A 65,771-nucleotide genomic window follows, 5' to 3' on the forward strand; every position below is an offset into this window, starting at 1 on the left:
AGAGACCTGAATCGGAAAACCCATCCTGATCGCCAGCCCATCCCACGCGTCCAGGACATTATGGACAGTTTGGGTGGAAACTCCTGGTTTTCGCTTTTAGGTCAGGGGAAAGCGTACCACCAGGGGTTCATGTCAGAAGGAAGTCGTCCACTCACTGCTTTTGTGACCCCCTGGGGATTATATGAGTGGATTCGCATCCCCTTTGGACTTATGAATGCCCCTGCAACATTTCAGCGCTGTATGGAAGAGTGCCTGGATGGGCTTCGCGACAACATCTGCATCCCCTATCTGGATGACACATTAGTTTACAGCAAAATGTTCAAAGATCACTTGGAGGACGTGAGAAAAGTGCTCCAGAGATTGAGAGGCTTTGGTATAAAGCTGAAGCCAAGTAAGTGTGACATGTTTAAGTCTGAGGTGCGCTATTTGGGCAGAATAGTGTCTGCAGAGGGCAGTGAAGTGGATCCTGCAGACTTTGAAGCAGTCAAAGCACTCAAAGGTATAAAACCACAAAATGTTGGTCAGCTCAGAAAAATGTTAGGCCTTCTCTCCTACTACAGACAATACATAAAAGACTTCTCCAGAAAAGCAGGTTGTTTGTATGAACTGTTAAAAGCTGACAAAACCACAGAGAACTCAGACACCACAAAAGGGACAAGGGCAAGACCAAAGAGAGCCAGTCAAGTTGTGCCCTCCTCAAAACAAATCGTGTGGACTGACCAGCATCAACGTGCGCTTGAGGAACTAATAGACTGTTTGCTCCACCCACCAGTGCTGGGGTTCCCAGATTTCACACAGCCGTTCATCGTACACACAGACGCCTCACACAAAGGGCTAGGCGCAGTGTTGTACCAGAGACAAGATGGTAAGCTGGGAGTTATTGCTTATGGCTCCCGTACTCTAACAGCGGCTGAAAAAAACTACCACTTCCATGCAGGAAAACTAGAATTTTTAGCATTGAAGTGGGCTATCACCGACAAATTCAGAGACTATTTGTACTATGCCCCAACATTTACTGTCTATAGCGATAACAACCCACTAACGTACATTCTGTCAACAGCCAAACTGAATGCAGCCACATCAAGATGGGTTGCTGAGCTCGCTGATTTTCACTTCACCATTAAGTACAAACCAGGGAAGGAAAACAGTGATGCAGATGCTTTATCAAGAATGGCACTTGATGTCGAAACCTTGATGAGAGACTGCTCGGAGGAAGTGCCACCGGACACTATTGCAGCTGCTATCCAGGCCATTGAGGTACAGAAAGACACACCTGCCGCATGGACACTCTCAGCTGCAGCAATGTCAGTCACAGCAGAAGGTGAGCCAGCAGAAGCAACATTCACACCCATACCAAAAGAACAGCTTAATGAAGCGCAAAAGTCTGATCCTGTTATAAGCCCTGTATTACAGTGTAAACAGACAGATTCAAAACCACTGCCCAAAGAGCTAAGAACATTTGACCCTAAGACAAAATGCTTGTTCAGAGAGTGGGGCAAGTTAAGACTAGATAACAATGGCATCTTGTACAGACTCACTTCTGCCCGGAAACAGCTAGTCCTGCCAGATCAGTTCAAAAAGACTGTACTTGAAGAGCTGCACAATAATATGGGCCATCAAGGTGTTGATCGCACAGTGTCTTTGATACGTGAACGCTTCTTTTGGCCACACATGCAGGCAGATATCGAGCATTATGTGACCAACGTTTGTTCCTGTGTAAAGCAGAAAAAGCCCAGCCATGAAACAAGAGCTCCTTTAACAAACATTGTAACTACGCAGCCCTTTGAGCTGGTGTGTATAGACTTTCTCCATCTTGAAAAATGCAAAGGCGGTTATGAATATATTCTAGTGATAACTGACCACTTCACACGTTTTGCCCAAGCCTATGCCACCACCTCAAAGTCAGGCAAAACTGCTGCAAACCTGATATTCAATGACTATGCCCTAAAGTTTGGCTTCCCCTGTCGCATTCACCATGACCAAGGAGGTGAATTTGAAAATCAGCTATTCAGTCAGCTCAAGAAACTGTGTGGCATGGCCGGTTCTAGGACAACACCCTATCACCCAATGGGGAACGGTCAAGTTGAACGTATGAACAGGACATTGTTGCAAATGCTTAGAACGCTAACTGAAACACAAAAGTCAAACTGGAAGGAATCTATCAACAAACTAATGTATGCATATAATTGCACACGTTGCGAAGTCACTGGCTACTCCCCATTTTACCTACTGTTTGGACGGTCACCCAGGCTACCAGTAGATATGCTCTTTGGACTGTACTCAGAAACAGATTTTAGTGACCACAGAGACTATGTTGAAAAATGGAGAAAGGGCATGGAACAAGCATACTCTATAGCAAATGAGAATTCAAAGAAAGCTGCTGAAAAGGGCAAAAGACACTACGACACAAAAGTAAGGAGTTCTGTGTTACAACCTGGTGAGAGAGTTCTGGTCAAAAACCTGACACCTAGAGGAGGCCCAGGGAAACTGAGAGACTATTGGGAGGACACTGTTCACACAGTAGTCAGACAAATGGGGCCTGACCTCCCTATCTATGAGGTAAGACCGGAGAGAGGCAGAGGTCGCTCTAGAGTGCTTCACAGAAACTTGCTTATGTCATGTGACCACTTACCTTTTGAAAAAATGCCTGAAAAAGATAATCGTACAAGACATGAACAGAAAAAGACTGATAAACCTGTCGCTGTTGTGCCAGACTCTGATGATGAGGGCAGTGTTGATGAATACCGCTGTCATTACGCACCACCTCAACCTGTGTCCCAGCCATCAGAACAAGAACTTCTCACAGCAACGTCTCAGCCCGCAGCTTTAGTCCCTGCTCTTGCACCAACACCGGAGCCTCTTGCTGGAGACCATCTGGAGGCGCCTGACCCAGCTGTCATGGAGACAACTTGTGAGGAGGCAGAGCCCACTGCAGGTGACATACCTGCCCCTCCTCCACCTGTTGTACTCGAGAGACTTGAGGAGGAGACACCTCAGCGGCCACAGCGAGAGAGACACCCGCCAAGATGGATGACGTATGACCAACTGGGCACCCCATCTTGCTACAGTGTTCAGCCAGCACCGCAACTGCTTCCTGTGTACCCGGGCCTGGTTCCATGGATTCCAGCTGTGCAGTCATACTGCACCCAGCCCATTGGTTTGTATGGACTCCAGCAAATGTAAGTTGACACTTTTTCACTGATGACTTGAGAACTGTACTTAGAATAGAATAGAATAGAATTCAACTTTATTGTCATTGCACATGCACAGGTACAGGGCAACGAAATGCAGTTTGCATCCATCCAGAAGTGCTTTAGTGATATAGATATATTACAATATATATTAGCAATAGTATAGATATGTAAGTATATTACAGAAATGGGTCTATTATGGTATGTTATAATGTACACGGTATGAAGTATGTTGTGAATATTCTATAACTAAGTATGTACAGGCTGTAGTGAGTACAAGCTATGTACAGGCTATGAACAGGATATAAATATGAAAAACTATACAGAATATGAAATAAATAACTTTACAGAAATCTGAGATATACAGCTATACAGAAATGGGAACTATGCAAGTTGTAAACAGTTGTAGGATTAAAGATTATTGAATGTACAGAATGATTATTTACACAGAGCTATACAGTAGTGCAGTTAAGATAAGTGAGATATAATTCCTACAGAGGCTATATAAAGTGCTAGTGGTTGTGAGTGGTGGTTCACTCCATGTTATTATTGTGTGTTTGAGGGTACAGTTGTCCATTGTGGGGGTGTGTATGTTCAGTCCATGAGTTTAACGTGGGTCAGATGTCAGGAGGCAGAGTTCAGGAGTCTGACAGCTGTGGGGAAGAAGCTGTTCCGGTACCTGGTGGTCTTAGTCCGGAGGCTCCTGTGGCGCCTCCCAGAGGGCAGGAGGGTGAAGAGTCCATGTGATGGGTGACTGGGGTCTTTGATGATTTTCCCAGCCCTTTTCAGACACCGCTTCCTGTAGATGTCTTTTATGGCAGGAAGTGGTGCTCCGGCGATGCGCTGGGCAGTTTTCACGACCCTCTGCAACACCTTCCGGTCCGAGGCAGAGCAGTTCCCGTACCAGACTGTTATACAGTTGGTCAGGATGCTCTCGATGGTGCAGCGATAGAAGTTCACCAGGATGTCTGAGGACAGGTGGTTCTTCCTCAGAGTCCTCAAGAAGAAGAGGCGCTGGTGAGCCTTCTTGACCAGCTTGGAGCAGTTGGTCGTCCAGGTGAGATCCTCGGAGATGTGGACTCCCAGGAACTTGAAGCTGCTCACACGCTCCACAGCCGTCCCCTTAATGTGGATGGGTGGATGTGGGTCAGCATTCCTCCTGTAGTCCACGATGAGCTCCTTGGTCTTCTCGGTGTTAAGCAGCAGGTTGTTTGTGTCGCACCACTCAGCCAGACGATCCACCTCCTCCCTGTAGGCGGCCTCATCGTTGTCACTGATGAGGCCAATCACCGTGGTGTCATCTGCAAACTTAATGATGGTGTTGGAACCATCAGCAGGTCTGCAGTCGTGGGTGAAGAGGGAGTAGAGGAAAGGGCTCATCACACAGCCTTGTGGTACACCGGTGTTCATTGTGATGGTAGATGAGCAGTGGTTATCCAGCCGGACATGTTGGGGGCGGCTGGTCAGGAAGTCCAGTAACCATTTGCAGATGAGGGAACTGATGCCCAGGTCTGTCAGTTTCCTGATGAGTTGTGAGGGGTGGATTGTATTGAACGCTGAACTGAAGTCTATAAACAGCATTCTGGCGTAGGTGTTGTTGTTGTCCAGGTGTGAGAGGACAGAGTGCAGTGCGATGGAGACTGCATCCTCTGTGCTCCTGTTCTGGCGGTATGCGAATTGGTGGGGGTCCAGGGTGGGGGGGAGACAGGATTTGAAGTGTGCTAGGACCAGCTGCTCTAAGCACTTAGTGATGATGGGGGTGAGTGCTACTGGGCGGTAGTCATTGAGGCAAGATGGGTTGGAGTTTTTGGGTATCGGGACGATGGAGGTGGATTTGAAGCAGGCCGGTACCACAGCGTGGGCCAAGGACAGATTGAATATGTCTGTGAGCACTCCTGCAAGCTCCTCAGAACACGCTCTGAGAACACGCCCAGGGATGCCATCAGGACCTGCAGCCTTGTGGACATTGATCCTGCTCAGCACCGCTCCTACATCGGTGGGGGAGAGAGTCAGAGGTTGGTGGTCTGGCGTTACGTCTGCTTCGGTTGTGGTTGTGGGGTTCCCTCGCTCAAAACGAGCATAAAATTTGTTGAGCTCGTTGAGGAAGGAGACATCAGAGGATGCGGGGGAGGGTTTGGTGGTCCTGTAGTCTGTAATGGTCTGGAGTCCTTGCCACATGCGTCGGGGGTTGGAGTTGGAGAAGTGTCCTTCTACCTTCTTTTTGTAATGGTGTTTGGCTTTTTTGATGCCCTTCTTTAGATTAGCCCTGGCTGTGCTGTAGGCGTGTGCATCTCCTGACCTAAAGGCGGTGTTGCGGGCCTTCAGGAGGAGACGAACATCCCGGTTCATCCAAGGCTTCTGGTTGGGGTACATGGTGATCCGTTTCTGGGTGGTGACACTGTCTGTGGTTTCGGAGATGTAATCCAGTACAGATGAGGCGTACTGGTCCAGGTCTGTGTGGGTGAACATATTCCAGTCTGTGTTTTTAAATCTGTCCTGGAGCACTGCCTCTGTCCCCTCTGGCCACACTTTAATTGTCCTCACAGCAGGTTTCACACGTTGGATGAGTGGTGAATACCTAGGTGTGAGGAACAGGGAGAGATGGTCCGACTGTCCAATGTGGGGGAGGGGTGTGGCTTTGTAGGCTCCAGCCAGGTTGGAATACACATGGTCTAAAGTCTTGTCTCCTCTGGTGTGGCAGGAGACATGTTGGTGGAATCTGGGGAGGACTGTCTTTAAGTTGGTGTGGTTGAAGTCGCCAGCAACAATAAAAGCAGCCTCGGGGTGTTTATTCTGGTGTTTGTTAATGGCTGCAGAAAGTTCTTTCATGGCCAACCTAGCATTAGCGTCGGGGGGGATATACACGGCAGTGAGTATGATCGAAGTGAGTTCTCTGGGGAGATAATAAGGTCTGCATTTGACCATTAAAAACTCCGCATTAGGTGAGCAGTGACTCTCAGTAGTAGTGGAGTTCATGCACCAAGCATTGTTAATATAAATGCACAAACCTCCACCTCTGGTCTTGCCGGAGTCATCTGCTAGCCTGTCGGCTCGGTGTGTGTGGCGTCCTGCTAACTCGATAGCATTGTCCGGGCAGCTGTTGTTCAACCATGTTTCGGTGAAAAACATGACATTTGAGTCCATAATCCGTCTGTTGTTAGTGATGGAGAGCCGTATCTCATCCATTTTGTTTGCCAGAGAACGGACATTGGCGAGGAAAATACTGGGTAAAGGCAGCCGGTGTGGTGTTAGCTTTAGCTTAGCCCGTAGCCCTCCGCGCCTACCTCGCCTTTGTTTACGATCTCGGCGCCGTCTGCGTGCACTTCCGCCCGGCCGGGGAGAGTGGGCAGCCTCCGGTGTTCTGGAGATCTCTGGGATGAGTCGGAGATCGGCGATAAAACTGTTGGAGTTGTGAGTCCAGATGTCCAGAAGCTCTTGTCTGCTGTAGGTCAGCAACGCACAGCAATTCTGGACGAATAATCCGGTTAAAAGTAGATAAAAAACCGCTAAATAGCAGATTCTGGAGAGACACTGAGCCTCGCGTTGTTCACGCGCCGCCATCTTGAAGTAAGACTTACAGACTTACAGACTGTCATCAAGAAAAAGACATGAACTTTTCCCCATCTGTGCATTATAACCATAGACAATAGACTTTGTGAAGACTCACATATGGACTGGTTATAGACTTTGTCTTCAGTCACCAGTGATGGACTGTGGTGAAACAGGTGTTAAACCCACAGAATTGAGGACATTGGTTCACTCTACTGTTGATGTCCTGACTACAAGAGAATATAGACTGAAAAGCATCTTGTTGGTATAATGTCGGGACGACATTTTTTGAGTGGGGGAGAATGTGACAGGTTGAAGGACTACTGCATATAAAACTGTTCAGTTAATACTAATTCATATCTGTTGATATAAGGATGAAAATAATGTAAATATGGTAAGAAAACGGTTGAGTTTATTATTTTTCATGTTATATTAATGGCTTTCATGTTACTTAAGAGAACTGCAATCTATACATCAGTGATCGGCTAGTAAGCCTTTTCTGGGATCGATTAGTAGTGTCTCTATTCTCCACTAGGGGGCTTTCGCGCGTTCTCCTCACTGCAATAAACTACTGCATGAGAGACGCAAGTCATAATCACTCTCGTGATTCTTTTCCCCCCGTTTTCAGGTAAAAGTGTTTAAAAGTTGATATATTTCCAATGTGTACACTGTTAAGATATTTAAGAGGTAATCCTTCATTGTTTTGTAAGCTTTAGAAGCATTATATTACAGTTTTGTGCACATATACGTGGTGGTTTTGAGCTGTGTTTTGTACTGTGTAATGGCCATTAAGATAACTGCAGGAGCTAAAAATGCCGCGATTGTCAGCCATTTTGTCAGGAAACCTGCTCAAGTATATGTATAGTAAGCACTTTAGTATTTCGGTTTATTATTTAGTGTTTTTCTTCCACCATGTGACATTTAGCAGTACAGAATGTGAAACGTTCCTGCTCATTTTCACTGCAATAAACTACTGCATGAGAGACGCAAGACATAATCACTCTCGTGATTCTTTTCCCCCTGTTTTCAGGGGTGTAACATTTGCGACATGTAACAATCATAACAAGAGAAAACTGTACAAAGCATAGAACCGTAAAACTGAAAATCAATGTTTGACCTAAAAGACATTTCAGTAAAGTAGCTGAGTAAAAGTACAGTTACTTCACTGTTCAAGTATTGATCTGACGCGCAAGGTAAGGAGGCTGCCACACCTGCAGCAGGTTTTAGACCGTTTCTCACAAGCTGCCAGTTTCTCAACAAACCAATTCTATGGGAAAAAATGAAGCACATGCGGGGCAAGAAAATAAAGAGTGATTAACATTATTGTTTTATATTTTATTCAGACGGTTACCTCCCAGTTATGACTGTAAGTTCTTGCATCAAGGAACTCTGACATTTAATTATACACATAAAATCAAACAGACACTACACCACACTGTTTGCACTGTGTTAATGAGTAAAATCAAGGTTTTATATGAAAATGTTGAACATATGTCGTAAAGAAAACTTTCATATAATATAAGTTAATTAAATTTGCAATAACATTTACAATGATCACTCATTTTTTTGTCATAGCGTTATATTGATTTTGAGAATAAAAATACTAATTTTTATGGCAATTTAATAGTTGTGTTTTGGACTTCTCTCTTTTGTTTTAGTCTTAACTTTGTAGCATCTTTTGTCTCTCTCTCTTTGGTAACCAAGCCCTAAGCTACATTATGATAAATAACTATGATTTCCGTGTCTTCAGAGGAACCTGTTAGCCTATCTTTATCAACTACATTATGCTATAGCAACAGTGAAACTTTGTTTGCAAATGAGGCACCCAGGGACAGCATTTCTAAAAGTTTGCACTATGAATACATACGTATCAGTTAATTCTTCTTTAAAGCTCTGGTTTCCTATATTAACTTTCTGCTTAAGCTGTTAACACTTCTGCACATTTCCATAGAAATGCCTGAGTCACTGCTAACGCAGCAAATAATTAAAGAGTTGGTAAACAGATTCTGTGAAAGGATGTAAATACAAATAGCTGATTCCCCCATTCGCCTGACAGCATTCTTGGACAAACAATTACTCTGAAAGCACAGATTCCAAAACTGCAAGTTTCATCAGGCTCTAACCAAAATATACCGAACAGCAGCAAACAGCAGAAGGAATTCAGGAGAAATCTCTTTAGCTTAAAAAGATTTAATTTACTTTAGCAGTTGAAATTACAAGTTTACAGTGCGGGGCCCCAGTGTGATACAACAGCCTGCCTCACACCAATTATAACCCTGAAATTGGCTGTACATGGGCTTATATACTGTGACAATAACTGAACATTATTATTTATTATGGCTCTCTTCTCCCAGCACCCCAATGTGATGCTCCATTCGAATCTTCTCAGTCCAGTCCACCCTCCTATCTGCTCACATTCCTGGAATCAAAAAGACAGATATAAAAACACGCTGTGTGGCCTTCTATTCTATTCTATTATCTAATGTTATCCTTCAGCTGTCCCAGTTCAGGACATCTTGTTCGGACTTCCTGACCCGGACACTTTTCTACCCATTTTCATGTGTATGTAAGCATGCTGCAAAACCGTCTGCACTCTACGTCATTAACAATTTTTCAAATCAGGAAAGCAGTGATAAATGAAACTCTTAACCATAGCTGGACTGGCCATCGGGCATACCGGGCATTTGCCCGGTGGGCCGATGGTAAATTTTTCTTTTAAATGGGCCGATGTTTTGTTGTTGTTGTTGTCTTTTTTTCGTAACTGTGTAAACAGTGAAAGGTGGCGGATTGGACAGATGCTGGCAGACGTGTAAAAATAACTCAATTGTTTGGTAGTGGCTATGGTGGAGCTTTCACAGATTCAGTAAAATTAGGAAGTGGTGGAGGCCAGCAGGTGGATGGGGGAAAGGGGAGGCGGAGGTGGAGAGACCCAAGGCGGCCGCAGGTCCGACTGTCAGGTGAAATGAGCTTCAGGTAAGAAGTTATGACCTGCAGTCTATATATAAACCAAGTTTAGTTGTAGTTTATTTTTGTTGTGCTAACTTTTTACAGTCAGTTACAATAACTCGTACTATGTACTCTAGCATGATGGATTTTCTATACAGTTGGGTGGGTGTTATGATGTTACTGGTGAACTTTATTTTATTCATATGGTTAGTTAGTAGAGTTGACTACCGTCCAGTAAAAAACTGAATCCTCTGGTATTCAGAGTTAATATTATGCGTTTCGTATTGAGCTGAAAATAAACGGGATTTGTCCCGTACTTCAGCTACTTCAATCATGAAACTGATCAATGATCAGCTGATCGGCGTTTCGGCCACGAGTCCCGTCTCTCTTGCTTGTTTATCTCCCGCTTTGCGCCAGAAAGAGGAAACTAGCGGAGGTCGCGTTAAACAGCAGAAGCGCCTTTAAACTTGATAAGCTGTTGTTAGAATTTATTTAATATTACTTTCTAGTATCAGCTGATATTTGTTGGAGCCACAGCTGTAAACCTGCTGGTCATGATATCGGTTTGTATATCAGGTGAGAGGGAAACATGAAGATGAAAACAGGAAATGTCCTTACTGAATCATCACCGCTGAACAGGTGATGGAGAAACAGGTTTACCTTTTAGGTGACATGAATGGGTTGAAGGAAAGCTATGAACTGTTTCTGAGAGACAACTTACACCAGGATCCTTTTCTGTGTAGCTGACAGCTGGTAACTGTGCAGGGGCGGGTCTAGCAAAGTTTTGCCATGGGGCCAGGTAGAGCATTAACAGGGAAAGGGGGGCACAAAGAAATACTTTTCTTTCTTATTCTCATTTAAAATTTCTAGCTTTTAACAAATAATTATCTGAATCTTACAACCAAAGTTTTCATCTGATGTCAAATTTATAGAAATCCATTATTGTACATAGTAAGTTTTTTTCAGGGTCCCAACATAATTTCTTCAGAAGAAAGTACTGTACATGATGCCAGTATTTTCCCACATTTTCTAGATACTGTATTAGTACTTTGTGTAAAATGCCATCAAAAAGTCAGTTAAGTTTTATTCTTTCTCACCTCTTTCTGTCTCCTTTCACTTTTAAAAGGTTGCCATGTTAGAAAAAATATTTTGCCCTGCCATGCTGTTTATTGATGTGATGTGGTAAATAAATAGTTTATGAAAATATCACTAAATCTGTCATTTATTATTTTTAATATTCAGTAATGGTCATGTCTTACCAATAGTCTTCTCTGTCTTAATTTCAGGTTTCCACCATATGTTGTAGATAGTTCAGGAAGTTAACTCAACCAAGCAGTGTTTGGGTTTTGGCTAAGTACTGTTTAGAATACCAGAATAGGGAGGATGGTGTAGGTTTAAGTTTGTTAGATTGATACATATATACCAACAAGACAGTGTACATCACTGTCACAACAACGTTTGTTTTCATTTAAAGGCTTTATGGTTTTTCCTATAATACCTGGTGGGCCGGTCTCTAGTCAAAATGGCCGGGCTGATTTTTTGTTCCAGTCCAGCCCTGCTCTTAACCCTCAAAACACGGAGCGCCAACTCGTTTATGAGCACATTTATGGGCTCAAATTGTGGTCATAAATATTTTGTACTTGTAAATCAGTTTTGTACTTGTAAATAAGGAGTTGTATGTGTAAAAAGAATTTGTGTGTGCGTAAAAAACATTTGTATGTGTAAAAATAATTTGTGTGTGTGTAAAAAAGATTTGTGTGTGGACTTAGCCAAAAAATACGTGTGAAACTCTGCACTCAAGTTTCAAGTTACATGTACGAATTTGGACCCTATTTTTCTTCCTTTCATCTGATTGGCCAATGTCATGTCAATCACAAATTTAACTATCCAATCAGAGAATAGATGGGTTTGGTTGTTGGAGGGGGCGCTTTTTTGAACTGCAGGTCCTTAAAGGGTAATACAGTTTGAAGCTGGAGGATCTCTATATAAATATCCGATAGAAGCTAGGTCCCCTAATTTTCAGTAGCTGTTGAAAGGATAAGGTTGTGGTGTATCAGTGGTTAGAAATAACATTATTACTTTAGGATTAGTTTAACACAAAGTCAGGGCTGACCCGGGACCATGGCTGTGAGTCACAGTGCGCAGCATAAAGGTCGTTTCACATCGGATGCAGCATGTGCTGCTAATGCTAACTAAAAGCCAAGGATCCAGAATTTGTTGCGCTGGCTGCTGAGCTCTGTGGGTTTTTACAGCAGTTCTACCTGCACTAGATGCACCTGCAAAACTCGGACCACCACAGACTGTTTTCCTGTAGAGAAATAATCAGTTCATTTGTTTATGTCTTTTTCTAGCAGGAACCCCAGAAAGCACCAGAGGATTAACAAGTTAAGGCTCTTCAAGAGTGGTGTTTTTTATGGTGTAATATATGCGGGTCGTTCTGCTGCCAGTACTCCACAAACTAAAGCACTGCGTCCATCATTAGCCTCATTAATACGAAGCCTAAAATATTGCCTCTGGTGGCTTGCTGCAGTACAGGTAATGTGAGTCTGTTATTTTTATAAGAGCAACTGGCCCTCACAGTGTCTCCAGATAAAATTCTGGTCTTTGGACAAATGCAGTCGATTACCCCTGATCTATTTATTAGTAGTACAGGGAGTGCAGAATTATTAGGCAAGTTGTATTTTTGAGGAATAATTTCATTATTGAACAACAACCATGTTCTCAATGAACCCAAAAAACTCATTAATATCAAAGCTGAATGTTTTTGGAAGTAGTTGTTAGTTTGTTTTTAGTTTTAGCTATTTTAGGGGGATATCTGTGTGTGCAGGTGACTATTACTGTGCACAATTATTAGGCAACTTAACAAAAAACAAATATATACCCATTTCAATTATTTATTTTTACCAGTGAAACCAATATAACCTCTTGTTAAGGTTCAAAATATTGGGGATGGAGACAAGAGAAAAACCACAATAACAACACTGGTCCGGCCGGGTTGAGTCAAACGATGATTTAATGATCACACACGTGGGAGATGGACACTGATGCAGACAGCCTCAAAATCTCAAAATGGTGGAGCATTGCTCAAACTTTTATAACCTCTGGTGCCTCCACCTTATCATAAAAAGCCTAAACATTCACATGCTCTCTCTCACACAGCGCCTAAGCTACGACCTTGGCTCCCTGTTTATCTGCTCCTGCTGAAATGGGGCAGAAAACTCCAGCACACTCTGTTCTCTTCTACTCAGACAAATTAGACAATAACCTTCTGCGAACAGTATTTCTTATAACTCAGCAATATAATGCATCATAAAACAATATCATTCATTCACAACAAGTCAGCAATTTAATGTAATGCAAATCAGTTTAACTAATGCAATAGTTATCAGCTTCTTCTAATTCAGGAGAATAATGCAAACTAAAACTACATAATAATTCACAATCTTTAATTAGGGGTATAACATGGCATAAAATAATATCATAATTTTACAATTCCCCCTGATGAGGTCATTAGAATAATGACCTCACAAACACCCTGTAGCCCAGTGTGGCCGGGTTCATCTCTTCTCACTCCTGAGGTCCTTTGTCCCCCTGACGGGCAAACCATATGTAAGATGACCTCTGTGTTTACGCAAGTCAGGTGCAAGAAAAATTAGGATTCCAACAGTAGCAGGTCCAGATGACAATGTCCTTGTCTACCACTGCTTTATTTGGTGTTCCCTTATACCATTCAGACGTAGACTAGAACCTCTGTCCGAAGAGCTCTTAACCTTTATTTTATTGCTGCAGCTACCAGTGTCGTCCAGATGGGTGATCCTCTGCTCTTAATTCTTCCGCCTTAGGGGTTAGACAACCTTTCAGTCGTAACACAGATCAGGGGATTATTCTGCTCCGATTTCAAACAACGATCTGTGTATTCTCCAGAAAAAGGAACAGGAAGGTGTCCCCTTTTTGCCCAAAAGCCTCTCGAACTTCGTTGGTCTGGTGTTCCCGGATTTCCGCCAACCCCTTCATGGTTATTGCTGTGTTTATGGGATCCATCCTTTTGTGGTGACTAGCTGGAGCCCAAACGCCATGACCCTTGGACCCAGTTGATGTCTCGGCAGTCACTGTGTCTGACTCTGCTACGGAGGATCCTCGCATCTCTGTGACCTCGTCTGGTGTCTGTTCCTTTCTCTGTAAGAGACAGAAAACCAAAACACCTCTCTTCCTAACCCTAATAATCTAATGTTCTTATCTACTGACCTTCTAGTGATTCAGAATTGGTCTAAAACATTCAGAATGTCCCAGGGACTTATTCTAATCATATCTTATGTGTGTGTAAGCAGTGTTTGCATTTAGCCCTCCGCACTCAAGGCATTTCTTACACTTTATCAGTCCGGACAGTCACGCCGAACGAAGCTTCTGACCTTCAAAAGGCCGAGTGCCAACTCGTTATAAGCACATTTGCAAGGTGCGTCTGAAAATTATTGAAACCCCTCTTTTTAACAAAAGACAAAAAATTAACAAATCTTCTAAACGCTATTCAGTTCATTTCAATGAGTAATGATTAAACATGAAAGTGATAGTTTATGCTTTTTCACTGATTCTCTAAAAGGTCCGTCTTCTCGGACCGCTATTAGCTTAAGCTTTACCATTCCTAAATTATTAAAGACACAAATGAAGTTATAAAATGTTCAAATAATCCTGGTTTGATGTTAAAGCTCAACCTTCCCCCCCCTTTTTTGACACATTCCAATGTGTCAAATCAATGGAGCTAGAACATTCAAAAAAAAAGTTAGGCAGCTACAAAGTTTCCCAGACTCTTAAGGTGATCCGCGTATAACGTTCTGACTCAGGTATTTAATATTTTAATAAATCTCGTTTAATTAACTGCCACTATTTAAACTAACCTTAAAGACATAATTTAAGAAAAGATCACAAAGAATAACATGATATCAGTGTTTTGTAAGCGCGTGCGGCCTTCTATGCTCGAAGCCTTTCCCCTCAATAGATCAGTCAGACATTCGCGCTGACTGTAGCTTTTAACCCTTATTAACTTGAGCACAACTCTACAATGAGCAACAAGTTGCAATATGTATAAAAATGATCATGGTTACACCTGCAATGAAAAATTATATCATTATCCTAACACCTGTAAATAGAAGATTCATCAGAGGTTATAACAATCACAGGAACACAGATGTTAGTATAAGGTCAAAAACTTCAATAAATGATCATCGATGCAATGCTTGTTGCATGATTCTCATACAATAATAATGCTGACATTGAAAATAACAGTATAACACCCCCTTTTGTCCCCTTACTGACCACAGCAGGGGGATCTTAGTTTTGAATCAGCCATGAATCCAGCTCACCTGATTCATCAGTGAGCTCCACCATCACTGGCGTCTGACAGGGTGGTGCTGCATACTCTTCCTTTAATGTCACTATTTTCAACCTGTTAACTAGAGTGTTTAAACCTGAAGTCGACTACGTCCACAACAAGTCAATACAGCTGTAAATGTGGCCAATTATCAATCTATTACCAATCAATAACAACAGATAACTTCTATTTTATGCATGCTTTTAATCAACCACTCACCCAGAGGATCTCCAATCCCAGCAAGTTCCTTCTCCTCCTTTAATGAGTCTGTCCTCCTTCCATGCCCTGGTAACTGGTCCATCCAGAGCCATATGATCTCAAATATACATACGACAAGCCAAACCACACCTTGGTCACACCAACCCCCCTTCCACCCCCATGATGTCCAATGCCATCCTAGTATGGACTGTCAAAAGTGGCTTTAACGCTGACTGTTCTGACAATCCATTTTATAACGTTCCTGGTCAGATTTGCCAATCTCTGCACCAGAGTTTTAAACGTTTCGCCATTTTCATTAGGTTTTATCTTTTATTTAGTTTCGACTCCAGATTTTCAATTTTTTGCCAGTTGTAATTAGTCTTTACCAATTCTTTGCTAGTTTAGTCTAGTTTTTATTTTCTGAAAATCCTTAGTTTCAATTTAGTTTTATTTGTGTTTTGCAAAAGTTAAGTGTAACAAAATCTCAGTTCCATCATATCAGTCATGCTCTTCTAATTATCCTTGGGTGTTGAGACTAATAACTATTAACTCTTGCCGCACCGAGTGTTCCTAATTTTGGTTAAAGTTAATTGATAACCTTTTGAAGGCGATTGTTTCACACCTTTATTTAGATGTCCCAGTCCTGTTATCTCGGGATACATCACGCTGCCTTATCTGGGGTTAGCTGTTTTCTTGGGATGCGAGTTAAGTGGGTGAGCTCTAAAAAGAGGGGGAGTGTGCTCCCCCTGATGAGGTCTTCTAGGTAAGCTAGGTTAACCTTCTTGTGTGAGCTTTTCAAGTGCACTTTTAAGGTTTGTGGGATTTTTTTTGTTTTTTATAAATGTCCCTCAAGACCCCCTGATGACCCAGTAATTCATTTTTGCGCACTGTAGTACACATTTAGTTTTTTGCTTGTAGCTCTCATACTCTACTTGCCACTCCTCTAAGTCCTGATGTTTCTTAGAGAGGACAACAGAACCTTTAAAATTATATCCCATGTGTGGGGGTGTGGCCTTGCCAATTGTTTTTCCCACCTTTTCAAAATGGCTAGCGTGCCCACAAGCACATTTTATGGAAGAAAGAAAGGTAAGCTTGATATTTACAATTAAAATGTTTTGTTAAACTCAGATTTTTATTTTATTCAAAAAATAAACATCTGGTAAATAATTTCAGGGGTCTTTAAGAATTAGGCTCATTTACTTTCACAGGGAACATGACTAATTTATTAATGTGTGCTCTACACATTGGGACTTTATATTTATATTTATTTCACTTTTTCCTAATACCCAACTTTTGACAAAGGCGGAGAGAATTCTTAACACAATTATTAAGGGAGATTCAAACATAGATTTTTCAAAATATAAGAGGGTCAGGACCCACTAAAAGCCACAGAGATTATCGAGATGCAGTGGCAGATGTAATAGAGAAAGACACAGGGCCACCTGAAATCTGTCGTCCTATCTGGTGCAAAACCAACATGTAGTAGAATCTGGAATTTTGATTTTGAGTTAAAAATAAAATATGGGTAAAATGCAGAAATGTTTTCCAGTAAAGTAAAAAATAAGAGTCGCAATTATAGTTGAATCCATAACACCTAATTGTTTCTACGAGATCACGTCGTTGCTGAGAGTTATCAGTGATCTCAATGTGTGAAAAGAACTCACAGTATCTGGGGTTTAAGCTCCTCTTGGCTGAGAAACCTGGGACAAACATGTGAACAAGACCTGAATAATATCAGTAATGAAGACTTCTCTCCAAAGATCAATAAAAGGAAGCCCCAATCTGATGAGAGTCTAGCAAAATATGGTTCACTCCACTTGCCTGAAATGGTTAGCAGTCCAAGGCATTTCAGTTGTAGAATGATTGGGTACAACAATGAAACAGATGTGAGATGAGGGAAGTGCCAAATGTTCCTTTGTGTCTCCAAATAAAATCAGTACTTACTCAGATATCCTAAATAAATTGACTTTTGTGAAATAGAAAGGTCAGTGCCATCACTTATTCCTAAACCAATAGTTTACAGTTAGTGAAGTGTCAGTGACTTCTGGGTTGGTCCCTGATCTTCATCTTATAAGATTGTTATTTTAATAACACTTAATTCATTTAAAAGAAAAAAGAAAAAAAAAAGAAAAAAGAAAAAACGAAAATAATTTCTCCCTGTTTTTTCTTATTCTCTGGGTCTCAGGAGGACATTACGTCCCTCTCCACTACAAGACTCTTGTTATGTCTACAAAACAGTCATATTAAAATCATCCTCAATTCTATTCTGGCGCTGTCTCCCGACTTTTCCTGACCTGATTCTGCGCGTGGACGGAGCAGCAACACAGACGACTCGACTAACGTACTACCTTAATTTCACTATAGCAGGGCACGCACACATCAATGCAACCAAACACATTTTGCTATAAATCTAGTTAATTTTAGTTAGTTTTGTGAACATTCAGTACAGTTTTAGTTAGTATCTCTTTTTTTTTTGATTTTATTGCCGTTAACGCAAATTCTTTCCACTTCTACTTTTCGTTATTTCATTTGTTGTCTTTAATAATAATAATAATCTCCTCTGCACCCTTGAATAAACACCATTAACATGATCAACCTTTTGCTGCTTGTTATTTCACCATCTTATTGAATCAAATACTTCATGCTTATGTGGTTTACGACATTATATGTATCTAAATCTCCACTTTGTGTCTAAATGTTTGAAGAATTTTTGAGGGTCAAATTTTGAGAATTTGACCATAGTGAAAGTTATGGCGTTATCACCCCCTTTGGGGATTACCTGTTTCCAGTTTTGATGATATTCCTCCCCGTTCTTTATTTTTTCAAGTACCCCTCTTCGGTGGCGAGAAACTGTTGGTGTGATCAAGCGGGTGCTGTAAAAACAAAAGCTCAGGACAGAACAGTCACCAGTCATGTACTTCATTCAAAATTAACAAATATCAAGCTTCATATTGATCCTCTGAGTGTAATGGTACATTTTAATTTGCACTTCTAAAAACAATATTTTCTTTATTTTACTCTTGTTCTTGTGCAGCACCACCCCTCAGCACATGCCCCTGTTATTTTATCTTACTTTTAAATTGTTGACTACTTCAAGAGAGCGCCCAAAAGACGGGGACCAGTGTTTATCATTACCTATCTCCATTTTGAGTGTGGCTGTCTATCATTCCCCTCTTATTCATAGACCTCGGTGGAGGGTTTTTTGTTTGTTTTTTCTTTATTTCTCTAAAATTAATTCACTCTCTACATTGACCCACTATGGTTAATAATAACATGCTCAGTCATGAGTGGGATCAAACCTTTTCTTCACTATAGCATTTAATATTCCCAACAATATAATGTAATACCTTAATTAAAACACAGCTACTAAAACACAATTTCATTAATGCAAACATCAGTAGCTCAAAATTAGCAACCAAAGGGTTCAGTCTGCAGTTCACACTGCTGTGAAGCTACAGCTCTTTAGTCTCTGTCATTCTTCTGTTCTTGCAGACAAAACAAAGCAAACCAAAACATCCACCCTTCTTTTACAGGCTGGGTGAATTGTCTGTGGACATTCAATAATCCTAAAGTCAGCACCGTTTTTGTCTCAGTATCAAGTCAGTTAAACTTTTAGTCATCAGTCCACGACTTTTAGTCGTCAGTCATATGCATACATCCACACACATTCATACCAAAAGTTGCTGATAATGGAGTCTCACGCGCAGCCTATTCGAGGCTCCATCACCAGCAAGATGACGTCATCATTTTAAAGGAAACAGTTCCTTGTTTGTTTTTCCTTCTTTGGACTGGATTGACTCGCTGCAATCCTTTTAGGCTTCAGGATCAGTGTCCCATATAAGTGAATTTTCTCCCAAGCTCATTATAATCATGGAGAAAAAATACTTTGCGACTGTTTTCAATAAGAATATTTTATAGCGCTTTAAAGTTCAATCTCTCAGGCCTGGATTAAAGAGCTGATTTGTTAAATCAGGAACTCACAAAATACCAAAATATCACCACCGGTGGATCACACCTCTCAGGTGTTCTTATCTCAGTGCACTGTAACAAAAGCAAAAACAAACGTAAACAATAAAACACTCATATAATAACAGATACTGGGGCCCATTGCAAACATGTCCAAAGTTCAAACCATCTTCCTCTCTCTTAGAGAAAGAGAACAATCCAAACCTCACTGATAGAATCAACCTAGTGTCAAACAAAACCCAAAGATCAACCAAAACTCCTTTTTGCACCAACAAAACATGTTGGATTTACTTGACTCAATAGTAGACACTATTTACACACCAACTCTTTACCTTGACAAAAACATAAACAACTAAGTTGAATCAACACAACCTTTTCATAATTTCTTCGAAATACAACTCACACCATTCATTCATCATTTTCGCTCTGTACCACTGCTCCTTGTTAGACTGTGTGAAGCACAGTAAACAATTCAGTGGAGGCTTTGAGCCATAAACAGACATCACGCACAGACATTGTTTTCATTATCAAAGTGCTTCAGACCATGTCCTCTAAATCTACACAAATGCCCTCTGCGTGGCATGAAATACATTTAAGCAATAAATAATCAATCAGTTCTTGCTGTTGTAACCAACTCCGTATTTGGATGTTTGTGTGCAGCATTTGTTAGTAAAGCATTCTTCATTGCATCAGCGTGTGTGTGTGTGTGTGTGTGGATCACTTCTCAGTTCATTGAATCAACATTTTAATTTGTGTGTGTGTGTGTGTCATTTCTCCCTCAATCAACGAGTGCATATGTTCATATGTATGTTTCTTTTCACTCTGAGTCGGTGCATGTAGATGTGTGTGTTTGTGTGGGTGTTTGTGTTCATCACTTTCCTGTTGTAGTGTTCTGGGTAAACCACGGCCTGAAGCGTGCCCTAGGTCCTGCCCTCCTCCTTTTCAGTCTGTTTGCATCCATTGGTGCTGCTGCTCAGAGTTCTGTCCATACTGGTTCTGGCCCCAATTGAGGCAGTCCTTTTCTCCAGTGTCCAGCATCTTCTCCTTATTTCGCTCCTCCTTAACTTGACCCTTTTGCTTCGGTCTTCCTTCAGGGTTTTGATACGCAGCTCAATTGTCTGGATGTCCGTTTATTGCTTGCAGAAGTGCGACTGCTGTCCGTTTGTTTGCAGGTGGAACGGCTGACATCCAGAAGGTGTATAGGAGAGTCTGCAGCTTCCACCTCCCCAGTGGAAGACCTCAATCTTTGTTCTGTTAGTCTAACACAGGCCTCAAGGCTCTCTGGGATCCCTGCTTGCACTCTCAAGCCCACGGCTGAGGTCGTAGTCGTGGTCCCATTCCAGGGGAATGGAGTCCATGGTTGTTTGGGTGTCTCGGCCCGAGCGTTCAGTCCAGAGCTGGGCAGCCCAGGACGCTGAGCGATCGGAGGACGGCAGAGGCGACAGGAAGCCATCCCCCTAACGTTCGCTCCATAGCAGACCGGACAAATCACACTGCTCATCTAGCTCCAGGATGCTCCGGCCTGATTTCAAGTCCGGTGTCTTGGACTCCAAGCCTGATGGGTTCGATTTTCAGCTAGCTCCTCCTGGGCCATGCTCAGTTTCTGCTCTGATGCCTCGAGGTCTTATTGAGGGCAGAAACCTCAGAGTCTTTTCCGTAGAAATCAGATTTAAGTCCATTGATGTTTTCCTTGCTTTGCTCCACGGCCTTTTGCGGCTCTGCTGTTCGGCTCTTCTCAGAGGTCAGCTCCTGGCCGAGCCCCGACACCTGTGCCTTCAGCTTATTTTCTCCTGGTGTTTTGTCCATTCTGAGGTGCCTCCTGACCTCAGTTACTCCTCCTGTCCCTGGCACGCCCTTTTTGCTGCCCGATGGTCATTGTTGGTCCGTCACTGTCCTGCACAGTTTTAATGCAGAGTGGTTAAGGTCAGCATGGTTTTGCTCGGCCTCACTTTTCATCTGGGCTTGATGGGCGTCTCGTCACAGCTCTGTCAGCTGAAGCTGTCTTTTTCCATATGGCAAGAATGTAAAGAGTGTGTGAGAGGGGTGTGTCCAATCAGGCACAATGCTGGTGGCTTTGCGAGTGCCTCGTTTTCCAAATCCAGATGTTTATTTGTCACGTACACAGCAACAGAGAGAACAGTCTGTTGTTGGGATGGCTGAGGTCGTTCACGATCTTCCTGGTCTTGGTCCAGCACCGCCTGCTGTAGATTGAGTGCAGGTCAGGGTGCTCGGAGCGGATGGTGCGCTCAGCTGATTGCACAACCCTCTGTAGTGCTTGTCTGTCCGGCATGGTGCTGTTCCCGAACCAGAAAGTGATATAGCTGCTCAGGATGCTCTCAATAGTTCCTTTATATAAGGTGGTCAGAATCGGTGGTGGGAGCCGGGCCTTTCTCAATCTTCTCAGAAAGAAAAGACGCTGACAGAAATCTCCCCGTGTAGTGAAACGGGCCTTGGATTACCGCTCTCCGTCTCTGCTGCATGAGATCATTTTCCTGCAGCACTGTTGACATTTTCAAGTTGTTGTTGCGGGTTCAGCTGCTTTAGCATTTAGTCAGGGTCACATCAAAGATGGTAGAGGAGAGAGCAAAGATGGTAGAGGGGAGAGCAGGAGTCCAGGGTCAGCCTCGGCTTTTCCGGGCCGACAAAGCAGCCTGTAATCAAGCATAAAGAGAAAAAACAAAACAAAACAAAAACAAAAACAAACGAACAGGAAAATCATGTTGTATTGGCTGTGTTACTCAGAGAGGGGAAAAACAACGGGACCAGGCCCTGTGTCAGCCTTCTCTCCCCCTTTTTTTTTGTTTTTTCTCACCATATAATCCTCTCATAACCCACCAAGCTGACAGGACAACACAGGTACATGTTAAAATTCTTAAGATCATGTTTAAAGCACAAAAATGGAATTTTCTTTCATTCAGTACTCACTTGTATTAATCAATCAGAAGAAAACATGTCACAATTTGACTTTTATTAACCACTAAATTTGTCGTGTTATCACTGGTTGTGATTTTTTTTTTTTTTTGAAGTTAAGTTGTTGTCCTGCAACCCAGAGGGTTTATTTGTTAGTAGTGGATAAACTTTATTGTGTAACGGCGGGTGTATGTTAAGCTTCACTGCTTTAAAGTTGCTGGAAAATCTTCACATGTTCATGGGTGTAAGCTGTTTCTTCATTGCGTGTATGTGCGTTTGTACATGGGCTAATTTAACGTTTTTTCTCAAACGAGGCATTTCTCTAGCACGTGCCTCTCTCTCACATTTCTCTGCTTGTGTGTGTTTTTGTTTCACCTTTTTGTTGTGATGCTCCAGGCGCCTTCCCAACCTCCACAAGTCTGTTGGCCGCAATTTTATGTGTAAAACTTCTCTTAATTTCTCCTTTAATTCTCTGCTAGCTGCTGTCTTTTCCACAGCTGCTGATTCTTGCTGAGTTTGGTTTCCATTACTATAATTTTGCTTCGGCCGCCGTGCTTGTGGGGGCAGTTGGTCCAGCCCCATAGCCACCTGTATCAACACACTGAGAGATTTATTTAATATCATTTTCATTACTGTTAAATAGACTAGCAGGCAAGACGCCCACCTTTGCACTGCAGACTACATGCCAGTCTCCCAACACACTCCTCTCTGAGTTTCAGCTTTAAACTCCAACATCATTCACACCCTAGTCATTCAACACCGTATTTGTAGTATCATAATCAGCAAAATCAGCGTTTTACTTACAGGCATGTATCATTGTTTGCAAATCAAAATTATAAAACTCAAAAACACGCTAAACAGGAAGCAAAGTCCTCTGTGCGCGTCACAGCTCATTTGCATGTTCACACACCGTCTAAAAATAGCTCGCAGCGCTGCAGTGCGCTGTCGTCACACACAGGGTCACACAAAGCTCAGACAAAACTCTTCTATTTTATATTACAAAGACGTCTTATATTTACAATCACTGACAGGCCTGACAGATTCAGCACCTAACAAATTTCGACAAATTTAAAATAACGGGTCTCACCGAAGAAAGTCCAACTTTTTTGTAGTCAATCAAACAGTATCTGTTACTTCTGGGAACAGTTTCTGACCTAACTTCTAAATCCCTAACTCAATTTAACTTTGTCCAAACAAGCACATGACACCGTTTTAAACGATGAGGAGTCTCGGTAACTCCTAGCTTATTTCGGGATGCCCTGTACCCCACAGTTAAACCAAAACTGAACTACCCCTGTTCGCCGACAGGTCAAGACCGCGTGTCCACGGCCAGGAGGGGGCGTAACCCCCGGGCTATGTGCTTCTTAGCAGACTTCTGGGCTGCCGTCCTATAATAATTTTCACCTAACCGATTTTGAGAAATTTTACCATAACGGGTCTCACCGAAGAAAGATAACTTTTTTACGACCAATTAAACAGTCTCTGTTACTTCTGGGAACAGTTTCTGACCTAATTTGTAAAACTATTAACCAGTCTCTGTTACTTCTGGGAACAGTTTCTGTCCTAATTTCCCTACCAAACTACCTGAGCCTTCAGCTCAATATCCAGGGACTCAAACCCAACATTCTCTGTTACTTCTGGGAACAGTTTCATATTTCTTCAACTTCATTAAATACTCTTAAGCAACTTTAACTGCATACCACACGGTGATTCTCATCAAAATCAAAACAGACACTCTACCAGTAATTTCAGTGAGTAGACTTTAATTTAGTCATATCCAATTTGGCACACTTTGGAAATAATTCAACAGGTAGTGCCTTACCTTTAGATAAGCCGGCTTTTGTCCACTCACATCAGACCACTGGCTCGTGCCTGTCCGTTCGACAACCTCGGACCGTCCAAACTTTTAAATTCCACCCCAATACCACAGGACGAGCCCCCAAAATGTTAAGGTTCAAAATATTGGGGATGGAGACAAGAGAAAAACCACAATAACAACACTGGTCCGGCCGGGTTGAGTCAAACGATGATTTAATGATCACACACGTGGGAGATGGACACTGATGCAGACAGCCTCAAAATCTCAAAATGGTGGAGCATTGCTCAAACTTTTATAACCTCTGGTGCCTCCACCTTATCATAAAAAGCCTAAACATTCACATGCTCTCTCTCACACAGCGCCTAAGCTACGACCTTGGCTCCCTGTTTATCTGCTCCTGCTGAAATGGGGCAGAAAACTCCAGCACACTCTGTTCTCTTCTACTCAGACAAATTAGACAATAACCTTCTGCGAACAGTATTTCTTATAACTCAGCAATATAATGCATCATAAAACAATATCATTCATTCACAACAAGTCAGCAATTTAATGTAATGCAAATCAGTTTAACTAATGCAATAGTTATCAGCTTCTTCTAATTCAGGAGAATAATGCAAACTAAAACTACATAATAATTCACAATCTTTAATTAGGGGTATAACATGGCATAAAATAATATCATAATTTTACACTCTCCACATTCACAAATATACATTTCTGACATTCAAAAACAAAACAAAAACAAATCAGCGACCAATATAGCCACCTTTCTTTGCAAGGACACTCAAAAGCCTGCCATCCATGGATTCTGTCAGTGTTTTGATCTGTTCACCATCAACATTGCGTGCAGCATCAACCACAGCCTCCCAGACACTGTTCAGAGAGGTGTACTGTTTTCCCTCCTTGTAAATCTCACATTTGATGATGGACCACAGGTTCTCAATGGGGTTCAGATCAGGTGAACAAGGTGGCCATGTCATTAGTTTTTCTTCTTTTATACCCTTTCTTGCCAGGCACGCTGTGGAGTACTTGGACGCGTGTGATGGAGCATTGTCCTGCATGAAAATCATGTTTTTCTTGAAGGATGCAGACTTCTTCCTGTACCACTGCTTGAAGAAGGTGTCTTCCAGAAACTGGCAGTAGGACTGGGAGTTGAGCTTGACTCCATCCTCAACCCGAAAAGGCCCCACAAGCTCATCTTTGATGATATCAGCCCAAACCAGTACTCCACCTCCACCTTGCTGGCGTCTGAGTCGGACTGGAGCTCTCTGCCCTTTACCAATCCAGCCACGGGCCCATCCATCTGGCCCATCAAGACTCACTCTCATTTCATCAGTCCATAAAACCTTAGAAAAACCAGTCTTGAGATATTTCTTGGCCCAGTCTTGACGTTTCAGCTTGTGCGTCTTGTTCAGTGGTGGTCATCTTTCAGCCTTTCTTACCTTGGCCATGTCTCTGAGTATTGCACACCTTGTGCTTTTGGGCACTCCAGTGATGTTGCAGCTCTGAAATATGGCCAAACTGGTGGCAAGTGGCATCTTGGCAGCTGCACACTTGACTTTTCTCAGTTCATGGGCAGTTATTTTGCGCCTTGGTTTTTCCACACGCTTCTTGCGACCCTGTTGACTATTTTGAATGAAACGCTTGATTGTTCGATGATCACGCTTCAGAAGCTTTGCAATTTTGAGACTGCTGCATCCCTCTGCAAGATATCTCACTATTTTTGACTTTTCTGAGCCTGTCAAGTCCTTCTTTTGACCCATTTTGGCAAAGGAAAGGAAGTTGCCTAATAATTATGCACACCTGATATAGGGTGTTGATGTCATTAGACCACACCCCTTCTCATTACAGAGATGCACATCACCTAATATGCTTAATTGGTAGTAGGCTTTCGAGCCTATACACCTTGGAGTAAGACAACATGCATGAAGAGGATGATGTGGACAAAATACTCATTTGCCTAATAATTCTGCACTCCCTGTATATGTAGTGGACAATACCTAATGTTAAACATTTAGGTTCGGCCTTCATTCGTTGTAGAAAAGTCATTCCAGGTTTGGTTCGAAAAATTTGATCAGGGGCGTTTTTTCCCCTTTTTTGGGGGTGCTTCAACACCCCAAAAAATGAATCGGGGGTGAATCAAAGCACCCCTGAAGATTTCTTACTTTTTTTGACAATATTTGCTGTTTGTGTGACACACTAATAAAAATACAAAAATCATACAGTACCTGGTTGAGACGTAATATTTTAACAACAAAAGGTTTGTTGTTAAAATATATTAAAATGGTTTGTTCCAGCTCGCCTCTCCCCTGCTCTGACTCTAGCGCCCTTTCTTCCAGAGCGATAGTGGCTGAGACGCAGCGGAGCGGAGGTGTAAGTGCCTGGCTTAAAACAGGACATGTTAGCTGCATTTAACCTTCAGTTGCTCTTTATATAGTTAGGTAGGAGTCAGACCATGTTTCTTTTTAGCTGAAAAACATTACATCCAGGTAACCTGCAGTGTTGAAAACGTGTTTTCCGACGATATTTGCTACCCTACAATCCGTCTTACTCTGTAGTAAAATCAGCTACATTTGACCGTCCTGTTGCTTCCATTGAGATTTATACAGCCTATTTGAAATCTAAAACTTATTGTAGCGTAGTGTTGTTACCACTGTCCTGTTTGAAATGGAATGAGAGAAGCTGCTTATTTTGTCATATGTACAAGTGATTTGAAAATTTGCCTTTTAGTTGAAAGTACACTAAGAGAGAACTTTTTTATTAGTGATCTTAATAGTATTTTTTGCATATTAATGTAATTTTTTTTCATCTAATTGAATACAATCTATTTGTGTATGATTGTCAGTCCAAAGAAGGAGAGAGGAAAGAGAGGAACGTGAGGAGAAAGTACAAGGTCAGGAAGAACCAGGTAAGAAAACAGACAGGGACTAGTGACAGGCAAAACAGAAACTGTTAAACTGCTTGAGAGATTTGACCACCAAAAGTGATTTGCCTCAAGGTGAGGCGACGGAGGTTAAACTAAAATAAAAAATCTGCCATAGAGCCATAGTAATAGCTGCAGTAGTAGTAGCTTTTTTACATAGTATACATTGTACCCTAGGCAAAGTTGCCTCAATTTTTTATAATTTTTTTAATTAATATTTTGTACATTTGTACATCATCAGGACTCTTCTATTTTTGGAGTGTATTTTTTATGTATCTGTATTATATTGTACATACACAATAAAAGTGAATCTCTGTTCAAAAAAATGCAGTCAGTTTTACTGTTTACTCACTATGAGCACCATGCATTATTCTCCCCCAGTAATTAAGGTTAGGATATGTATTTTTTTATTCCAATCAATTCTTCTTTTGCAGTAGTAGCCTTTTGCAGCATTTAAATAACCTTTATCAGATTTGATGGTTTTGTTACAAACTTTTAAAAAAAAAAAGTGTTTTGCTTTTCTTTCACAAATGTGGGGATTAAATTGTGTTAAAATGTACAAAACAGTGATGTCGTGTTTTGTGACGAGGACCCAGGCACATAGAGACTTGATGAATTTAAGATTCTTATGATTTAATGAAGAAATTTGCAGACGAGCACAGAGATGGTAAAATTATGATGACTGATAACGGAGACGAAGACAACAGACGACGAGGACGGGAACAGGGGTTTAAATGCACCAAGGAGACAGTCAGAGAGAACTCGGGGCAACTGGAGACATTTAAGGATGCAGGGACTGACAGAGACAGGGAAGAAGTCTCATCGTGACAAGTAGTTTATCTTGCTTGGCTGGACAGCTCTCTGGGTGCTCAGCATCCCCAAAGCTCTGATCCTAGAATCGCCCTTGCATTTGATCCTGATTTTATTTGAAAGTGTCAACTGTTATAAACAAATTAAATTGTATCAACAAAAATTCAATCATGGTTTCACAATAAAAATGAAAGATGACAGTTTAATGATGCTAGGCACGAGGTCATTCTCATTTATTAAAAGGTTAAAAAATTAAAAAACAACTTACTTTGTTTGTTTTGATGCCTGGATACTTGTTGATTTGAAGAAAACAGGTGTGGTAAGGTGCTCTGACATAGTGATTTGACGAAAGAAGAGTTGAATGTATGAATGATCATGCTGTAAAAATGTAAACACACCCAAACCTGATGTCACCTGTTCAGTATATAAAGTGCAGTGCTGCTCCTCAGCTTCAGTATCACAGCCCAGGCAAACTAATCTGCAGAACTGACCTGTTCATCACAATGAAGCTGCTGTTTTCTCTGTTTCATCTCTGGGCACTCTCCACCACAGGTAACTACACTCATTTCACCTGCAGGTAGAAGGGAGTCTAATTTAAAGCTGTAACCTCCTAGGACCTGGCGTCCACATATGTGGACATCACATTTTGGGTTATTTAGACTAAAATACTCAATTTTGCTCTACATGGGCCTGATATCCACTTACGAGGACATTATACTGCTACTGTTCTTTTAAAATTTTAAACGAATATCCTCATATGTGGCTCTTATTTTTCTTAAAAACAAAAATATGGTTAAAAAAAAATCTGGTAATTCTTTGTTTTTACATTCACCGGGCCCCAATATGCCCAAATATCAAAGAGAAATTAAAAATGCATGTCTTAGGAGGTTAAATCTTTTTTTAAATCTAACATTGTATTTTTTTTCCAAAGTTAGTGAGTAGTATTGACTCGACTGTAACCTGCTGTAACCCAATATGAACTTTCAAAACATCTCATATTTGCTATATATTTAAATTGTGATCATCATTTCTGTATTTCTCTCCTGATTGCAGCTGGAGCCCTTCTGTGTCAAATCTGAACAGATTTGACGTGTTCAACCACAGTAGCAAATACATGTTCCTCATCGGAACCAATGTGTGTTACAGCTACCATTCAAGGTAATGTTTTCTTCATATCATATTTCATATTTTCACTAAATTACATCCAATGTGAAGCTATTTGTGTTCCATCAACATTAACCAGCTGCACTTTGTATGGGCAGAAATCTGTGCCATCAGAAACTGAATTTGAATAAGTTAAATTTGAATTTGAATTGCTCCGATTGAATCTGAATTGTAACTTGAATAAATGCTTTTGAAAACTGAATTTGAATTAGTCTAAATTGAAATTGAATTTTATATTTTGAAAATGAATTGATTTGCTTTGAAACTGCATTTTATCCTTTAAAAATTCAGCTCTCGAATAATTTCAGTTTCACTTCTCACCATTCAGTTTCAGTTCTACAATTCAATTTCAGTTCCAAAATTCAGTTTTTTGGAACTTACATCCGGTTCCGGTTCAAGCGCAGATTAATAGAACTACGTTTTACTAGCGGACCGAAAGTGTTACTGACGGGAATCTAAAGCGTCTTGAGCTGAATTAAGACTTCAGAAGTCATTCGTCATGTCGAATGACCAGCGGATAAACTCTCAGGTTGGTAATAAATGTATTACATGTATAAAAACAAGCGTCGTGTTAACAAATGATAGCCGTAAGGTAACTTTTATGCTTATTGTAGCTGTTAGCTAAAAACGCTAATTTAGCGTAGTTTGCCCTGAATTCAGCTTTGACAAACAAATATGATCGACTGTTTTTAGTAGAATTCCAAAGTTGTCATCTTGTACCCTCTCAGATTACCCCCTCTGTATGCTTGCAGAGACCCCTACAGTAGGGAAACATGCAAAACAGTGTCCAAACCTTTGTATTTTAGCTTTATTTATGTCTTTCACAGCATCCCAACTCTTTAGCTAACTTAATAACTTTAGCTAAAGTGAATAGTTAGTCTAATTCATTAGTGCAGCATTACTGGATCACCTCTGTTTGAAGTGATATAATATGATATACAACTATCACTGTGTTTAACTACCATAATAATTCTTAGGGTACTGAGTGCATGCTTAATTAGATTTTTTTTTTAAAAGCATACTGCTCCATTACTATGTTTGACAGGCTGAAGTTGTCGGGTCACCTCCTAAATCGACCATCTTTTACAGGTGTTTTGTGCCAGAAATGGAGTGTCCACTGAAGATACTGAATCTCTACGCCTTGCCATTGATCCCTCTTGTGCCTTCATCTAGACAAGAGACATTAACTTAACCACTCTCATATGCTCTGTACCTACATCACCTTCCCTGACAGTTGTAGCTTGGCTCATCTGAGGGTGAAATTATAAGAATGTGTTATTTTGCAAAGTGCTCTCTAGGGTTCCTAAATAAAATATGGCATTGAGGTCATTTCTTTTGAATTAATCCCTTCTTCTGAAATATAAGAACCTCTCCTGGTTTTAATGGCACTTTGGATTTCCTTACTTTCTGTTCCACTTCCAAACCCAAATAGATGCTGACAAGCTGACACAGTAACATGGAAGAGGGAAAGAAGTTGGAAAGGACTACTACAAATAAACCTAATGCCTAACAATGAAAAATGTAAAATAAGAACAATGATAATAATAAAGATAAAAGATGAAGTAACAAGTTTTTAGTTTTTAGTTTATTCCAAATGATCATCCAGATGTCTGTGACATGTGATGACAAACACCATAATGGAAGGCCTTAGTCATTACATGCTTAAAGTCATCATATATTTTTGCATATGCTGAACAGGCAGTCAGACATGCTGTAACTGTGGGGTAGAAAACTGCATGAACACTATACGGCAGGGGTCTCAAACTCCAGTCCTCGAGGGCATGGAAAAGTTGCATGGCACTTTGACCCTTGAGAACTGGAGTTTGAGACCCCTGTCATATGGAATATGACAGGTGTGGTTGAACTGCATGAAGACTCTGAAGTTTCTCTTCTCTTCTGGCAGGACAGGAATGTGGCCTTGTCCTGTGAGCCACTGTAAGGCTGTACTTAGAGTAGAACTGGACTGTCACCGGCCTCAGGCTCTTCACCCTTTTCAAAGACAAAGCAGTCATTTAGATAAAATATTAGATATTGTTTACCTGTAAATGCACAAAGTAAATTTTGAAATGTAATTATTGTCAAGAGTGAACAAGCACTGATAGTGTAATCTACAGCTGTGGCCAAACGTTTAGAGAATGAGAAGTGTTGTTTGCTTATTTACAAAGTTTGCTGTTTCAGTGATAGTTGTATATCATATTATATCACTTCAAACAGAGGTGATCCAGTAATGCTGCACTAATGAATTAGACTAACGATTCGCTTTAGCTAAAGTTATTAAGTTAGCTAAAGAGTTGGGATGCTGTGAAAGACATAAATAAAGCTAAAATACAAAGGTTTGGACACTGTTTTGCATGTTTCCCTACTGTAGGGGTCTCTGCAAGCATACAGAGGGGGTACTCTGAGAGGGTACAAGATGACAACTTTGGAATTCTACTAAAAACAGTCGATCATATTTGTTTGTCAAAGCTGAATTCAGGGCAAACTACGCTAAATTAGCGTTTTTAGCTAACATGTCACGACCTGCGGGATCGGCAAGGCGCTGATCAGCGTCTCTCCACTCCTAGCCCCCCTTCTCTTCTCTTTTTCCTCTCTCTCTCTCTCTCCCTCTCCCCTGTTTTGCCGGGGCGGAACTCATGGCGGGTTCACGCCCTCGGTCCACGCCTTCCTGGATCATGCACACCTGGGCCTCATCAGACCAGCTGGTATATTAGAAGGAGGAGATCAGCTGTTCAACGCTGGATTGTTGTGAAGACTCTAGTCAGTACACGTCGAGCCCTAGTTTCCCACACTTCCGTCTCAGAAAGTTAACGTGTGTCTCTCTGTTCTAGATTCCCCGGACCCGTCCCCGTGTTTCCCCGTGTGGAGTGTGTAAGGGGTGACTGGTCACTAGCGGAGAGAGGTTGGCGTGAGCGCGTGTGTGATTCCCTTGTTTTCCCTGGAGCCCTGGAACCCTGCCTCTCACATCTTGTATATAGCACTGTCCTCGCACTGTCTGTAAATACACTTGGTGAAGATCTTGTAAATAAACCGTCTCTGTTAAAACACAACTCCGGAGTCCTGCGAGTGGATCCTCAGAGCAACTCGTGACATAACAGCTACAATAAGCATAAAAGTTACCTTACGGCTATCATTTGTTAACACGACGCTTGTTTTTATACATGTAATACATTTATTACCAACCTGAGAGTTTATCCGCTGGTCATTCGACATGACAAATGACTTCTGAAGTCTTAATTCAGCTCAAGACGCTGTAGATTCCCGTCAGTAACACTTTCGGTCCGCTAGTAAAACGTAGTTCTATTAATCTGCGCTTGAACCGGAACCGGATGTAAGTTCCAAAAAACTGAATTTTGGACCTGAAATTGAATTGTAGACCTGAAACTGAATGGTGAGAAGTGAAACTGAAATTATTCGAGAGCTGAATTTTTAAAGGATAAAATGCAGTTTCAAAGCAAATCAATTCATTTTCAAAATATAAAATTCAATTTCAATTTAGTGATGATCATTTTCAAACCATAAATTCAATTTCAAATTAGACTAATTCAAATTCAGTTTTCAAAAGCATTTATTCAAGTTACAATTCAGATTCAATTGGAGCAATTCAAATTCAAATTTAACTTATTCAAATTCAGTTTCTGATGGCACAGATTTCTGCCCATAACTTTGCCTTTGTAGCTACTTTATCTGGAACTACGACAACACAAATCTACAAGGCATGTGCATCTTCCTCCGTATGTCCAGCCGTAACTTCTCAGACATTTTCAGTCGACCTGGGTTTTCAAAGTGCTCTTGCTTCTGCTCAATGCTGCAACACAGATAACTGCAACTCAGCAACTCTGCCAAGTAAGTTAAATACTATGTTGCTCATTGAAGACAAAAGAATAATATAAAGAGATAAAGACAATAATCTGATGTTCTAAGGGTCTCTGTTCTGAAATGAAATCATCTTCTTTTCTGTTTCAGATCCTGCTTCTCAGTCAAATAATGGTGGAGTATGCAACTTTTGTGACCCTTCCACTGGTCAGTGCTCCTCCACATTACAGTGTCAGGGAGTGGAGAACCAATGCTTCCAATCAATCAGTGAGTCTTTATGTTGTATCAGTTGTGTCATCGGTTTTCTATCAAAGATGATTTCAAATTCTTTTGTAATACATCTGACATATAAAAAGAGCGGAAACTTTTACCCTAATTTATACTAAATGTTATCCTTGGGTGTGAAAGTTACTGTAATAAGATTTTAAATTTCAAGCCTGGAAGTCAGACAAACACATAAATGTTTTAAAAAGCTGTTAAGTTGTTTTTTGCATGAAATATATTAAGCTTCCTGGAAAGTAGCCAATTTAAAACATTTCCTGAAATTCTTCTTTTTCATCTGCAGTCAAAAGCAGCACCAGCACGTATCCAGGTTACGGCTGCGCATCTGCAAACCTGTGTGCAGCTGCTTCAAGCCTGGGTTCTCTACCTTTCATGCAGAGCATTGGTACAGTATCAGGTGTTGCCTGTTCTGCAGCACCAACTACAACTGCCGCCCAACTACAACCATCCCCCCAACTACAACTACAACCACCACCCCAACTACAACCACCATCACAACTACAACTACAACCACTGCCACAACTACAACCACCACCCCAACTACAACTACAACCACCGCCACAACTACAACTACAACCACTGCCACAACTACAACCACCGCAGCAACTACAACCACAACCACCGCCGGAACTGCAACCACCACCCCAACAACATCTACAACCACTGCCACAACTACAACCACCACTACAACAATCCCCCCAACTACAACCAGTAAAACTACACCCACAACCACTCCCCCAACTACAACCACCGCCGCCATTACAGCTACAAATGCTACAACTGCTACATCAACCACAACCATGCCCACAACTACAACCACCGCTGCAACTACAACCACAACCACCGCTGCATCTACAACCACCACCCCAACAACAACCACAACCACTGTCCCAGCTACAACCACCGCCACAACTACAACCACTGCCGCGACCACAACAACCACCAATGCCCCAACTACAACCACCACCACTGCCCCAACTACAACCACCACCACTGCCCCAACAACAACCACCGCCGCAACTACAACCACCATCCCAACTACAACCACAACCACCGCCGCAACTTCAACCACCACCCTAACAACAACTACAACCACCCCCGCAACTACTACCACCCCCGCAACTACAACCACCACCACAACTACAACCACCGCCACAACTACAACCACCGTCCCAACTACAACTACAACCACTACCCCAACTACGATTACAACCACTACCCCAACTACAACCTCCGCCGCCATTACAGCTATAACTGCTACATCAACTGCAACCACTGCCTCTACCACCAAAAGTGATGCTTGTTCTATCAGACTGGGAATGATCCATCTGCTGCTTGGACTCCTTCTCTTTACTTTTATTACAAGTACTGCGCTGCAGTGGTTTGTATCATATCTATCTAATAGACTCCAGTTTGTGCATGTAAATGGAGAGTCCTCTTCACACACTGAGGTTAATTATGGAGTTCCACAGGGTTCAGTGCTAGGACCAATTCTGTTTACATTATACATGCTTCCCTTAGGCAGTATCATTAGAAGACATAGCATACATTTTCACTGCTATGCAGATGACACCCAGCTCTATCTGTCCATGAAGCCAGATAACACACACCAATTAGTTAAACTGCAGGAATGTCTTAAAGACATAAAGACCTGGATGGCCGCTAACTTTCTGCTTCTTAATTCAGATAAAACTGAGGTTATTGTACTCGGCCCTGAAAATCTTAGAAATATGGTATCTAATCAGATTCTTACTCTGGATGGCATTACCTTGGCCTCCAGTAACGCGGTGAGGAACCTTGGAGTCATTTTTGACCAGGACATGTCCTTCAACGCACATATTAAACAAATATGTAAGACTGCTTTCTTCCATTTGCGCAACATCTCTAAAATTAGAAATATCCTGTCTCAGAGTGACGCGGAAAAACTAGTTCATGCATTTATTACTTCCAGGCTGGACTACTGTAATTCATTATTATCAGGATGTCCAAAAAACTCACTGAAAAGCCTTCAGCTAATCCAAAATGCTGCAGCAAGAGTCCTGACAGGGACTAGAAAGAGAGAGCATATTTCTCCTGTTTTGGCTTCCCTTCATTGGCTTCCTGTTAAATCCAGAATTGAATTCAAAATCCTGCTCCTCACATACAAGGTCTTAAATAATCAGGCCCCATCTTATCTTAATGACCTTGTAGTACCATATCACCCTATTAGAGCGCTCCGCTCTCGCTCTGCAGGCCTACACTGAAAAAAATGCAATAGGGTGGTTGTTGAATCTGCATAGAATTACTTCATATATCCAGCATGACTAATTTAAATTTCACATCTAAACATATTTTTGTCTTTTAATTTTCACATATTCTTTAAGAATATTGATTCTTTTAGAACAAATCATGTTGAAAAGAAACAAGTTAGTCGTGTTTTATCCTCAAGCTCCGCCCCCTGGAAAGGAAAAATCGGCTGCGCTGTCCGCCATTTTTGTCTCTCGCTTTGGAAAATCTACTACCATCTGGAGTTTTACACTTGAAGGTAAATAAGATTTTAAAGCTAACACACCAGTGAGAAAGAGTGTAGACCCTTTATATATGTGGACTTTTACTGGGTGTTGTTATTTTACAGGTATGTGGGCTGTTTATCGAAAACCATGAGAGGCCAATGTTAGGCTCCAGTTAGCTAATGGTAACCGAAATTATGCGATAAGCAAATTAGTAATTAACATATATAATGTGAGTTAATATTGTTTCTATATTCTTTCAGTCTAAATTAACAGACTATTACAAACTTGCATCGGTGTCTGTAGTAAGTGGTGGTACCTGCAGTGTCTTAACCATTAAACAAGCTAATGTAGGGCTGGGATATGACTAGTTTGTTGAAACATGTCTGCTGCCAATGTGACTGCTCACACACGGTAACATTACCAGCACATAGCCACAGCCGCTATAAACATGCTGAAAGGTCAATCTAGCTTCTGTAGTCAGCAGCTGGAAGACTCAACACAGACCCAAGATTCTGTCTAACGGTTATCTAAATGTTGTGTGTCCTGTTTGTAAGCCCAGAAAAAGAAATTAAATAAAATGACGACCTTGAGCTTCAAGCTAATGTAAGCGTAATGCTATAGCATAAAGCGACTAATGCAATGATGAGGTTGTTAAATTAGTAAAAATACAGTAAATATATCCAACATGAATCATTTATATTTTTGGTCTAAACATAATTAAGTCTCACGCCTTTCACTTGTTTTAGAAGGATGTTCAGTCTTTTAAAACCAGTCATATCAAAATAACAGAAAATAGTTATGTTTTCTGTTGAAACTCCACCCCCCAGGGTGTGTTTTGCGAGGGAAAATTCACTGTGGCGGTCCGCCATTTTTTGTCTTCGCTTCGTTTACGTTTGGTGCTGAGCTTTACTTTGTCAAGGTAAACTGAAAACTACATGTTTGAGAGGAAACGAAGAGAACATCCATTAGATGGGGAAGTTTTTCTCATGAATTGCTGTTGAGCAACATAATGGAAAAAACAAGTCATTCCTTAAGTTAACTAACGATAATGCTAGCTTAAGCTGCGAGACAATATTATGTGCATTAGCTTTTTTTCAGTGTGTGCCCAGTCACATCCGCTTGTTTTTTCTCAGTGAATACAGACTAACAAACTCGTGTCCATTTAGTTAACTGGTTGTACCTAAAATGTTTTAGTTATACAGTTAAATAAGCTAGTTTGCCATGGGGTGGGCTGTGTTGGGGGGGGGGGTGTCTTCACTAAAGTCGGTTTATTTAGGGCATGACACCTATGCAGTACTCATTAGGAGAGGAAGTGCATGACGTGGGGCTTTATTTCATGTTCTGGGACAGTGAATGTAATGTACTGATAACATGTTAAAGACACACAAAAACCCAACAAATTATTTTAACTGATTTATAGAGAGACTGAGAGGAGGGCTTAAAGAGATAAAAATAATGACAATATAAATATGTTAAATTTATTTTTTCTGTATCGATATATGGTGCTTATCGCTGCTGAAGGGCAGATTGGTGTTGCTTCAGAACAATTCTCTAGCGCTGTTATGTAGAGGTGTTACTGTTAAGGTTTTAATAACATTATTTTATTTACTAGTGAAGATTTGCATATGTTATCTCACATTCTGTAAGGTAAATTTTCTGGAAAGGTCAAATTAACTAATTTAACTAAGTATTAATGAAAGACCTTGATGTGTATATGACAATATTAGATGTAGTTTCTGGGTCATTTGGCAGAACTGCAAAATGGCCAGAAGGAGGCAACTGCTGTGGTTGCAAACAGGCTTTGGGTGGTTTGGAAGTAAGGGCAACTATGGAACTGCTCAGCAACATGGGACCCATAGCTAATAAATAGTAATATAACTTTGTGTGGATGTAACCTTGTGAGATTTGATTTTTTGACAGCATTTTTATGTGACAACTTCTCTTTTTAGATAAATGCAGAGTTTAAGCGCATTACCACCATGCCACTGCAGTCCAGATTACTCTCGCAGATAGATGTGCTATCTGACAAACTAATAAAGGTCTTCAAAAGGCGAGGAGGACAAATAGGAAGAAGACTTCAGAACATTCTGGAGCCCACGGCCCAGGTAAGAAAAAAATTAATTTGTGTATACACTTTAGGGAAAATAATAATTTTAACAAAATGCTGCTTGTCACTCTATGCCAGGAGTATGTTGAAAATCACCAGGGATTTTCACAATTTACCATGGGTGCGTTTTTTTTCTTTTTCTTTTACCTGCATTTTTCTATGTGTGGAGTTGATAGTTGAACACCTCTCTGTGCTCTGACAGTATTCTGCTTCTTTGCATGGAGATTTCACTTCATGCATTACCTTTTTAAGCATTCTGAGGACTCAAATCACATGCTGTAATGAATCCATTTTTGTTCACCTAATGTGTTAATGTTAACATTTTTTGGAATAGTGACACAGATTAAAATAAGATTTGGTATAATGTTCTTTGACCAGTGTTCTGTTTAATTAAATTTTGGAATTCTGCATTTTCTAGGCCACAGATGAAGCCATTATCCAACGATCTAATAAGGAAACAACCATGGGAATTTACATCATAAAGTCAAGAGATGCCAATGGCAGCCCTGAGGACATCGGGATAGTCCTTGAAGGCCAGAGAGTCTGGCAGGATTTGGATAACTATACCCTAGCAGCTGCAATGCTGTTTGGACTAATGTACACTTTGAACCTCACCTACCCACTGGAAAAGTATACCTTCGAGGTATTATAGAAACTGGTTATGGAGCTCAAAAGGAACAGCCTTTCAAAGAAGGCCCAGGTTTTGTACGATTGAACAGTTTTCCAGTTATGATGTGGGAACAACATGTTTACCTCTTCAAATATGTACCATCCTTTCTTTTAAGCCAGCACTGGTAAAGTTGCAGGACATAGTGAAACTTATTTTTCTGGCACTTTTCAACTTGGGGCCCTTATTACTGCAGTTTTCACTTTTCAAGCCATGACTCTTTTAAAAAAAAATTCAAACTTTGAATGTCCATTTTTCTCAATGGAAATGGTGCCTTGCACCAATTTCACCAGTTTGCAATTTTTTTCCCAAGGTGCACCACTACAAACAGATTGCATCGTCTAGTATTAGTTATTGTGATGTTTAGTGATAGAAGCAAGCCAATACTAATCAGTTTAGGTCTCTTGGTTGTGTGCCTGTGGGTTATAATGTTATTTTAAGTCTCTTCTTTGTGTCATTTTAATAATTACACCCCTGTTGCCATATTACCTTATGGCTCTTACATTTAAAAAACTATTTTTTACATAAGAGCGATGTCATAAGGCCCCACAATGTTGAATTCAGGTTACAGCAGATAACTTTGAGGAATGTTGTGGAATGTTTTTCAAGAGATGCATTGTACAAATATGACTCATGTATATTTTGGAAGCCTGAATTGAAAGTCCATTGTTACAACTGTGTAGTATTTTCAAAAATACAGGTCATTGTTCAAAAATGTTTTGCTTATTTCTTTGATTGAAGAGAAAGTGTACAGTACATACAATAGGATCAGCCTTAATTTAGTTTTATTTATTGAACACTCAATTATATACTATATTATATTATATATTATATATTAGAAATTTGTTATAAAATAAAATAAGCTTACCATAAAATAATCTTGTCAATATAACACATAGTAGTCCGATACAATTAACACAAAAAGTTCATGTCTGATAAACAAGTGGTTTCTATAAATATTTGACTGGAATGAAAAACATAACAACAACATAAAAAAGTCATGTTTGTGTTACCAGAAAAATGTGTGCAGGTATAACATAAAAAACTAAGGTTAACCAAACATAACTTAATTTCGTGCAACCGATTACAATAATTTTTTTACGTTTATACCACTGATTATTTTTTTCAGTGTACTTGTTGTTCCTAGAGTATTTAAAAGTAGAATGGGAGGGAGAGCCTTCAGTTTTCAGGCCCCTCTTCTGTGGAACCAGCTTCCAGTTTGGATTCGGGAGACAGACACTATCTCTACTTTTAAGATTAGGCTTAAAACTTTCCTTTTTTCTAAAGCATATAGTTAGGGCTGGACCAGGTGACCCTGAATCCTCCCTTTGTTATGCTGCAATAGATGTAGGCTGCCGGGGGATTCCCATGATGCATTGAGTTTTTCCTTTCCAGTCACCTTTCTCACTCACTATGTATTAATAGACCTCTCTGCATTGAATCATATCTGTTATTAACCTCTGTCTCTCTTCCACAGCATGTCTTTATCCTGTCTTCCTTCTCTCACCCCAACCGGTCGCAGCAGATGGCCGCCCCTCCCTGAGCCTGGTTCTGCCGGAGGTTTCTTCCTGTTAAAAGGGAGTTTTTCCTTCCCACTGTCGCCAAAGTGCTTGCTCATAGGGGGTCATATGATTGTTGGGTTTTTCTCTGTATCTATGAAGCGCCTTGAGGCGACTTTTGTTGTGATTTGGCGCTATATAAATAAAATTGAATTGAATTGAATTGAATTTTCATTAAAGTCCCAAATAAAACAAAAATAAACAAAAGAACATATGATGCTTCAACAAGACTCAATAGCTTTTTGGAGATTTACATTGTGTTAACAAATCACTGTTAAACGGAAGTCCATAAAAAAAAGGCAATAGAGTCTTGTTGAAGCTGACTTGGGACAAGTATGTAAGACTTCTTTGTTTGTTGACATGATGGACAATTATGTCAATTTTGTCCAGAACATTGAACATTATTTTTTTATAGATATAATATATACATTTACATGTATCCAAATGCATGGGATTTATTTAATACTGAGTAGGTGATAAAAATGAATCCTTGTAATAATAACAAAGCATGCTTTGGAAATAAAATAAAGAAGCACAATTTCTTTTAGTTATATGTTCATTTATTTCCGTTTGTGCTTTTCTTTCTGCATTTCTCTCTCTCTAATTTTTTTAAGACCAACTGAGGTTAATTTCAAGATGGCGCCTGTGTGTTCGGCACGCCGTCTATCGCTCTCCTTTATTTGTTTTGTTTTATTGTTTTTAGTTAACTTTGTGTTACATGTGTGTTGTACTTTTTCCTATGATCGCCAGACATTATTGGAAATAGGTTTATCCATCCGGATGTCTGACCGGCCTGAATATGACAGCCAAGGATTTTTTCCTCCCTAACTGGAACCAATACCACCGTACTGGCGTTCCCTACCACCGTCACCGGATCTGCGGAAGCGACGCAGGAGACGGGGTAACCGTGGAGGTCGTCTTGTGAAGCTGAAAACCTGGATTTCTCATTTTCCCCATGAGCTCCGCTGCATCCGCCGCTGTTGTTGGGTCTTTCGAAAATGGTCCAGCAAAACTCTCTCCTCTACGGCATATGCGCTGGCGCGGAGTTGACAAGAAAAATCTTCGACCGGTGGATCTGGTTGCTAATACCTCGGAAGTTTTGGACCCAGTCCCTCTCAGGCTGGGTCTAATAAATACCAGGTCGGTGGCCAACAAGACCTTCATATTGAAGGATTTTTTTCCATCTCGTGTTCTGGATTTACTCTTCCTGACTGAAACCTGGATTTCTCCCAGTGAGTTAAGCGCTTTCATTGAACTAGTACCCGCTGACTGTACCTTTTTTAATGTTCCGAGAGCTTCTGGTCGCGGAGGAGGGCTTGCTGTTGTTTTTAAGGCTCACTTGGACTTGAAGCAGCTTTTCCCTTCGTCTCGCTACACCAGTTTTGAACTCTGTTTATGTAAACTGGGCCACTTGCCTTCGTTGTTATGTGCGATTGTTTATCGCCCGCTGAAATATAACAAGGTGTTCTTATCAGAAGGGGGGAAGCCCCTGGCCAAGGACTTTCTGGACTTAGTGAACTCTTTTAATTTTGTCCAATTTGTTAGTGGTGCCACTCAAGAACGTGGTCACACACTGGACTTAGTTTTATCTCATGGTTTATCTGTTTGCAATGTACGGGTTGAAGATGAAGTATTTTCTGATCATATGCCTATCTTATTTGATATTGCTCTTTCTAACGCTTTTGCAAATCAGGCTGCACCTGCTCGATGTTATCGTGCCTTTGGCTCGGATTCTGATAAACGGTTTTCTATACTGTTTGACAAATTTATGTCTTATGCCCCTGAGTTGCCCACTGCAGATGACCTACTTTTGTATTTTCACTTTGCTTGTAAATCTGTGCTTGATGTTGTTGCCCCTTTGAGACTAAGAAAATGTAAATCTAAGACTAGTCCTTGGTTAACAGAGCGTACCCGAGCTATTAGAAGACAATGTAGGAAATGTGAAAGACAGTGGAAAAAAGACAGATTGCATGTCTCCCTGTGTTACGTCCCCTGGCTAGTCTAGGGGGTTGAAGGGACGAACATAAATGTGGATAGAGAAGGAGGAGCCAAGATGGTAATTTTAAAAGGTTTATTTAACACTGGTGATGGGGTTCAGACCGAGGTGTAACGTCAGGGAGAGCCAAGGCCAACATAACAAACAAAACATCCCTGACGTAGAAATAAAAGAAACTTACCTAACTCCAAAGAAACAAAATATACAACCTATAACCATAACCTACCTAACAACACATAAACAGGAGAAAACAGGGTGTCAAAACAAAAGGCAGCTCTCCCCTACAAGCAGTCTGAACATGAAACAACAATGCTCACACAAAATACAAAGGCATGCAAGCCTGCACAAGTATGGCAACCAAAATGGCCAGAGGGCACAGAAGCACAGCTCCACAGGCCTTAAGTAGTGCTCTGCTGATTACCAATTAGCCGGACTCTGCGCAACATCCAATCAGGACAGAGGAGGTGGAGCCTGGACAAAACAAAGGGTTAATAGGGAGAAGAGACATCCTCCTGGGGGATGTAACACCCTGGAAGCCCTAAAGATTAGTTGGAAAACTTATCAGAGGGCAGTTAAGGCCGATAAACACTCCTACTTTTCCCAACTTATTTCGGCCAACTCTCACAACCCTTGTGTTTTATACAATACGATTAATTCTGTACTTAACTTGGAGGGTTACAACCTTTTGCCGTCCTCTGAGGCTAGCCTGAGGCCTCTGATTCCACCTATTGTCGATCCGGCCATGCATGCTCCTTGCTCAAGCCTATTCCCTGCTTTTGCACTGATTTCTCTGCGTGACTTAGAGGAGTTGGTGCTACATGCTAAGCCCTGTGGCTCCCCGAATGATGTTGTTACTCCCCGTTTTCTCCAAAAAGTATTTCCCATCATTGGACCTTATATCCTGAAAATTATCAATACTAGTCTGTTAACCGGTCAAGTTCCTAGTGCGTTTAAACATGCAGTCATACACCCCTTACTTAAGAAACCTGGCCTTGATAGTTCTACTATGTCAAATTTTAGACCTATCTCCAAACTTCCCTTTTTAAGCAAGATCTTGGAGAGGATTGTACATACCCAACTGTTGGATTATTTGAGCGACTCGCAATTGTCTGAAATCTGGTTTTAAGCCCTTTCACAGTACGGAGACAGCTCTTGTTAAAGTTATGAATGACAACCTTGTTGCTACTGATCGTGGTAAATATGCTGTGCTTGTGTTATTGAATATGACAGCTGCATTTGACACAGTGGACCACGACCTGCTGATCTCCCGCTTACATCACTGTGTGGGAATTTCTGATCTGGCATTGTCATGGATAAAATCATATCTTTCCAAAAGGAGTTTTTGTGTCAAGCTGGAGCTGGCCGCTTCCTCTGTGGCCCCTCTGCTTTGGGGTGTGCCCCAGGAATCTAGCCTTGGGCCATTATTTTTCTCGCTGTATATACTCCCCCTTGGTGCGATTTTTCGTAAACACGGAGTGTCATTTCATTTGTATGCCGATGACTGTCAGCTTTACTTACCTTTTAGTCATTTGGATACCTCCCCAGGTCAATCACTGCTTGACTGTCTTAGCGATATTAAATTATGGATGGCAAATCATTTTTTGAATTTTAATGGTCGCAAAACTGAAGCAAATTTTATATGGCCCGCATCGTTCTACTGATTCTCCAGATGTTGATTTTGGTGATTTGACCTCTCATCTGAAAAGTTCAATCACTAATCATGGTGTTAAACTTGATTCTGCGCTTACTTTTGAAGGTCATGTAAATGGGGTGGTGAAATCAGCTTTTTATCACCTCAGACGCCTGTCGAAGGTTAAGCTTTTCCTTTCCAAACCCAATTTGGAAACTCTTATTCATGCTTTTATCACCTCACGTCTGGACTATTGTAATTCCCTTTTAATAGGGGTCGGGTCGGGCACCTTGTCACGCCTGCAGTTAGTGCAAAATGCGGCGGCGCGATTTTTAACTGGTAGTAGGAAATTCGATCACATCACTCCGGTTCTGGCTTCCTTGCATTGGCTTCCCATTGAATTTAGGATTCGTTTTAGAATAGAATAGAATAGAATAGAATAGAATAGCCTTTATTGTCATTGTACAGAGTACAACGAAATTGGAGTGCCACTCCCTTGGTGCAAGTTTCAATAATAAATATAAATGTAAAATATAAAAAGTACAAAAAAAAAAAAACGATCGTAAGTACTCAAACAATAGTATGTACAATATATACAGGATAGCAGCATTAATATGATGACAGTATGAATAGCAGCATAATATAATGACAGTGACGGTATGGAATAGGTTCAATTGTTTTTGTGCTTATTTACTACGGTGATAGCTCTGGGAAAGAAGCTATCCCTGAATCTGTTTGTCCTGGTTTTATGTGACCTGTACCGTCGGCCTGACGGTAATAGTTCAAACAGTTGGTTGCTGGGGTGAGAGTGGTCCTTGATGATATTGCCAGCTCTGCTGAGGTACCGAGAGTTTGCAGTGACCTCCAGGCTGGGCAGAGAGCAGCCAGTGATCTTCTGGGCTGTGTTGATGACCCTCTGCAGTACTTTCCTGTCTGCAGCTGAGCACCCTGCATACCATGTTGTTATGCCGTACGTTAGGATGCTCTCTATGGTGGCTCTGTAAAATGTCACCAGCAGCCTCTCCTCCAGGTTGTTCCTCCTGAGCACTCTCAGAAAGTGGAGACGCTGCTGGGCCTTTTTAACCACCGCTGTAGTATTTGCAGTCCAGGAGAGGTCATCAGATATCTGCACGCCCAGAAACCTCATGGAGTGTACCCTCTCCACACAGCTCCCGTGAATGTAAAGTGGGGCCGGGTCTGCTCTGCCCTTCCTGAAGTCCAAGATAAGTTCTTTAGTTTTCGTGGTGTTCAGTTGGAGGTTGTTAACTGAACACCACTCAGTCAGTCTGTTGACCTCATCTCTGTAGTCCGACTCATCCCCCCTTGAGATGAGTCCAACCACTGTGGTGTCATCTGCGAACTTTATGATGGTGTTTGAGAGATGGGTAGGGGAGCAGTCGGATGTGTAGAGCGTAAACAGGAGGGGACTCAAAACACATCCTTGTGGAGACCCGGTGCTGAGTGTGATGGTGCTGGACCGGTGGGGGCCGAGTCTGACAGACTGTGGTCTATTTGTCAGGAAGTCCTTGATCCAGAGGCAGATGGGGGTGGAGAGTCCCAGGTGAGACAGTTTCTGGACCAGGATCTCCGGGATGATATGATTGAATGCTGAGCTGAAGTCCAGAAAGAGCATTCTCACATAGCTTCCTCGGTGCTCCAGGTGACTCAGCGCAGTGTGGAGCGCTATGGTGATAGCGTCCTCGGTGGAACGATTTGTCCTGTAGGCAAATTGGTGGGGGTCCAGAGTGGGAGGCAGACCGGCCCTGATGTGCTGACAGACCAGTCTCTCAAAGCACTTCATCACTACAGGCGTAAGTGCAACAGGCCTGTAGTCATTTGGGCTGGCCACAGCTGTCTTCTTGGCGATGGGGATGATGGTGGAGGTTTTGAGGCAGGGCGGGACGGTGTTTGATGACAAGGAAAGGTTGAAGATTTTAGTGAAGTCCTTTTTAAAGTCCTTTTATTGGTTTTTAAATCTTTAAATGGTCTGGCTCCTGTCTATTTATCTGATTTGCTGAAGCCACATGTTCCTCCTCACTCGCTCCGTTCAGCTGAGCAGTTGCTGCTGTCGGTCCCTAAGTCGCGGCTGAAATGCAGAGGAGACCGTGCCTTTTCAATTGCGGCTCCGATGCTCTGGAATAACCTTCCCCTCCAAATTAGACAGTGCAGGTCTTTAAGTCCAGATTGAAAACCTATTTTTATTCCCTGGCTTTTAACTCTGTAGGAAACTGACACCTTCTTATTTATTTTATTGTATGTAATGATTTTATGGTATTTTTAATTTGGTTGTTGTTTTGATCTGTGTTGTTCAGCACTTTGGTCTGCCTGGTGTGTTCGTAAAGTGCTATACAAATAAACGATGATGATGATGATGATAATCTGATCTATGTTACCTAGTGATCAGGGGTGGCTCTTATTTCTTGTTTTCTTTAGCAACCAATGCATATGATTGTGCCAGAGCACACTCTGGAAATGGAATGAAGGTGACTGTTATTTACCCTCAGCTGCAGCTATGAGTCTCCATTTCAACTTGTGTTAAAAGTTTGGACTTAAAATTGTATGCCACTTTTTACATTTTAATGATGTCATGAGGCCATGGCACAGTCTGCTCTGGCAGATGGTGTGGAGAGTAGTATAACAAATGCAGACAAATGAAATGTGGACACAACAGAAATCTTAACGAGAAGAACTGTTTATTGTGGGTGAGGCAAAAGAATCTGACACTAAACTGAACCTAAATTGGGAAAACTAGATAATAAACGTGACAACTTTAAACATGAAAACCAGTGTGGAAACCTGGAGACATGGTGTGAAAATAACCAATGACCAGAAACACATGGGGAACACAGCTGATACAAATGAACTTGACGCCACAGGGGAAGCAAAACTAAAAACATTGAACATGGAACACAAGTCTGTCAAAATAAAAAAGGAAACATAAAGATGCCAACCTAAGACACGCAGAGGGGCGAGAGAGAAACGCATACACATGGGAAGGTGAACGTAAACACAGAAGACACTACAGCAGGGGTCAGCAACCCGTGCCAGCTGGGTTAACTGATGGCACAACCATAGCTGAACTGGCCATTGGGCATACCGGGCACTTGCCCGGTGGGCCGATGATAATTTTTCATGTTTATGGGCTGATGATTTTTTTTTTTCAGATATAAACCAAGTTTATGTGTAGTTTATTTTTGTTGTGCTGCCTTTTTATAGTCAGTTACTAACTCGTACTGGGTACTAGCTAGCATGACGGAGTTTCTATACAGCTGAGTGGGTGCTATGATGTTACTGATAGTGAACTTATTAGAGTTGCCAACCGTCCCTTAAAAAATGGAATCGTCCCGTATTCAGCGAAAATATTACATATTGAACTGAAAAGGAATAGTTTGTCCCGTGCTCGAGCTAGAATCGAAAAAGACACAAGCTGGAGTTATTCAGCTTGATGAGCTGTTGTTAGAATTTATTTAATATTAATTTCTAGTATCAGCGGATGTTTGCTGGAGCCACAGCCATAAAAGCTGCTGGTCATGATATTGGTTTCGTTATCTGGTGAGAGGGAAACATGAAGATGAAACCAGATGTCCTCACTGAATCATCAGAGATGAACAGGTGATGGAGAAACAGGTTTAGCTTTTAGGTGACATGAATGAGTTGAAGGGAAGTTATGAACTGTTTCTGAGAAATAACACCAGGATCCTTTTGTAAGTAGCTGACAGCTGGTAACAGAAAACAGAACAGGAAACAGAAACTGTTTTTCACATTTCTTGAATGTAAATGCTTTGAACCACTGTTTGTTATGTTAGAGCATGTCTTTGAAAAATGTGGATGGGGTTGGTCTCCATTGGCATTTCTGTTTGGTGCTGGCTATACAAAAAAAGGAGGCTTCAAAGTGGAATCTGCTAAATTTTGTGGTGGGTCAAGCAAAATTTTCTATATATAAAAGCAGAGTTTCGGTTTTACTCATTGATGAATAATTTAACAGATATATCTTCTCAGTAATGTTTTAAGAATGTGGTATGTTCTGTTATAGATGGCCATTTGTACTTCAGCCCTATATTCATGTGACAGTTTTGTTTTCTTCCCTTTGTGACAAAACTTGTGATCTTTCTTTCTTCCTTCCCTTTGTGACAAAACTTGTGATCTTTCTTTCTTTCTTCCTTCCCTTTGTGACAAAACATGTGATCTTTCTTTCTTTCTTCCCTTTGTGACAAAGCTTGTGATCTTTCTTTCTTCCTTTCTTCCCTTTGTGACAAAACTTGTGATCTTTCTAACCCTAACCCAACACCGAACAAAACAAGATCCAGCGAGCCGAGGGAATTGTCCAAAACAAAAACACACATGCTGGAGTACAAGAACAAAACACAGTTCAGGAGGCCGGCCCGGAGGCTGACAACTCAGAAGACCAGGACAATTCATCTTCTGAGGCCGGCCACGTTGGCGACACAGATCCAAAAGCCGACTGCGCGGAAGGCAGTGGTGGCGAAGTGGAAACAGTTCAGGGGGCTGACCGTGCACACGGCAGCGGCGGCGACGGGGAAACCGTTCAGGCGACCGACCGTGTGGACGGCAACGGCGGCGTCTGGGAGGTCGTCCATGTCGACGATGACGCCCAACTAGCGGCCCGGCAGACGACCGCTGATGTCGAGGCGGCACTCCGGGACGCGATGGTGGTGTGGCCCCCGCAGTACCAGACGAGGCAGAAGCAGAGGCTGGACCAGGCGAGGCAGAAGCAGAGCCGGACCAGGTGAGGCTGATGATGCTGGAGCCGGGCTAGGCGAAGCTGATGATGCTGGAGCCGGGCCAGGCGAAGATGATGAAGCTGCAGCAGGCGGCTGGACGGGCTCCTCGGGCCCTCCAGCTGACGAAGCAGGAAGCTGGCTAGGTTCCCCTGAACCTCCAGCTGATGAGGCAGGAAGCTGGACGGGCTCCTCGGGCCCTCCAGCTGGCGAGGCAGGAAGCTGGCTAGGTTCCCCTGAACCTCCAGCTGACGAGGCAGGAAGCTGGACTGGCTCCTCGGGCCCTCCAGCTGACGAGGCAGGAAGCTGGCTAGGTTCCCCTGAACCTCCAGCTGACGAGGCAGGAAGCTGGACAGGCTCCTCGGGCCCTCCAGCTGACGAGGCAGGAAGCTGGCTAGGTTCCCCTGAACCTCCAGCTGACGTGGCAGGAAGCTGGACTGGCTCCTCGGGCCCTCCAGCTGACGAGGCAGGAAGCTGGCTAGGTTCCCCTGAACCAGCTGACGAGGCAGGAAGCTGGACGGGCTCCTCGGGCCCTCCAGCTGACGAGGCAGGAAGCTGGCTAGGTTCCCCTGAACCTCCAGCTGACGAGGCAGGAAGCTGGACGGGCTCCTCGGGCCCTCCAGCTGACGAGGCAGGAAGCTGGCCGGGCTCCTCGGGCCCTCCAGCTGGCGAAGCAGGAGGCTGGACGGGCTCCTCGAGTCCTCCAGCGAAAACAGTCTCTGGACCAGTGGGCACCGGGGCCCCTGGAACACACAGGACAAAACCAGCAATCGCACGGGCCTCTGGCAGGAACAGGTCAGAACCAGCAGGCGCACGGGCCTCTGGCAGGAACAGGTCAGAACCAGCAGGCACACGGGCCTCTGGCAGGAACAGGTCAGAACCAGCAGGCGCACGGGCCTCTGGCAAACACAAAGCAGACTGCAGCTGCACAGAGCATTGACTTAGCTCAGGCAGCGATAGCCGGGTGCAGTCCTCAGCTGGCTTCTTAACCTCCAGGGGTCCAGAGTGGGCTGGGGGCTGAAACCCAGCCTCTGGGGAGGCCCTGGAGTGTGTCTCAGTCTCAGAACTGGCCAGCTCTTGAGGAATGTTTTCAATATTGTGTGGTTTGTCTCTCTGCTTGAAATAAACAGATGAAAAATAGTTCTTTTCGGGTTGGATGGACTTAACTTGTTGTACAGGAGGAGTTGGTGAAGATGATGGCTGAATAGGTGGCTGAGCTGATAATAAGGCTGATGAGTATTCTAACAACTGAGCTATTGACTGGGCTATGGACTGTAACATAGTGTCTAATAAGTCTGGCTGTGACTGTAACTGGGCTATGGGTAGTGAGGCTGAATGTGATGGAGGTGAAGGCTGGGCAGCTAACTGAGCTTCTGGCTGGGAAGCTAACTCAACAAACACTGCCCCGGTATAAACAGTAACAAGATCTGGCGAAACAGACAGAGTGTCTTTTGCACTCACCACAGCTGGCAACTCAGAAGTCCTAATCTCCGGCTGTGGGGTGACGCGCCGACGGCGCGATCCTCTAATCGCCTGAGCCAAGGTGTGGCGATTAGAGGATCATCAGGGGGTCCTTTTGTCCCTCATTGGGGGGTTACTCCCACTAGGTTTATATCTGGGACTCTCCACCATTTGACCTTAGAACTGAAGAAGCTTCTCGGATGAGAGGTGAAACGTCTTCAAACAACTTAAAGAAGTCCTGACGCTTTTCTTTGCAAGCTCCTTTGACTACGATGACCTGGATGACTGAGAACGTTCACAGACACACAGGAGGGAAGAACAGCTGAACCTAATACACACGAGGACCGGAGGAGACAAGCTGAACACAATGACAACAGACACAGACTTTCAGAACAAAACAGGAAATCTAGGACCCGAACCGGACACAAGGGGGGAGGACACAGAATAACTAGAACAGAGGAAAATAATCACAAAACGCTGGGTCAACGACCCAGGACCATGACACTTTGTGACAAAACTTGTAATCTTTCTTTCTTTCTTCCCTTTGTGACAAAGCTTGTGATCTTTCTTTCTTTCTTTCTTCCCTTTGTGACAAAACTTGTGATCTTTCCTTCCATCCTTCTTTCCTTTGTGACAAAGCTTGTGATCTTTCCTTCCATCCTTGTTTCCGTTGTGACAAAGCTTGTGATCTTTCCTTCCATCATTCTTTGGTTTGTGACAAAGTTTGTGATCTTTCCTTCCTTCCATCCTTCTTTCCTTTGTGACAAAGCTTGTGATCTTTCCTTCCATCCTTCTTTCCTTTCTGACAAAGCTTGTGATCTTTCCTATTTTGTCACAAAGGAAAGAAGGATGGAAGGAAAGATCACAAGCTTTGTCACAAAGGAAAGAAGGATGGAAGGAAGGAAAGATCACAAGCTTTGTCACAAAGGAATGAAGGATGGAAGGAAAGATCACAAGCTTTGTCACAAAGGAAAGAAGGATGGAAGGAAAGATCACAAGCTTTGTCACAAAGGAAAGAAGGATGGAAGGAAAGATCACAAGCTTTGTCACAAAGGAAAGAAGGATGGAAGGAAAGATCACAAGCTTTGTGTCGAGACGAAACATCATTTTACATTCATAATCTGTGACTATTCATAATCAATATTACTGTTGCATCATTTATGATTTATCATTGTAATCTTTCATTGACACATATTGAAACTGGTGAGGTTATATTAAAGTCTGTATTTCAGGTGTTAGCATAAGCACATAATCTTTCATTGCAGGTGCAACTGTAATCATGTTATACACATATTGCATAATTAAAGGGTTGAAGCTCGGTCAAGTTAATTAATGGTTTGAAGCTACGGGCAGCGCGATGTCTGCCTACATTTTTATCGTATAATTTACTACATATTGCCTGTGTGCATTCAGCAGCCTCCTGCATTGAAGTTTGCCTGGTAACAGAGGACGTAGAGGGGGGTCAGGCGCTAAGGTCACAACACAGACACATAGTCTGCCTGAGGGAACTGATTGCAAAGGCTGTGTACCTGCATACGTGACAGTTTAGTTCTGATAAGTCCAGTGTAAGAGTGTAATAACAGGATGCATCTGTTAGGTGGAGGAACATCGGAATGAACTGTTCTTTTTGGAATATCTCCTGAGATAGAATTACTGGAACATGCATGTTGTTTTTCATCTGTAGTGACGCATGTCACCATGGTCATCATGTCTATAAGTATCACACCCCAACTATTTTCTTTTCTGCTTTCACTTTTCTGCTCACCGAGCGACCCAGAGACTCCTCTTCCAGTTCCTTCATCCTCTTCTCACATTTTCCTCCTCCAATTTGGAAAATCCGATGGAGGGGTACTCTGTCTTCCAAGGTTTTTTGTTGATCCTCACATAATTTCTTCACCTCATCCTCCATGACCTTACACTCCCGGGCAATCTCCTTAGGAGTTCCCTCAGAGGTAATTCTGATGGCCTTCTTAAGTTGTTGAATCTGGTCCTTAAGTGGCTTGTACTTCATCTCCCCACTGGGGGTCGCCCTCTCGCTGTCAACCATCCTGTAATTAACCTCACCCACGCAAAATGGCCGCTCTCGAGCTCCTCCCTTTAGGTTAGTTCACTATACTTCCCGTTTTACAGTCAGAAGCGCCCTGACTGCTTGAGCTTCACTTCCTCTAAGCTCTGTCCGCCGCCGCACAGACACACACACACACACACTCTGTCTCTCTTCCACAGACTCAGAGTTACAGTAGCTCTCCTAAAAAACACAAAACTCCTCGATAGGCCACTGCAACAATTTAAGCACGCAAAGCCAGCAAAAATTCACTCTCACAGCACTTCATCCAGCAATTATAAAGTTTAAAAACAGACATAAAAGGCCACTATGCCCGCACTTCTCCCACTCTTAATAGGGAGAAAACATAAATGAAATAGCCCACTCTATATAATGAGTCAAAAATAAACTCCACACACACACTCACTCACTCGCTCGACCCCCACCTTTTCTTTCTCTCAGCAACAGAGAAAGCGCGCGGCCGCTCTCATGCACTTCACAAATTCTCACAAACCACAGCTTCTGTATTAAATCTTTTTCACAGCACACGCAGTTATAATCAACCTAAGCAATTTACACAGCCGATTTACACTTTATTTATATACTCAGGCCTGTATCAACATGACAAAAAAGACACCAGATGCCAGACACAAGATCACAAGCTTTGTGTGACAAAGTTTGTGATCTTTCCTTCCTTCCATCCTTCTTTCCTTTGTGACAAAGCTTGTGATCTTTCCTTCCATCGTTCTTTCCTTTGTGACAAAGCTTGTGATCCGTCCTTCCATCGTTCTTTCCTTTGTGACAAAGCTTGTGATCTTTCCTTCCTACCATCCTTCTTACCTTTGTGACAAAGCTTGCGATCTTTCCTTCCATCCTTCTTTCCTTTGTGACAACATTTGCGATCTTTCCTTCCATACATACATATACTATATACTATATAAAAAAACACCCAGCACGCCCCTGCGGGCGGTTTATCCTTCAAGCTCGGGTCCTCTACCAGAGGCCTGGGAGCTTGAGGGTCCTGCGCAGTATCTTAGCTGTTCCCAGGACTGCGCTCTTCTGGACAGAGATCTCCGATGTTGTTCCTGGGATCTGCTGGAGCCACTCGCCTAGCTTGGGAGTCACCGCACCTAGTGCTCCGATTACCACGGGGACCACCGTTACCTTCACCCTCCACATCCTCTCGAGCTCTTCTCTGAGCCCTTGGTATTTCTCCAGCTTCTCGTGTTCCTTCTTCCTGATATTGCTGTCATTCGGAACCGCTACATCGATCACTACGGCCATCTTCTTCTGTTTGTCTACCACCACTATGTCCGGTTGGTTAGCCACCACCATTTTGTCCGTCTGTATCTGGAAGTCCCACAGGATCTTAGCTCGGTCATTCTCCACCACCCTTGGGGGCATCTCCCATTTTGACCTCGGGACTTCCAGGTTATACTCGGCACAGATGTTCCTGTACACTATGCCGGCCACTTGGTTATGGCGTTCCATGTATGCCTTGCCTGCTAGCATCTTGCACCCTGCTGTTATGTGCTGGATTGTCTCTGGGGCATCTTTACACAGCCTGCACCTGGGGTCTTGCCTGGTGTGATAGACCCCAGCCTCTATGGATCTTGTGCTCAGAGCTTGTTCTTGTGCTGCCATGATTAGTGCCTCTGTGCTGTCTTTCAGTCCAGCTTTGCCCAGCCACTGGTAGGATTTCTGGATATCAGCCACCTCCTCTATCTGCCGGTGGTACATACCGTGCAGGGGCCTGTCCTTCCATGATGGTTCCTCGTCTCCCTCCTCTTTCTTGGGTTTCTGCTGCCTGAGGTATTCACTGAGCACTCGGTCAGTTGGGGCCATCTTCCTAATGTATTCTTGGATGTTCGTTGTCTCATCCTGGACTGTGGTGCTGACACTCACCAGTCCCCGGCCCCCTTCCTTCCGCTTAGCGTACAGCCTCAGGGTGCTGGATTTGGGGTGAAACCCTCCATGCATGGTAAGGAGCTTTCTTGTGTTTATGTCAGTGGCTTCTATCTCCTCCTTTGGCCAGCCTATTACCCCAGCAGGGTACCTGATCACGGGCAGGGCGTACGTGTTGATGGCCCGGATCTTGTTCTTACCATTCAGCTGACTCCTCAGGACTTGCCTGACCCTCTGCAGGTACTTGGTGGTTGCAGCTTTTCTAGCGGCCTCTTCATGGTTCCCATTCGCCTGTGGGATCCCCAAGTACTTGTAACTGTCCTCTATGTCTGCAATGTTGCCTTCTGGTAGTTCAATCCCCTCAGTTCTGACTACCTTCCCTCTCTTTGTTACCATCCGACTACACTTCTCCAGTCCGAACGACGTTCCAATGTCATTGCTGTATAGCCTGGTAGTGTGGATCAGTGAATCGATGTCTCGTTCACTCTTGGCATACAGCTTGATGTCATCCATGTACAGGAGGTGGCTGACAACTGCTCCGTTCTGTAGTCGGTATCCGTAGCCAGTCTTGTTAATGATCTCACTGAGGGGGTTCAGGCCTATGCAGAACAGCAGTGGGGACAGAGCATCTCCTTGGTAGATCCCGCACTTGATGGTGACTTGTGCTATGGGCTTGGAGTTGGCCTCTAGTGTTGTACGCCACATCCCCATTGAGTTCCTGATGAAGGCTCTTAGGGTCCCATTGATCTTGTACAATTCTAGGCATTCCAGTATCCAGCTGTGGGGCATTGAGTCATAGGCCTTCTTGTAATCAATCCAGGCAGTGCACAGGTTGGTCAGTCTGGTCTTGCAGTCTCGGCTGATTGTTCTGTCTACCAGTAGCTGGTGTTTTGCGCCTCTGGTATTCTTGCCAATTCCTTTCTGTGTCCCGCTCATGTATTGACCCATGTGCCTGTTCATCTTAGCCGATATGATGCCTGACAGGAGCTTCCATGTAGTACTGAGGCAGGTTATTGGTCGGTAGTTGGAGGGGACCGGGATCAGGACCGTCCGGCCTTCAGTTAGCCATTCCGGGTGTCTCTCGTTAACTAGCAGCTGGTTCATTTGTGCTGCCAGACGCTCGTGGAGTGCAGTCAGCTTCTTCAGCCAGTAGGCGTGAACCATGTCGGGCCCTGGTGCTGTCCAACTGTTCATACTGGAGACCCTTTCTTGGATATCTGCCACTGTGATGGTTACTGGACCCTGTTCAGGGAGGTCGCTGTGGTCAGCCCTCAGATCCTCTAGCCACTGAGCATTGCCGTTATGGGTTGCATCCTTCTCCCATATGCTCTTCCAGTATTGCTCCGTCTCCAGCCTTGGTGGTGCTGTTCTCTTATTGTTCCCTTGCCACTGAGAGTACACCTTTGCTGGTTCTGTGGAGAACAGCTGGTTTATTCTCCTGCCTTCTATCTCTCTGGTGTACCTCCTCAAGTGGCTGGCCAAGGCTGTGAGTCTTTGCTTGGCAGTTTCCAAGGCCTCAGGTATGGACAGCTTGCTGTATTTCTTAGGCACCTTATTTGTCGCACCTTTCTGCAACTCCGTTAGTTGGCTAACCTCCCTCCGTGCTACTTTGATCTTGCCCTCTAGCCTCCTTCTCCATGGAGGGTACTGCCCCTTGTCGCTGTTCAACTTGTAGCCAAGCATCTCACTGATCACTGTTGCCATATTGTAGATCAGCTTGTTAGTGTCGGTAATCGTGGTTGTAGGTATTGCCCGTAGTGCTGCATTAACATCATCTAGCAGACCTTCTGAGGGAACTTCACGTAATCTTGGTAACCGGCTACGCGGGATCCAGGTTTCAAGCTTGGCCATGATCCTATTTTTCAGGTCAGTTCCTCTCGCACTCAACGATCCTTCTCCTATCGCACTTGGGGCTATGTACCCAATCTCGGGTGGGGGTGATGATATCTCCCCCCTGACCTGGCGTCCTGACTCCTCCTTGCCGTAGCATTTGTGTTGTACCTCGTCAATCTCTAGCTGTGAGAGCAGTCCCTTCTTTCGAATGTTGGAACACTGAGCTACTAGTTGTTTCGCCGTCATTGTGGATGTTGGGTATCGAAGAAACCATAGGTCCCTCATCCTATTCATGTAGCCCCTTCCGCCGGGGTTACTTGCATAGTAGCATTCCAACAACGTTTTCGTCTCTTGCCCACCGATGCCTTCTTGTTCCAGTAGCCCACTTTTCGTCAGGGTGCCCTGGTTCCTCAACACCTGACGCGGACCTTGTTGATCCGGGCGACGTCCGAGCCGGCATGCCTTCATATTTATCTGTCTCGCTCATGTCTGCGGTAGGCTTGCTTAGCATAGGGGGTCTAGCCTTAGGACCCTTACTGGATACAGACGCCCCAGGCAGGAATCGAACTTGCGATCCTCTGTTCCAAAGGCGTGTAGTCTAACCACTACGCTAGCTATATATATATATATATATATATATATATATATATATATATATATATATACCTACAACCACGATTACCGACACTAACAAGCTGATCTACAATATGGCAACAGTGATCAGTGAGATGCTTGGCTACAAGTTGAACAGCGACAAGGGGCAGTACCCTCCATGGAGAAGGAGGCTAGAGGGCAAGATCAAAGTAGCACGGAGGGAGGTTAGCCAACTAACGGAGTTGCAGAAAGGTGCGACAAATAAGGTGCCTAAGAAATACAGCAAGCTGTCCATACCTGAGGCCTTGGAAACTGCCAAGCAAAGACTCACAGCCTTGGCCAGCCGCTTGAGGAGGTACACCAGAGAGATAGAAGGCAGGAGAATAAACCAGCTGTTCTCCACAGAACCAGTCTCTTAGGAACAAACTGGATGAACTCCAGGGAAACGTCAGGTTCCAGAAAGACTTCAGGGACAGCTGTGTAATGGCTTTTTCCGAGACATGGCTGACGGAGCTGGATCAGGACGCCGATTTTTCAATCGACGGTTTTGGAGCTCCCTTCCGCCGGGATCGAGATGCACGGGTAACAGGGAAATCTCAAGGAGGGGGAGTATGCTTGTATGTGAACAAACGTTACTGTAGCGCTGTGACTGTTAGAGAATGTATTTGTACACCAGATGTTGAACTTTTATCTGTGTCACTGCGCCCTTTTTATCTCCCTCGTGAGTTTCCACAACTTTTTATAACCGTAGTTTACATTCACCCGAAGGCTCACCCCGCCTCCACTTGCAGCATCATTTCAGATGTAGTGCAGAAGCTGCAGGCGCTTTCTCCTGATGCACCAAACTTTATAATGGGGGACTTTAACCATGTCTCCCTTAAATCAACTTTGGGCAATCTGTATCAATATGTATCCTGTCCTACCAGACGGGATAAAATGTTGGACCTCTGTTACGGATCGGTGAAGAATGCTTATAAATCCCTCCCGCTTCCTCCTCTGGGATCTTCTGACCATAACTGTGTGCATCTTCTGCCCATCTATAAAACTGTCTTAAAACGAGAGAAGACAAAGACTAAGGATGTTGACATATGGTCAGAAGAATCTGTGCTTACCTTGCAGGAATGTTTTAAGTGTACAGATTGGGAAGTTTTTATTCAGTCTTGTGGAGATGATCTCGACGCTTTGGTGGATGTTACTAGCTCTTATGCAGTATTTTGTAAAGACATGATTATACCCCGTAAGCGCGTTAAAATTTACGCTAACAATAAGCCATGGGTCACTAAAAGTGTCAAATCCTGTTTAAGGAAAAAGAGACAGGCCTTTAAAGAGGGGGCTGTTACCGATTTTCAGACAGCCACCAAGGAAATGAAAATCGAGATCTTGAAAGCAAAACAGAGCTACAAAAACCTTCTTGAAAGCAAATTTGCTGCAAAAAATTTGGGGTCTGCCTGGACTTGTATGAAAACCATAGCAGGGTTTCAAAATCCCCAGAGCAGCAGTCAGGTCATTTTAGATGGTTTTAATTCAGACAGAGATTTTGCAAATGCTTTAAACATGTTTTATGCTCGTTTTAGTTCTTCTGATTTTAGCAAGGATATTTTGGAACTGAAACAGAAACTGAGAGATATGTTAAAAAGGCCTTTCATACAGTCAATGGGAATAAGAGCCAGGGTCCTGATAATATTAGTGGCCGCCTAATTAAATCTTGTGCTGATGAACTCAGTCCTATATTTCAGGTTATTTTTAACAAATCCTTGCAAACACAACATGTGCCCTCTCTTTGGAAAGAAGCAGTCGTGGTTCCTGTCCCTAAATCTAGTCGTCCAAAAATTCTAAACGACTTCAGGCCTGTTGCCCTCACTTCAGTTGTCATGAAAGTCTTTGAAAAAATCATCAGAAATGTGATTATGAAAGAGACTGAAGGTCAGCTGGATCCAATGCAGTTTGCATACAGGCCCAACAGAGGAGTGGAGGACGCACTTTTGACTTTACTAAATCTAATTCTTAAACATGTAGAGAGTAAAGGGACTTTTGCAAGACTTCTTTTCATTGATTTTTCTTCGGCTTTTAATACAATACAGCCCCATATTTTAATTAAAAGACTTTTAGAACAGTTTGAAATCAGGAAAAACCTGGTGGGCTGGATTTTAGATTTTCTAACTGACAGGTCACAAAGAGTGAGAATAAATGGGGTTCTGTCTGACCCAGTGTTCTCCTCCACAGGTTCTCCTCAAGGCTGCGTCCTATCGCCCTTATTATTCACTCTCTATACAAACATGTGTCAGGGCAGACATGAAAACAGGGTCATTATTAAATATGCAGATGACTGTTATTGTCAGCTTACTGAAAGAGGGTGAAATTAACCACGGTCCAGTCATTGATGACTTTGTTCAGTGGTGTGAGGAGTCTTATCTCCAGCTGAACATATCTAAAACAAAAGACATGGTTGTTGATTTTAGGAAACAACAAAATGGGCACGGAGTCACTTTAATTAAAGGTCAGAAAATAGAGCAAGTACAATCATATAAATATCTTGGGACCATAATCAATGAAAAACTGAACTTTGATCAAAATTGCAAATCAGTTTGTAAAAAGGGTCACCAGCACCTTTATTGCCTTAGGAAACTTGTTCATTTCCACATTGACCAAAAAATTTTAACTTTGTTTTATCGTTCTTTTATTGAGTCTGTTTTATCCTTTTGTTTGGTGGCATGGTTTGGTCAGACCTCTGTCACAGAGAAAAACTCTCTAAATCAGATAGTGAGATGGTCCAGTCGTCTGATAGGTGAGCCACAGTCTTGTTTAGCCTCCCTGTACTCTAAGCAGGTACAGAGGATGGCTTTATCAATCCTTAAAAATGGTTCCCATCCTCTAAGGGGTGAATTTCAGCTTCTTCCCTCAGGACGGAGGTTTCTATTTCCAAGATGCAGGACAAAGCGTTATAAAAATAGCTTTGTCCCCGTTGCTGTCACTGAATTAAATAAGAACTGTTTTTGATTCGAAATATTAAAGTATGTGTCACAGTGAGTTTTATATATTTACTAGGTATGTGTGTTTTTAAAGGGATGTCAAATGCTGTCATTTTTCTGTAAAGCAAATTTACCTTGCCTTTAGGTATAAATAAAGTTACCTTACCTTACCTTACCTTACCTTACAAACATACTTAATGAAGATAAAACAGGGGTGGGCATTTCAGGGAGTAAATGATCGCAATCACACAGCCAAGGAAAGTGATTTAAGAGAAAGTGCATTTAAGTACATAATATGCAGTGCATTTATTTTTATTATCACACAAAATTAATCACATCTGTTAACCATACCACATTAGTAATAGTAATATTACTTTCTCACTTAGTAGTCTGCATGAATGTTATCACAAGTGCGCCCCATGTTTATTGCACTTTTCACAGAGGGCCTGTTGTTTAGTTGAAGATATCCAGACATTCTGCTCAAGGGAGGTGACGGGTGGTTGTAACTTTTCTTAGAGTGGTAAAGGGGTGAAGGATGAGCTGGACTGAAGGTATAGGGATATATGATCTGCTGTGGCATGTTCTTTGTTTGAGAGTGTTTGGGAAGCTATAAAAGAGTCCAGGTCGTTGTCCTTCCTCAGAAAACCATTTTGGTGTTTGGCCTGAATGTTTTCTCCACTGCAGTGTTTCTCTCTTTTTTAATAAACCTCACTTTAAAAGACACACTCACCTGGTGGTTGCAGTTTTATTTAAGATTTTCCACAACACCCCCTAGCTGTGAATGAGTGTGAATATCAAGGTATTCTTTGTAAGTGTCCATTTCAAATTGGAGATAAAAACAGTTCAGGTTATTTCCCCTTGCAGTTTCATCCTCAGCAGCCAAATGGTTCCTTTTATAGTTCATATTTGTCATACAGTAGTGTTTCAGATGTTTCATCCAAAACATGGAAACAGAACAGAGTAAAGCAGTCCTGCTTTACTCTGTTTGGAATAGTAATAAAGAAGAATATATTTGAAAGATAACTAGGTCGTGGGGTGTAGGTGACATAGCTGAAGAATTACTGTAATGGCCAAACCCTTAATTAAGTACATCATAAACAACCTGCATTATTTCTACTTCACAGAAAGGCCATAATAGAACAAAAACTTCTTGTACGTAAGTCAGGTGTGTGTGTGACACATGATCAAACTTGATAAACAACATGCGGTATATTTTTAATTAGTAGCACCCCATCATTAAGTTATAAATAGAGGGTGGCAATGGCATCAATTGAACAACAGCAGGTGTGGTGAATTCAGAGAGTGACAACATTGTGTGACAGATTTTCAGCATCAGTTGTATGGTAATGGCTTAGATGATTTGTTGTCTGTTTGAGCTGTGTAACAATCATATTAAGAGCAAAATGTATAGAACTGTAATACAGAAAATCAATGTTTGAGCTTAAAGACACTTGGGTACAGTAGCTGAGTAAAAGCACAGTTACTTCACTGTTCACGTATTGCTGACCTGCAAGGTAAGGCAGCTGGCACACCTGCAGCAGGTTTTTCACCATTGATCACAAGCTGCCAGTTTCTCAACAAACCAGCTCTACAGGAAAACTGAAGCAGGTGTGGCGCAAGAAAATAATGAGTGATTAGCATCATTATTTTATATTCCATTCAGACAGTTACTGCCAAGTCATAATTGCTAGTTCTTGCATCAAGGTTTTTTTTTTTATCTTACACATAAAATCAAACCGATAACCCCCCCCCCCCCCCCCCCCCACACACACACACACACACACACACACACACACACACACACACACACACTCATGAAACATATTAAGGATTGTACATTAGCATAAAACATAAAACTGTTCTCGGAACCATACTGAATTTCACCAGAGAAACATGAACGGACACACACACACACACACACACACACACACACACACACACACAGTGGCGTGTCTAGAAAATTGTTGTTGGGGGGGCCAGGTAGGGGCACAGATTTGGAGATGGGTGGCAGATGTAATTGGCAGATAATGTTTAAAAAAAAATTCTACCAACCGTTAACCATAATTCAATAATCCTATAAGCCTAATAACCAAATGCACTTTTAACTCTTCTTAGAATGAGATTTTAACCACTACGGTGCAAAGTTTTTAGATACTGTGTTGATAAAGTACAAGAGATACAATCAGCGCTTTGTCAGTGTTTACTCAGCATTCAAGGACATCAATATTTGCATAGTATTTTTACTGACATGTATGTACGTATGTTTTGGGCAAAAACATTTTTGAATATTAAAATACGAACATTTGTAATAAACAATTGACAAATTAGCCAGTTCCAATGTAAAACTTTATCTGCCTGTTAAAAAAAGAAGATAATCTTCTCACAAACTGGTGTTTGATTTTGAAACAGGAAAAAAGTGGGGAAACAACTGAAAAGACTAATATTTGAATGAAACCTGAAAGCAAGTAGTAAACTTTGGTAATATTGATAAAGAACAACACTGGCTGATGATGAAATACAGTCAGCAGGCATGGTGACACTGCCAGTATTAACCTGCAGGGCTGGACTGGGACAAAAAAATCGGGCATTTTGACTAGAGACCGGCCCACCAGGTATTAAAGCCGTAAAGACTTTGAATGAAAACAAATGCTGTTGTGACCCATATGGAAAAGAAATAGTAAAAACTTATATGACTTAACTCATGAAAGTGGCCACTTTCATGAGTAAATCATATAAGGCTTACATGATTTACTCATGAAAGTGGCCACTTTCTCATTACTTTCATATATTGTTTTAGTAAGTATCCAAAACATACAAGATTCATTATATAATCTTTCAAGGGATCTTATATCTGTTTTTACTCTTGTATGCTTTTCATACAAGTTTCACACAAGACAGATACAAACTGTATAAGATTTATATATATCTTTTCCATATGTACACTGTCTTGTTGGTATATGTATGATTTCTATACGTTTTACGTCAGATAAAAACTTTGGTTGTAAGATTTAGATAATTATTTAATAAAAGCGAGATATTTTAAATGAGAATAAGAAAGAAAAGTATTTCTTTGTTCCCCACCTTTCCCTGTTAATGCCCTACCTGGCCCCCTGGCAAAACTTTGCTAGACCCGCCCCCACACAGTTACCAGCTCTCAGCTGCTTAGAAAAGGATCCTGGTGTTATTTCTCTCTCAGAAACAGTTCATAACTTCCCTTCAACTCATTCATGTGACCTAAAAGGTAAACCTGTTTCTCCATCAACTGTTCAGCTCTGATGATTCAGTAAGGACATCTCCTGGTTTCATCTTCATGTTTCCCTCTCACCACATAACCAAACCGATATCATGACCAGCAGCTTTACAGCTGTGGCTCCAGCAAACATCAGCTGATACTAGAAAGTAATATTAAATAAATTCTAACAACAGCTGATCGTGCTTAAACGTGCTGCTGTTGTTTACCGCGACATCCGCTGGTTTCCTCTTTCTGGCGCAAAGTGGGAGATAAATAAACAAGAGAGAAAAGCCGATCAGCTGATCATTGATCAGTTTCATGATTGAAGTAGCAACAGCAGAGGGAGGGGGAGAGAATGAGAGAAGAGGCAGCTGTGCAGCGTAACGACAGAATAACTCCTTTGTGTCTTTTTCCATTGTAGCTGAAGTCCGGGACAAACTGAGTCTCTTCTCAGGCTCAATACGAAACGTGTAATATTTTCTCTGAATGAGGGACCATTCCATTTTTTTTAAGGAGCCGTTGGAAACTCTACTAACTAACCTTATGAATAAAATAAAGTTCACTATCAGTAACATCATAGCACCCACCCAGCTGTATAAAAACTCTGTCAAGCTGGCTAGAACGCAGTAGGAGTTATTGCAACTGAGGGTAAAAAGTCAGCACAACGAAAATAAACTCCACCTAAACTTGGTTTATATCTGACCCAGATAGACTGCAGGTCATAACTTCTTACCTGAAGTTCAGTTCACCTGACACTCGGACTGGTGGCCGCCTCGGGGCTCTCCTCCTGACTCCCCTTCCCTCATCCACCTGCTGGTCTCTGTGGAAGCCCCGCCATAGCCACCACCAAACAACTGAGTTATTTTTACACATCGACCTGCATCTGGCCAATCCACCACCTCTCATTGTTCATGCCATTACAAAAAAAAAATAATAATAAGTCACCGGGCATATGCCCGGTATGCCCGATGGCCAGTCCAGCTATGCCTGCAACCAAGTCTGCAGCTCCATACAGCAATGTTACGACTTAGATTATATCTAATAATTCATAACTCTTATGTTAGCTGCCCTCAGTAGCCTACTGTCTGAAATATTCCACGGCTGCAATAATTCTTTAAGTGTTATTTTTTCCTTGGTATTCTAATTTCACCGAAGTTTACTAAACTCAACAAACTTAATATTACTTACCGGGACATTTATTCTGTCCTCATTTTCTTTCACCGAAAAATTGTTTCCAGCGGTGCCGTCTTTCTTGCTTGGCTCTCCTACCTTTGCTAACGTGATGCACATAGCGCAGAAGCCGATGCTGCATTCACTTACACTCTGATGTCTGAGCTTCACCGTGAAAACATAATCGTACATTTGATATTTGATTGAATTTTATTGTTTTGCCTTTGGGGTGGCACCTGGGGTGGCCAGTCTGGTTGGGGGGGTGGCCTGTGCCCCCCCAGGCCACCCCGCTGGACACGCCACTGCACACACACACACACACACACACATATGAAGAGAGAGAGTAAGCATTGTATGCAAACGACTACCAAACTGCCATCATAATTTGTCATATGAGAACAGGACAAATCAACAATTGACAATGACTAATTAATATTAAAATCTGTAACATAATGTATTGTTTGGAGTTTAGTCTGTTACTGTTACTATTTTTACCATTTCTTCTTGGACCAACCCACATAACCCAAATAATTTCATTAGGGATTAATAAAGTATTCTGATTCTGATTGTTTCAGGATGGCCTGCCATTATCCAATGACACATCTGCTTACCTGTATCTTTTACTCGTTTCTCCTCCTCTTCTTTTCTCATTTTTCTAAACTGAGCACCTGATGGCTTTGAACTTTTCTTGTCGATCTTCCATTGGTTTTAATTTTGCACTCCAGTATGAACACAAATCCCCCAACACTTGGATCACCACAACATAACCTAATAAACCTACACCTTAGTTCACAGATTCACTTTGTCTAGGGTTTATTTCTGGGATTTCGCACAACCCAGGATTCAAATCATGAATACATAATGGGCTTGGATTTACATCATTATGAATGAAATGTGCTCTATTTGGAAGCAGCATGTCTCCCTCCCCTTTCGACGGGTTGTGTGTGAGACTTTGAATCATCAAACTGTAAATTATAAATTGTTATTGAGCCCTTTACCCCGAGTCCTAAAGTGTATATATATTTTCTTACTCTTCTTATATATATTGTTTGTTTACTTGCACTGCTGTAACTGAGAAGGGTCTGGCTGCAGCCACTGGGGAGCGCCATATTGGGACCTCCACACTAACCAGAAACACGTGATCTCCACAGTAGGCAGAAATACGTTCTGCATGGATTTATTTATTTTTTGTCTCGTTCCTGCATGGATCATTAACCTTGCAAATCGATCGTAAAGGTTGGTACAGAGTCTTTCATGTATAAACTTGCCGTTAGGAATCATCTACTTTGCTTACACTGATTACGTTGGCACTTTGTTAGCGTTACAACAACTGTCATACCCCCGAGGTATCTAAACTTAAGTAAGGAATGTGTGTACTTTTGACACCTCTGGTTAGCATTTAGTGGTCAGTTTCGGACGTATTTGATTTTTGCTTGTTATGAACAAATTCACACCACTGCTTTTCACTATCTGACATCAATGCACATTGTTCCATTTACTGCATATTGCGCTTTATTCATGTCTCTCATTCCACCTGCATCAACATTGTAAAGTTTGTCACAAAGAGATTTATACATTTATAAATACTAATATTCTTTATTTCATTCTGTTCTGCTTTTTTATTCCGCAGATTTTAGTTAGCCTTTGTTAAATTGTCTTTTATATGTCAATAGATACGTATGTCACAAATAAAGGTGTCTTGAAAATGATGTTTTTGTAAAGAATTTTCTCCCCAAATCTCTTACATGCTAACTGCAACGTGTTATTTCTGCGAAAACCTGAACTTAAATGTGTATATGATCTTTATCTGTTTTTCTCTCTGTTTTAGATGCACATATCAATTTGGAATTCTGCCTCCAAGCCAGAATTGCAGGAATGCACCACATGTTAGCTGTTTCACTGCCCTCTGTCCCCCACTTTCAGCTCTACTGTCAGGGCACAGATTGAGGAGCATATAAATGGACACATTAAAAATGCTTTGCTTTTCAAAGGTATGTTGGTATTAAATATACCTCATTGTTAAAGTTATAAATATGTACTTCTTTTCAGCACTTCTGCAGTCTCTCTGTTGACTTAAAAGTTGCTTTTCACATTGTGCAGTTCAGTGCATTCATCAGCAAGAGAAAAAAGCGTGTTTTCATTAAATATTTTTTCCTGTTCACCACATTTTTTGACAGCTCCTGTGATCCACACCATTTTGCTTTCCTTATTGAGGATGGCTTGGATATTTTTGTTGATATGTACAATCTGATTGTTAGATAAACTACATTTAAATTACATGTTGTTGTTGTTTTTCTTTTTTTCTCTCGTACAGACAAAACGATATGCCGGTGCACTTTCACTGCCGTGTCTGTTACATGACAATCATACAGCATGGGGATATGGCAAGTCAATTATTGTCATGTCAGCATTCAGGACTACTCCCCACTGAACTCTC

The 65,771-nt window shown here is 42.1% G+C and overlaps 1 protein-coding gene and 1 long non-coding RNA gene across 5 annotated transcripts; both read left to right on the forward strand.

Annotated features, from left to right (window-relative positions):
* Positions 1 to 28,140: 28,140 nt before the first annotated feature.
* Positions 28,141 to 30,410, forward strand: LOC145421359 (uncharacterized). 2 transcript variants are annotated; one of them, XR_013902692.1, is made up of 3 exons: positions 28,141 to 28,229; positions 28,731 to 28,835; positions 29,170 to 30,410. It is a non-coding gene; the product is annotated as an uncharacterized LOC145421359 (long non-coding RNA). The 2 variants fall into 2 exon arrangements; XR_013902691.1 differs by having other exon boundaries at positions 28,731 to 30,410.
* A 1,813-nt stretch (positions 30,411 to 32,223) lies between these two features.
* LOC145421358 (uncharacterized) lies at positions 32,224 to 40,308 on the forward strand. Of its 3 annotated transcripts, XR_013902689.1 has the most exons (4): positions 32,224 to 32,921; positions 33,220 to 35,460; positions 37,378 to 37,533; positions 37,954 to 40,308. XR_013902689.1 is itself a non-coding variant. In XM_080291593.1 (3 exons), exons 1-3 carry the CDS (start codon positions 37,122 to 37,124, stop codon positions 38,185 to 38,187), a joined length of 513 nt encoding a protein of 170 aa, XP_080147719.1. In that variant the 5' UTR covers positions 36,787 to 37,121; the 3' UTR covers positions 38,188 to 40,308. The 3 variants fall into 3 exon arrangements, 1 of the variants encoding a protein (XP_080147719.1); XR_013902690.1 differs by lacking the exons at positions 32,224 to 32,921; positions 33,220 to 35,460 and adding an exon at positions 35,610 to 36,347; XM_080291593.1 differs by lacking the exons at positions 32,224 to 32,921; positions 33,220 to 35,460 and adding an exon at positions 36,787 to 37,244.
* The last annotated feature ends 25,463 nt before the right edge of the window (positions 40,309 to 65,771 follow it).

This window comes from Astatotilapia calliptera, chromosome 17 (genome assembly GCF_964374335.1).
Source record: "Astatotilapia calliptera chromosome 17, fAstCal68.1, whole genome shotgun sequence".
Taxonomy (NCBI): domain Eukaryota; kingdom Metazoa; phylum Chordata; class Actinopteri; order Cichliformes; family Cichlidae; genus Astatotilapia; species Astatotilapia calliptera.

Excerpts from the sequence above, each read along its gene's own strand:
- LOC145421358 (XM_080291593.1), top strand. The coding sequence starts at position 37,122 with ATGAAAGACCTTGATGTGTATATGACAATATTAGATGTAGTTTCTGGG. Across the intron at positions 37,245-37,377 it reads AGGCTTTGGGTGGTTTGGAA|ATAAATGCAGAGTTTAAGCG; the intron begins GTAAGGGCAACT and ends TTCTCTTTTTAG. Across the intron at positions 37,534-37,953 it reads TTCTGGAGCCCACGGCCCAG|GCCACAGATGAAGCCATTAT; the intron begins GTAAGAAAAAAA and ends TGCATTTTCTAG.